The sequence below is a fragment of the Nelusetta ayraudi genome, unplaced genomic scaffold, assembly GCF_046127955.1.
Source record: "Nelusetta ayraudi isolate G7.1 ecotype Tasmania unplaced genomic scaffold, CSIRO-AGI_Nayr_v1 ptg000042l, whole genome shotgun sequence".
Lineage (NCBI taxonomy): Eukaryota > Metazoa > Chordata > Actinopteri > Tetraodontiformes > Monacanthidae > Nelusetta > Nelusetta ayraudi.
In genome coordinates, this window is record NW_027466092.1 from 18,367,501 (window position 1) to 18,420,000 (window position 52,500).

The 52,500-nt window shown below is 45.5% G+C and overlaps 6 protein-coding genes and 1 long non-coding RNA gene across 10 annotated transcripts in view; 4 read left to right on the forward strand and 3 right to left on the reverse strand.

The window, feature by feature from the left end:
* Positions 1–20,018: 20,018 nt before the first annotated feature.
* LOC142894046 (uncharacterized) lies at positions 20,019–22,220 on the forward strand. Its single transcript, XR_012927766.1, has 4 exons — positions 20,019–20,331; positions 20,881–20,976; positions 21,063–21,125; positions 21,362–22,220. It is a non-coding gene; the product is annotated as an uncharacterized LOC142894046 (long non-coding RNA).
* Positions 21,469–25,776, reverse strand: rpp30 (ribonuclease P/MRP 30 subunit). Its single transcript, XM_076035163.1, has 13 exons — positions 25,675–25,776; positions 25,265–25,419; positions 24,818–24,876; positions 24,612–24,668; positions 24,319–24,384; positions 24,146–24,217; positions 23,977–24,066; positions 23,358–23,474; positions 23,231–23,260; positions 23,101–23,138; positions 22,889–22,968; positions 22,478–22,552; positions 21,469–22,375 (listed from the first exon to the last, which is right to left on the reverse strand). The coding sequence occupies exons 2-13, from the start codon at positions 25,344–25,346 to the stop codon at positions 22,320–22,322; spliced, it is 822 nt and encodes a 273-aa protein (XP_075891278.1). The 5' UTR covers positions 25,347–25,419; positions 25,675–25,776; the 3' UTR covers positions 21,469–22,319.
* Positions 25,678–28,852, forward strand: LOC142894042 (uncharacterized). Of its 3 annotated transcripts, none has more exons than XM_076035161.1 (5): positions 25,678–25,828; positions 26,784–26,943; positions 27,370–27,428; positions 27,500–27,599; positions 27,672–28,852. In XM_076035161.1, the coding sequence occupies exons 2-5, from the start codon at positions 26,802–26,804 to the stop codon at positions 28,685–28,687; spliced, it is 1,317 nt and encodes a 438-aa protein (XP_075891276.1). In that variant the 5' UTR covers positions 25,678–25,828; positions 26,784–26,801; the 3' UTR covers positions 28,688–28,852. The 3 variants fall into 3 exon arrangements, with proteins under 3 accessions (XP_075891276.1, XP_075891274.1, XP_075891275.1); XM_076035159.1 differs by lacking the exon at positions 25,678–25,828 and adding an exon at positions 25,855–26,164; XM_076035160.1 differs by lacking the exon at positions 25,678–25,828 and adding an exon at positions 25,855–26,164 and having other exon boundaries at positions 26,790–26,943.
* A 554-nt stretch (positions 28,853–29,406) lies between these two features.
* Positions 29,407–35,359, reverse strand: noc3l (NOC3-like DNA replication regulator). Its single transcript, XM_076035158.1, has 21 exons — positions 35,189–35,359; positions 34,346–34,550; positions 34,014–34,122; positions 33,727–33,881; positions 33,098–33,166; positions 32,864–32,994; positions 32,290–32,451; positions 32,051–32,144; positions 31,805–31,980; positions 31,597–31,725; positions 31,389–31,520; positions 31,219–31,299; positions 31,014–31,114; positions 30,858–30,930; positions 30,699–30,762; positions 30,553–30,624; positions 30,291–30,472; positions 30,044–30,172; positions 29,850–29,947; positions 29,691–29,775; positions 29,407–29,613 (listed from the first exon to the last, which is right to left on the reverse strand). The coding sequence occupies exons 1-21, from the start codon at positions 35,195–35,197 to the stop codon at positions 29,461–29,463; spliced, it is 2,409 nt and encodes an 802-aa protein (XP_075891273.1). The 5' UTR covers positions 35,198–35,359; the 3' UTR covers positions 29,407–29,460.
* A 1,632-nt stretch (positions 35,360–36,991) lies between these two features.
* Positions 36,992–38,348, forward strand: ch25h (cholesterol 25-hydroxylase). The gene is made up of 2 exons (XM_076035165.1): positions 36,992–37,462; positions 37,560–38,348. Exons 1-2 carry the CDS (start codon positions 37,040–37,042, stop codon positions 37,890–37,892), a joined length of 756 nt encoding a protein of 251 aa, XP_075891280.1. The 5' UTR covers positions 36,992–37,039; the 3' UTR covers positions 37,893–38,348.
* Positions 38,349–44,734: 6,386 nt separating this feature from the next.
* On the forward strand, positions 44,735–49,057 carry acta2 (actin alpha 2, smooth muscle). The gene is made up of 9 exons (XM_076035162.1): positions 44,735–44,860; positions 46,526–46,705; positions 46,849–46,977; positions 47,056–47,166; positions 47,263–47,347; positions 47,590–47,751; positions 47,834–48,025; positions 48,109–48,290; positions 48,390–49,057. Exons 2-9 carry the CDS (start codon positions 46,577–46,579, stop codon positions 48,531–48,533), a joined length of 1,134 nt encoding a protein of 377 aa, XP_075891277.1. The 5' UTR covers positions 44,735–44,860; positions 46,526–46,576; the 3' UTR covers positions 48,534–49,057.
* Positions 49,058–49,666: 609 nt separating this feature from the next.
* Positions 49,667–52,500, reverse strand: part of stambpl1 (STAM binding protein-like 1) — a 6,251-nt gene continuing 3,417 nt past the window's right edge. For both annotated transcript variants that reach the window (XM_076035167.1, XM_076035166.1), the window contains exons 6-12: positions 52,215–52,430; positions 51,986–52,136; positions 51,383–51,507; positions 51,165–51,302; positions 50,230–50,342; positions 50,008–50,107; positions 49,667–49,895 (exon numbers count right to left, since the gene is read on the reverse strand). In XM_076035167.1, coding sequence (XP_075891282.1) covers positions 49,839–49,895; positions 50,008–50,107; positions 50,230–50,342; positions 51,165–51,302; positions 51,383–51,507; positions 51,986–52,136; positions 52,215–52,430 — 900 coding nt within the window. In that variant the 3' untranslated portion in view covers positions 49,667–49,838. The remainder of the gene's footprint in view (positions 49,896–50,007; positions 50,108–50,229; positions 50,343–51,164; positions 51,303–51,382; positions 51,508–51,985; positions 52,137–52,214; positions 52,431–52,500) is intronic.

Here is a 52,500-nt window from a genome sequence, read left to right on the forward strand (position 1 = left end):
AAGAAAAAAAGAAGAAGAAAAAAACATCACACGAACTTTAGAACATTTTGTCTTCTTTCATCTCCACTGCTGGATTTCAGAGACACTAAATGTGTCCTTGGGGACAAGAAGTCCAAAATCAGCATTTTGTGTCCCATCAGCATCTCTGTGAAGATGTTTTTTTTTTATTATTATTATTTCCTGATGGTTTGGTTTTATCTTTAGAACATTTCTGTCTGACGACAGGAGCCTTTAGGGGTCAGTAATGGCGCCTGCTTTAACAACAGCAATAATAATATTAACAGCCATCCTGGAGCAGCTGTAAGTAGGTTAAACGGGAGAACGTTTCTCAAACCTTCTCTATCAGCCGCTGTGGCAATCTGCGCTGCACAAAGAGCTGATTACACTCTTTTGTCTGAACCTCAGAGCTTCAGCTGCTAATTAACAAGCAGTCTTATCACTCACACACACGCACGTGCGCACACACGCACACACAGAGGCACACTTGAGGTCATCATCTATCTGAAGTTTAAAAATGTACATTGCTTTATCCTCTGTGACGAGCTATAGTAAGCTGTTCAACTGCCCCCCCCCCCCTGTGTTCACAAACTAAACTTAAAAGTCTCCTTCTAATCATTTTAAAGAGTTCAGATCACACTGAAGTTGGTCCTTGCGTTCATTTTATCATCATTTGGAAAAAGAGGGTTGCAAAAACGTGCAATCACACACACACACACACACATAGACACACACAACTCCACCCATATTATTCCACTTGTTCAGTAAATCAATCAACGATTCCCTAGATGGCGCCGCAGCTGAAAACCAATCAGGAGAAAACAGGGAATCATATTTATGAAGCGAAAAGTTCTTACACAGCAAAATCCTCTGTGTGTGTGTGTGTGTGTGTGTGTGTGTGTGTGTGTGTGTGTGTGTGTACGTGTGTGTGCGCGCGCACATGTGCGTGTCAGATGTCAGATGTCAATAACATCAGTGTTTTTACATAGAAGGCAAACAGAGACTTAATTATGGCTGGCAGCAGCAGAAATAAGATTTAATATGAGCAGAAAAACTTAATACACACACACACACACACACACACACACACACACACACACAGAGGGCTCCAGTGGTTAGAAATTGATGGGTCGCGGTCGGCTGAACAAACAACAACTACAAACCACAGAAGAAGAAAATACCTATTGACGAAAAACGATCAATGTGTCGCCACAAACTCTTTGGCTCCAGTGACGTGTCCATCACACCGCCCTGCCCGCAGCAACAGGCGGGCTACTGGAGTTAAATAAAAAGAAATGCTGCTTTTCATTAAAGGGACAAACATCATTACACCCCAATTGATCAATGTGGCAATGAATCAGGAGCTGAGATCAACACGGAATGACGCTGCAGAGCTCCCCCTGCTGGAACGAAGAGACAGGGAGACTCATGAATGTCCAGAGAGCTGCAGCGGGTAAACAGGGGCCAATTTGAGAATGCACAGCTGTGCAGCCTTCGTATGTTAAGACACACACCCTGACACACACTCTGCCTGTCTTCCATTAGACGAAAGGATGACCAGACTGCTGTCTCAGCAGAAGATCACTGCTCTTTAACTCCACTGCTGATTTAAACCTCCCCCAAACCCCCCCCCCCCCTCCCCCCAAGTCTGAAACGACTCCTAAAGACTTCCCACTCCAAAAAAAAAAAAAAAAAAGCCCTCTCTCTTCAGCTGCGGCTCGCGATTGGTTGACGGCTGACATTTTGTTAGACGTCGTTAAAGCACCCAAGGGTGACAACCCCCACCTAGAGAGAGTGAGCAGTTATAGTTCTTATTTAAGGTCTTGATTAACCTTCTTTTCTGTACGACTAATCAATTTTCATGATACGAGCTCCATAAAGTCCGTTAATATCACACACAGACACACACACACACACACACGCACACACAAAGTGTCTAAGGATCAAAGGTGAAGAAGATCTCAAAGTCTTTATTCAGGTGAAGTAAAGTCTCTGCAACTGCTGGAATCCACCGCACGTGTTCCCCAGGAAGCTCTCTGTCCTCCGAGTTCCCTGTGCGGCCCATCTGCTCTCGTTTGTCTGTTTCCCGACTGATCTGACTTAGGTTCACTTGGAGTCAAGCCCCACACAAAACCAATGGATCCAAAACCAACACTAATGGATCCCTGACACCACGTTACCACTGCGACGACCAACAACAAAAGGATGTCTGCGAACGTTACAGCCGTCAAATTAGGAGGCACTCACGCATGCACGCATGCGGCGAGGACGGAGATATTTTTAGCAGGAAAAGTGATAGAGTTTTTCCAGCCGCGCTGCGATGGAGGAGTGTGACACGCTGCAGGGGAAAGAGCTCAAACCTACTGGACATTGACTCATAACTTCCCGGACGCTACAGGGCAGGCATGGGCAAACCATGGCCCGGGCGCCATATGCGGCCCGTTAAGCTTTTTAATCCGGGCCGCCGAACTTGAAGAAATTATTTTAATAGTAAGTAAGTGATAAAATTGCTCCATTTCATCAATTTGTCAGTGTTTTAAAAGTAATTTCAATAAAGAGCTAAACACTGTGGGGCTTCAAAGACACTGATTTTGTTGTAACACTTTTCTTCATTTTCAATTGGCATTAAAGCAACATGTTTTCTACATATCCCATAATATATTCTGTTCTCCTATGAGGTGGGTCACCAAAACCCTCCATCCATCTGCTGCTGCTCCGGCCCCTCTGTCACATTGTAAAACCCATTGCAGCCCACCAGCCAAAAACTTTGCCCACCCCTGCTATAGGGACAGTCTAATATGAGTGGGAAATGGCTGCAGCATGTTAACCACACATTCAGCATAGTAGCAATCAACCTCATCCAAATATGAAGTGAAGATGAAAACTCAGAGTTGTACAAAACAGATGGAAGACTGCACAATGTGAGGACGGACGAGCCTGGTATGTAAAGACTCCAAAGGAACGAAAAAAAATGAGATCACTTTGTCATCCATACTTCCACACTCTTGTTATCAACAACTATAAATCATACCTGTGTTTTCTCAACATTGCCACTACTAGAACTGATGCCACAACTGAATCATTCAGCAGTTGCTTTTGGATTCTTGCCTGTTGGGTTGTTTTTTGATACTTGTTTCCTCAAGTGTGGCACGCAGTGAAGGCACGAGCCGGAGATACAGCCGAGTCAAATGCCTGTCAGTGTTCCTGCCAGTCAAATCCCACTGACAGGAATGGAACTGGGCCTTCATGCGACTTTGCCTGACTGGCTGTTAAAGTGCTTATTCTACAGAAACTCTGGAGCACACACACACTCACACAATCTGAACGGTCTGCCAGCCACAGAAACTAATAACTGAGACTGCTCAAACAAGCGGGCGGGCGCGCACCCACACACACACACACACACACACACACACACACACACACACACACACAAACACACAGTGGCAATTTGACATGTTGTGTGTGGGAAATCAGCAGAGCAGCAGGGAGGTCGAGCTGGGTTAAATGACTGTCTGGTGTGTGTGTGTGTGTGTGTGTGTGTGTGTGTGTGTGTGTGTGTGTGCGTGCGTGCACACGCAGTGTCCCAGCAGAGCTACTAGCCACATGTGAGCATCCAGCTGTCTGTGCCAAACTTGGAGTTGAGCATCGCAGCAGCATGTCGCTAACAACCAGCTGCCGCAGCTGCTGCTTTCTGAACCGCTTGGTCGCTCAGTCGGTCGACTCGTCTGGTCTGAGAAGAGCGGAGACCTTCGTCACGTTTGCCTCCTGTAAATCTGCCCGCGATGCCTCTCTGTGGCGGCCAGACCTCGACCTTCAGCGGCCCCTCAAAGGACGGAGTTGCCGTCGGGGGTGGGGGGGGGCGCGCAGACAGATGGAGAAATCCATTCAGAGACATTAATAAAATCAAAGAGGCTGATATGATCAAGCATGAAGTTCAGGACAAAGGTAATGTGAATTTAAACCCGATCCTTTCATTATCCAAAACAGCGAGCGGCGCTCCGCAGCAAGTGGCGCAGCGGATTTATGAGGCCGACTTCCTGAATCTAATAGAAGGATTCAGGTGTTACTAATGGACAAGAGACGGAGGTAATAGAGGAGAGAGGGGGCTAATGTGGAGTGATGGAGGAGCGAGGGATGAAGACGGATGGCGGGGACATGAGTCGGAGACAAAGGGAAGGTGAGAGAGGACGAGAGAACAAAAAAGCCACAAACAAGCACGGGTCACATGACCCCCACCATCTCCTCCTCTCCCCCCTGCGCATTGAGAGTCATCTTTGATTCAAGTCATCGCTGACCTGTTTCAACAGTTTCTCCAAGTCAGTGATTTCCAGGAAGAGGAAACGCAGGAGAGGAGAGAAACGACATTTCACCCCTAATGTAACTGCCGGAGCGTCGTCTTCCTCCTGTGAATATTTACACAGCTTTCACACGTGTTCATGGTGCTCAGCCTCAGGCTGCAGAATACGAAACAGGAAGCGAAAGAGGACAGCTTCCTGTCCAACACGCCGCTCTCTCCGGGGAGGCTGATCCAGCCGTGTGGACAAACTGTGGAATTACATCTGATCTGAGAAGATGAGAGCAAAATGAAAAATAACTGACAATTATTCATGTATACAGTGTATGTGAGTGTGAGTATGCGTGCATGTCTGCGTATGCGTTTGTTTATGTGGGTGTGTTTGAGAGAGAGAGAGTGAGAGAGAGAGAGAGTGAGAGAGTTGAATTAAATGAGCTGTTGTGTTTTTGCAGCGGCCAGCAGAAACTGTTAGTTTCAACAGCTGATCACTGAACTAAAACTGCATCACTAATTAAAACTGCTCAGTGCGAGTGTGTGTGTGTGTGTGTGTGTGTGTGTGTGTGTGTGTGTGTGTGTGTGTGTGTGTGTGTGCCTGAACCCTGGAGGGTCAGCACACTTCTATTTTCCATCTCTGTTCCCTCTCTCCTGTCACTCACTCACACACACACACAGCACGGCTGCCAATCAGTCTGTTACTCAAGCAACACATTACTAGTTTCCTGACTCACTCGCTCTCCCTCTCTCTCTCTCTTTCTCTCTCTCTCACACACACACACACATATACGTGCACAGTAACACACACACTCTCAGCTGACCATCATTACCAGGCTGCAGTGAAGCAGAAAAGCTCAGTAATGGCAGGTCACCACCCCCTGCGTGTGTGTGTGCGTGTGTGTGTGTGTGTGTGTGTGTACGTGCGTGCGTGTGTGTTGACCACTTGGCAGTCTATTAGTGCGATGTGATGGACTGTGTGTGGTCAGACTCAGTGTTACACGTGTTCAGGTGTTGATGGAAATACGGAGTGAGCCGATCGCAGGAACTCTGCAAGAGACAGACAGGAAGTCAGAGAGACAGACAGGAAGTCAGAGGCCGACCCACCGGACGGACGTGACAAAAGTTTTGATTTATACAATACAGGCTCCGAACAAAGATGGCCACCGCCGCCGCACCGCCATCTTGTTCTGATGATGTCATTTGGAGCCAGAGCAGGAGGTCGGCGGCCTGCGCTAGCATGCTAGCATGCTAGCACGCGACTGACTACGCGCAGTTTGCCGTCGTTGTGATATGTAGCTGTGGGACATGCAGTGGTCACATGACGTGACTTCTCTTCCGGCAGGTGAACCACTGACGCAGATCACAGCTGAAGTGTGTCTCAATATTTCATGCGAGGCCGGGTGAGGATCAGTCACTCGCGCACACAAACACACTCACTGGCAGGGCCGCGCACACCCCCGCGCGTCCAACCGGCGCGGCACATCCCGGCCTGCTGAAAGATTCACCGTCGGCATCAAAGTTTAACGAGGGTTTTCTCTCGTTGTCCTAATGAATCTGAGCACGTTTGTTCGCATTTAAATAATCAATGAGGCTGGGCGACGGCGTGGCACACAAACACACACGCACATGCACAGGCACATGCACACACATCTGGGGATTTCTGTCTGCCTGTAACAGGACATGCCCTCTTTAACCACGAAACAGACTCATACATATGCAGAAACATTCTTCATCATCGCCACCAGCATTCCAGCATTTATTCCACTTCACCATCCAGAACATCTTGCAGCACCTCCAGGTCACATGGTGCGTCCTTCTTCCCTTCAGCCGCTTTTCCTAGAATCTGCTAATCTTTTGAGTGAAGAATTAAATTTAAAAGCAACTTGGAAAGTGTGTGTGTGTGTGTGTGTGTGTGTGTGTGTGTGTGTGTGTGTGTGTGTGTCATGCTTTATTGATGTATATTTGAGTGGTTTGAAACAGGAAACCTCTCATCGCTATTTGACCAGGGGCTGAATTCTATTCAACTCATAAGCCCCCGCTGTGTGTGTGTGTGTGTGTGTGCGTGTGTGTGTGTGTGAGATAGAGAGAGAGAGAAAGAGACAGGGACTGGCACCTCTGTTGATCTTTGATGTCAAACCACACCGCAAAATTTTAAGGACAGAGGAACAAAGGCTCTCCTGACCCTTCAGACCGTAAACCACAGAGGGCCAGATCCACAAAGCCATTGCCCGGCTTTGGCGCCAGAAAATCTGTGTAAATAGCGCCAAAAGCAGTGCATCCTCCTGTCCACATAGGGGACGCAAACGTGAAAATGCACAGAGGCGCAGGTAGCGGCAGGGCTGCGCCAGACTCATTTGAATGTACTTAAATTTGTGCGCAAAATGACTCAAATGACAGCAACTTAGAGACTCTCTCTGATGATGAGGTGTGTGTATATAGAAAAATATCACACACACACACATTTTATCAAATATAAAATCAATATTTTATTTATTTATTTATCTATTAAGAACATAAATTCACTTACACTTGAAATCTGCACTTACTCGATCAGATCAGCCACTAAACAGCTACAAATGGCACCCAGGTGGATTAGGGGTCACGTTACTGCATTCCGATCATGACCCCGGTCGTCATGCCTGAGTGCACAGGAGCGCCAGAGTTTCTCTTTCTAAAGTCAGACTAGTTCAAATTATTCTCCGGTTCGGCTTCGTTCTTGCCGTATAATCAAACACGCTCGTAATCATATTGTAACCGTTCTGACGTGTGTTCAGTTTTCTATGTGTTCCACTGTTTAATAATGTTTGTGTTGCTGTTAGTGTGGGGCAAACATGTTATGCTGCCTCTTTAAGAGGACGACGGAGCCCCCGGACAGGTGTGTGTGCTGTGCTTGGGGCTGTGGGGATGTTTGGAGAGACGTGTGCGACTGTCTCTTCCTTGGCCTGAGTTCAGGAGGAAACCCAATGTGCAATTTTTTTTGACAACAACAGAAATAAAGTATTCCGTCAGAAATTCTGGTGATTGAGGTGTATATGTTATATCTGACGATCTATCGCGCGATCAGGTCACTAGAGCACAATTTGCAATTCTGACTCCTCAGGTGCCTCATTTCTGGGCGTTTTTGCGCCTGCATATCAATAATGAAAAACTCCTTTCTGGATACGATGCAAAGACGACGGAGATTGCAGCCGCAAAGTCACCGCAAAACGCACCGCAACTGCGGCGCTCCATTCTTTGTGGATCTGGCCCTAACACTTCTAAGACATGCGGATAAGGTTAACTGCAGACTCTTAGGGTTGGAAAATGAGGGAGCCATTTGCATGGCAAGCTACTGAACTATAAAAACAGATCCAGGTCCTGTGGGCAGGCTCCTCCACCCAGCAGCTCAATGTGTAGGATGGGCAGTGATGATGTAAAATAGATGGGTGTGTGTATCAGCTCCCTCTGCTCCCTGTTTGACACGTTGACCCCAGCTGCTTAATACATCATGTGCGCTTGATTTGTCTACAGGCGCAGCCGCTCAGTCATTCAACATATGATTTGACTCATTTCTCTCGCTAATCTGTCGACTAAACAGGAAGTTCCTGCAGCAGCTTAATGGACCGCAGTCGGAGGGCACTTAAGAAGGACGCTGTCTGCTACCTGATGAATATTTAACATGACACGTCAACCAATCAGCAGTAGGGAGTCTCGGAAGAATGCTCTAAGTGGACCAATGACACGGACTCAGTTTTGCATCTCAAGACACGGCCAAAACATCCCATGATGTAACTGAAACGGCACTTCCTGATCAGAAGGATGATGTCACATGTCTCCTTCAGGTGAGAGTGACCTGTCTATCAAACAGAAGCAAACTGTAAAAATAAACAGAAGAGATGTGCTGGACAATCCTGGAAGAGTCCCAGGGACCAGGACCTGGACTAGGACCTGGTCCACTACAGCAGAACAAAGAGGAGGGCTGGAGCTGATCCAGGATCTGTTTATTACTGGGAGAGCACACACACACACACGCACACACACACACACACACACACTGAGCTGAGTGATAATTTTATCGAGATATATTACAGTCTACAAGTTGTGACAAAGACACTCCAACATATTTAAAAATGTAAAATAGTATAGTATAGTATAGTTCAGCACTACAGTATGCACACACTAACGTGTGTGTGTGCCTGTGTGTGTTTGTGTGTGTGTGTGTGTGTGTGTGTGTGTGTGTGTGTGTGTGTGTGTGTGTGTGTGTGTGTGTGTGTTCGTAAATGTGTATGTGTGTGTATGTGCTTATTATGCAAATGTTGCACTTGCACACTGTTTTCGGTGAAGGCTGTCGAGTGTAAATCGCAGGCCTTGATGCAACAAACACGTGAGTTTTTGTTTGATCACTCTAGGACCTTCCTAATGGCAATGGGAATCATTTATGTGTATGCTGAAGGCAGGACCTCCAGCAGGTGCACCATGTTTCCCTCCCTGGATCAATAAGCACATGCACACGGTTAGTTTTTTTGTTTTTGTTTTAAAACCGGGGAAACAAATGCTTGCAACAGGGCCATTTCTGGGTCAAAGTGAAACATATGGATATTGTCTACCTTAAGTTGTGAGGGTAACATTTACTCAGAACAACACGTTGTTTTTAATTTAATCTTCTTGATATGATCGTGATATGATCTGTTTTTCATAACTTTGAAGATCGAGTTTGAGTTGAAGAATCTTTTGTTCCAGTGAAGAGAGTAGAGTGGAGAGTAATGGTGACCCCCAACATGGAGATCACAGGATCCAAACCCAGCGTGAATCAGAGATACAACAGTTGTACACTTGAAATAGCAAATGCTCTGAAGATTCAATGGACCCAACACACACACACACACACACACACACACACACACACACACACACACACACACACACACACACATACACATACACACCATTCACAAACAGGAGGAACAACCCACTCGGCTCTACAGCGCCACCTACAAAAAAAGTAGCAGCCACCCAGATCTATATGAGTTGATGATGTTTTCCAGTGATGCAAAGATAAATCGCTCATTTGTCTCATCAGGCCCAGTCATGCAGCCAAACCTTATTGATTGGGTTCATGGTGACGACGGCAGCGGCATCAATAGCAGGCCACAGCAGGCTCAGTCCCTTAACCGCTGCTTACAGCTTTAATTTCATATGTTATTCATTTTGTATGACTTCTTTCTCCATTATTTTAAATTGCAGAAATGTTTCCTTTTTTGACATTTTCAAAATAAACCTAAACTAAACTAAACTAATCTAAAAGTGAACATGTGAAGCCAGAAGTCAGACATCATGTGGAAACGAGGTGAAATACTTGAACGCTCTAATGATAAAAGAAAAGAGTTGCGTGTTGTTGTCGAGGGTTTTTTACAGGTTGTTTACATTTTGCTTTTCTATTTTTTGCATGTACGTCCTGGCAGACTATTTGTGTGGTCACTGACCAGCGTGGCGTGGCTGCTAGTGGGGGGCACATTCAGTGACATTTGTAGCACGAGGAGTCCGACTGTGTTCAAAGCTGCCGCTCAGCTGGATCCAGATCAGCTGACATTCCGACATTTGTGTGATCCTTGGCTGCAGCCAAAGTTAAGCCAACAGTGAACAGTGTTGCGTATGCTAGCCGCTTAGCATTGTATAATAATGAGTTTCCTGTAGCAGTGGTGTGATAGCAACGAATCCTTAACAAGGCAACGCTGAAATCACGCTAATGATTTAATTGGTCAAAACACCTCGGCAAAGTGAACTCGTTAGCGTGAAAGAGCCATAACGAGGTGCTGAGGGTGTTTACAGGAGCAAATTTAATGCTAATTGCTTAACTGTATGTTGTTAACGTGTAAATGTTGTGTGGCTGTTCTCTGTTGACTCCTCATTAGCCTTTTTAACGGAGTCCTTTTGGATATAATTAGTGCAAATGCGATGAATATGAAAATCACCCATTAATAACACATTTACAATCAGCTTGTTATTGATTAACAGTTGTTAAAAAAAATATGTTTCTATCTGTAGATAATTTCATTGTTTCATTTGACTGTGTGTCTGACGGACTGTCTGTTTTTGTCCACGCCTGATTGGCTGCTGACTTTCAGAGGGACTCTTATGATTGGCAGCTGAGAGAGTTCAGTCGCAACTTGGCAAGAAGAACATAAGACTACTAATTACTGAGGCGTGTGTGTGTGTGTCTGTGTGCGCGCGTGTGTGTCGTTAGATGATATGACAATCATTTTGTTCCCAACGGTCATCAGAGAAGATTAGCTGGTAACGCCGGAGGGAACACACACACGCACGTATGCGTTCACGCACACACACACACACACACACACACACACACACACACACACACACACACACTCACACTCACACTCACACACACACATAGACTTTGTGTGTTTCAGTCGCTCTTATTTGTAAACCAGGGATGAAGACCAATCGTATCATGATCCCCTGTCTCCTCTCCTGTCTTCTGTGTCCTGTCTTTTTAGGCAATCGATTTTAATCAAGTTAATCACAGTCATTGCTTCACATTAATTATGATTAATCACAATTTTGAAATTTGAGACTTAAAGAAGTTGGATCAAATTCCATGTAGTGCTATTGGTGTAGAATGAATGCGTGAAACATTGATTAGATTAAACAGATTATTTAGTATTTATAGAAACATTTGACAAATCAAAGTGGAGACACATTTGCAACAACACTATGGAAAACACTTAAAATAAAATAAATCTGTAAAACTGTTTTAGAGTAATAGAAATTCACTTTAACAAAGTGTGATTGGCAACAGTCTAAATACTAGGAGTTGGAAAAAAAACAATTATTAGATTAATTGCGATTATGACATTGCCAATTATGCATTTATTCACAAATTTAAAAAAAAATTGATAACTCATCTGCGACAGACACCGACACACACGCCATTAAAGATGACTGAAAAACAAACCCGGCTCCTTTGGGATTTAAAGCCAGCGTACGACAGCGTTTTGGGTTTTACGAGGTTGAGGGGAAAAAGAAACTCGACAAAAGTCACACTGTAAGTTGTGTCACGCCACAAATAAATATTGTGGAAACATGACGAACACGTGAAAACATATTGCCCGCTGGCACCTGCAGTTGCTCCAAACCGGACAACCATCCCGAACACGATAACAAAGATGCCAATACAGTCGGAAAAGGGTGTGGCCAATTACAAAAAAGGGCGAGGCCAATTACAAAGTTCATTGGGACTTTTATTGCCAAGGATTTGCGTCTATACTCAGTCGTCGAGAACGTTGGATTCCGGGTATGTTCTGGGTATATATATATATATATAGTGATTCCCACCCCTGCTAAATACAGTCATCATAGCTTTAAAGACATTAGAAGTGTAGTTTGAGTAGCATTTGTCACTAGCTGACCCTGCATTTGCTTGATTGTCAGGCAGAGCGGAAAGGAACATCAAGCTTGTGCTACAACGTAGAAATATTTTGTTTTGTTTTATTTTTTTCAAACGCCCATTTGGAAACTTTGGATACAGAAAATTGCCATTCAACACACCACTCACTGAGGTCTCCTCAGCAGCCCTCTTTACAGTATTTTTCTGTTGTTATTTTCTTGCTTTTAAGCAGTGGTTGGCATCCAGTTGGCAACCAGCTCGCAACAAAGCCCTCTACTTCCTCCCGGAGTGTGGCCATGTGATTAATTTGCATCCAAAAATAGTAGCGTGTTAATCATTTTACATTAATCACATGCACTCAGGTGTTAGTGTTGACTGCACGAGACAAAACACATACTTCTGTATTCAGTACGATTTAAATTCTCTACTGTGTAACTATGTGAGTATTGTTAGCACTTTCAACAGTAGTTCATTAACAAGCAATCAACATGAATTAACTGTAATTAAGCATGAATGTCATCTTGGGCTTTGGTTTGTGTGACAAAATGTCAAATGTCAAAGGCAGTGTGCAATTTGCAATGTGTCAAAACAAGTGAACCACTCAAAAAGTGCACTGCACTTAACAGTACTGCATTTAAGCATACTAATAGAAGTGATTTGGATCAAAACTCTTGTCTCCTGTGGGATGAGAAACTTGAACAAAATTTGGATCTGATCAGCACTCTGATCTCTAATCAGATCTGATGATGATGAAAAATGTGAAATTCCTCTTTAACACAATTCCCGGCAGACACGCATGTGGTCATCTGTGTGTGTACGAGCGTGATTGATGGTGCAGTTCAGATCTTTCAGAGAGTTCACAGTTTAGAGGACGGCAGCACCCTGAAGCATTCACATATTCCCTCTAATGTTGATTCTGATCCACCTCTCTCACTGTCACTGTGTGTGTGTGTGTGTGTGTGTGTGTGTGTGTGTGTGTGTGTGTGTGTATGTGTGTGTCTGTGTCTGTGTCTGTGTGCAAGCATGTGAGTGTGCACGTGTGTGTGTGTGCATGAGTGTATGTGTGTGCTTGCACTTATACATGATGGATAGCGTTAATTAAAATGGAAAAATACATCTTTCCTCCCTGCAGCATTTTAAGTGTTGTTAGTGGTGGTGACGGCATTAACATCCTGCTACAGTGTGCATTTTGCTACCGTTAGCATGTTGGAAATGGTTAGAGTCTTTGCACCATTTGGGTCGCTACGTGAACTGACTTACACTTAATGCAAAAGAACCTCTTATCCTCGCAAGCTATTTCCAGCAAGTCCTCTCGGATGCCCTACTTCAACCTGAGTCACATTGCGTGTATCTGACTACAGTCGCCCTGTACATAAACAAGCAACCAGTCTATGTGGTGTTGGGAGAACAGCTGCCTGGGCAGAGCAGGAGCGAAACCCTGCGGGGTCATGTGATCAAGTCATCTAGACCATGTGAACAGGAGCGGCTGTGACCGAGGTCACTTGACAACAGGTTGGCAGTGTCTCCTGCACTCTCACAGTTCAGGGCCTGCTATTAGTCAGAAATTACTGAAGGTCGAGTGTGTGTGTAGGCGTGTGTGTAGGTGTGTGTGTGTGTGTGTGTGTGTGTGTGTGTGTGTTCGCGCACGCACACGGAGCAGGACATTACTGAAGCCTGAAGACATTAACGACGCCCATAAAAGGAAAACATTAAAGTTTTAATGTGAGCTGGTCATCACACTGCTGCTGCGGCTGCGGCTGCGGCTGTGTGAGTGTCTGTGTGTAGGGTGTGTCCAGAGGCTGGTCAGTTTTTCTCGTTAATGACTCCTCCCACCTTAACGAGCTAACAAGACAATAACGAGGGCTCATTAGGACTGAGGGGGAATTCTGCCAATAAAAGTTACTGTAACGATCACACCTGCTAAAACCACGGCAACGACAGCGGCGGTGTGAGGTGGAGGTGGCGGGGGTTGAGGAGAGGAGGTGTGTGTATGTGTGTGGTGAGGTGGGGAGGGGTCATATTTTATGGAAAAACTCTGGGAAGTTTGAGTCGCGGGATGTCAACCAATCAGAGTGCGAATCTCCACAAGGAAATGATGGAAAGTGTCAGAACTTTTTTGGGGGTTTGTATTCCGAAGTTCTCAAAAGAGTGCGCTGATGAGCTGTAGATGCGGAACTGTTGTAAATTACCAACAACTTGAGACAACAGATCACAGTGGGGGAGCTGAGAATCTGCAGCCGCAGCGCAATGTTCTGGAACGGAGTTCAGAATCAGAATCGGAAGACGTGAGGTTTTTCTCCGGGTTTTAGTTCCTTGTCTTCCTGCCTCACCGCCCTGCGTTCCACCGCTTTGTGGTCGGGGTAACAACGTCAAGATTCATGGCCCCTTCCTTCCTCCCAAGAGGATCAGGTTAGCTGTTAAGCGCTAACGCTAGCAACCTGTCATTCTAATGGACTTTCTGTGTCAGGGCCAGAACGATGGCAAGGAGTAATGAAGCGGATGGAGGTGTTCACTGAGCAGTGGACAGACGGGTTCGGACACATGTTGTGAACACGCGCGCATCGTTTTCTTTGAGAACACACTGCGAGACACACACAAATTGGCACACACACACACACAGGGACACAAGGTCAGAAGTCACTCGTAGCAGCACTAACACAAAACTTTTTTTTATCATGAGCAAAACCTCTGTTTAGTCTTACGTCTTACATTCCGGGCCAGTTCAATAAAGGTTCAAAAAGGGTGTAAATCCAGTTTGGTTCTGATTCAACACTGGATTTACACTGGTTCAATCCAAATTTCATTCTGGTTTAGTTTTGATGCATAATTACAGGTTTAATCCAGGTTTAACTGTGATTTGGTTCTCGTACATTATTTTAGTGGATCAAAATCAAGTGACTGTGTTGCGCTTAGGTGGTGTTAGAATTTCTGTGTCAGCAGGAACTGAACTACGACTGGGAAATGCTCTCTGACCGAAAATGTAACATTAGATCATTTGCTGAAACTAGAAGTGAGATTAAATTCACTTTAGGATTAGGTTCAGCGTGAGGCTGTACAAAACAATGAAAAATGAATCAAAGCCAATGTGTAGTCTGCAAGAAGAAATAAATATCTGTGTGTGTGTGTGTGTGTGTGTGTCTGTGTGTCTGTGTGTCTGTGTTCCTCCTCCTGAAGCGTTATGTGGTCAGCACCAGGAGCAGCCAGGATCTGCTGGAGACTGCTGGCACCTCCTCCTCTGCTCTTCATGCTGCTCCTCCTGATGATCCTGCAGCAGAATTCCCTCAGAGGTTTATAATCTGATGTTTTGGCTCCTCCACCTCTGCCTTCCCCCACAAGATTAACACACACACACACACACACACACACACACACACATATACACACACATAGGCACACACTTTGAAGTGCATACTGAACTATACCGTGACCTTCCCAGGTATGAAGTGTATTTTACATTTGTACCTATATTTGAGTGTCTTTGTCGACACTCAAACCTATTTGGAGAGTTGGAGATTTCAGCAGGCCAGTGACTGTATGTGCCTGTAATATGTCTCAATGAAATTATCACACAGCTCCTCCGTGTGTGTGTGTGTGTGTGTGTGTGTGTGTGTGTGTGTGTGTGTGTGTGTGTGTGTGTGTGTGTGTGTGTGCTCCCAGTGATAAACAGATCCTGGATCAGCTCCAGCCCTCCTCTTTGTTCTGCTGTTGTGGACCAGGTCCTAGTCCAGGTCCTGGTCCCTGGGCTCCTGACTCTTCCAGGATTCTCCAGCACATCTCTGATGTCTCTTCAAGGTGGACCAGCTCGGCCAGGAAGACACAAAGCCCACATCATCCAACCAGAGCGCTCTGTGCAGTTTCTTTGTTTCCAGGGGAGAACTTTATGTATCTCCTGTTATATATTTTTTTCTTTTGTTTCTGCTACTGCCTCCAGGTTCCACCTGTCAATTAGGCCACTCCTTCTTTTTGTCTCCAAACTGGTCCTTCCTCATCCCTGTCAGTAAGAGCCCTCAGTACATACTACCCTGCTGTCACAGTGACACATCAACTTAACAGGATGCACTAAAGCTTCTTCTCTTTCATTTCATCTTTTCTCACTTCTCTTTCTTCTATTGTTGTGGTGGTCCTTCAACATCGACACACTAACACAGACACACACTTTTCTGATCCGTTAATTGCTGCTGAGTCCAAAATTAACGACACAAACTTCTTGTGTTCTCGCTGACTCGTTTCTATGGGTTTAAGTGAGTGAGACAATGACAGACAGGTCATGCTGAGGGAGAATGCTGGCCAAACACTGATTGGTCACCTCCAGCCTCCTGTCAATGATTGACGAAACACTCAAAAAAAAAAGTGAAATAACATGACATGGCCCTAAGAATTATAGTATTATTGTTGCAAAAATGTAGCGCCGCTGTAGAAAACCTGCTTGTGGAACCACAGCTTCACCAACAGGCTGAGCGGAGAACTGCAATCTGCTGAAATCCATCCGTGGTAACTATCGCTGAGAAACACTTGGCTCTGTTTGACTTGAAGGAAATGATGACATCATAGTGTCTCGCATCATGTCATATATGACAGGGAACATTATAAGTTTTCCTTTCTCAATGTGTTTTTTCCCCCGCTAACGAGCCAATGACTTTGCTTCAATCAGGTTTATTCATTAAGTTGTGGCGCCCATAGAAATACACACGCGCCCGCACACATGCAAGTGCACGCGCACACTCTCCCCTCTGAGACTAGCGAAGAATGTTTCGGTGAAAGTGATTTTTTTTGTGACAGAAAATCAATGGGAGCCTTTGTCTCTTCTCCTCTGTGATGATCGACACTTCACTGAACAACATGGAAGGCGCGGCTCCTAATGAGCATCAAGCAGTTACCATGACGACCGCAGTCTGTTTCTCTGATTGGCTCCGTTCTCGAGGGAACGACTTCCTGTTTTCTGCATTTTTCTGCTGAAAGTCTGTGTTTGACTTTGAGGTGAACTTGTTACTGTTCATTGATTTTAGTGTGTGTGTGTGTGTGTGTGTGTGTGTGTGTGTGTGTGTGTGTGTGTGTGTGTGTGTGTGTGTGTGTGTGTGTGTGTGTTCCTTACACTGTGGGGACATAAATCTGTTTACGGTCACAGGCCCAAACAGAGGTTCCCAGAAGGCGAAATGATTGATTTCCAGGGTGAAGACTTGGTTTAAGGTCAGTTCAGGTTAGCCTGAGGTTAGCTATATACAAAATTCAGCTTCCTCGACTTTGGGAAAAAAAAATTTTTTTCTATGCAAAGAATCAGTGGCACGGTGACAGAACAAAGCAACAAAACACAAGTGGATGGTTAAATGATAGGTTAAATTACACTTCATAGGAAAAAGGGCGTCCTCACATCCAGAATATGTTACTGATGGCTGAGACGGAAACCAACCAAACTCACCAACAGTGTATTTTTTCATTTGTCTCTCTTTAGGGCGATGGTAAAGTATTCCCTTTTCTGTCTGGGTTGATGATGATGGTCCGTCCTGGCCTGTTGGCTCTGACCTCACTGTCTGGTCGGGACCTTCACTGGATCTGTGCCTCACTCACTACTGCTCCACAAGACTTTGGCCACCAACTTAAGTTGCTAATAATGGAGCTAACAATTGCTACAGCTACAAAAAAAAACAAATAAATAAAATCCAATCTGATGTGATGTGAATCGATTGATTCAACAGATTTATGGCATATTAGCAGAGTACGGACACAACAGACTCAGGGGTGAAATGCTTTAACAGATATTAATGTCTGATCATTTCAACACTTTACCACAGAACGGTTGTGCTCAACACACATCACAGCCACTTTGTTGTCACACTGTGTGGTCACAGTTTGTGTACTTGGACTTTGGTGCGGGGGTATGAGATCTTCCTGCTCCACTGCAGTCTGTGTAGGCGGGCCGTCTGACCCATGACCCCGCTCGAGGCTGATGACCTCAGACTATAATAGACTTCACGGCTCACAGAATCAGCTGACACACACTCTCTTGCACATGTATAGACGCGCGCACGCACACACACACACACAGACACACACACACACACACACACACTGTGGTGGGTCTGCATGGGGGGGATCCGTCCGGTGGAAGGGTAATGAATCACAAGGTTGTCAGACCTGTCAATCAAAGTGACACATACATACATGCACTGATTATTAATATCACAAACTCAGCTTCTTTAGTTAAGAACGTGGGCCATCACTGAGTGATGTCACATCCTGTGTTTAACAGATGATCACACACACACACTCACCTGGCGATCTTCATCTATTCAACGCTTTTGTGTGTTGTGTGTGTGTGTGTGTGTGTGTGTGTGTGTGTGTGTGTGTGTGTGTGTGTGTGTGCGTGTGTGTCTGATTGTAAATAGGTTTTTGTATATATGTATATATGTATATATATATATAGTGTATTAATTCAAAATAAAAGATCCCAACATCTCTGATAATAATGTTATTATTATAATCAGATAATAACAGAAGGGTGGAGTCTCTCTTCATGGTCTGACTGTCTGACCTTAACTCTGTCATCCAATTCTATTGCTTTGTTTATCCATAAGTTCCTACTCAGTTAATAGAGTCTAAAGAGAGATCAAGTACATGTCCGTCCTCTTGCTTCATCTTTGTCCACCATCAGTGCTCTGCGCAGTCGGTTATTTTAGATTGACCAGGAGTTGACTGCCGGGACTTCACCACTAACTTTGCAACATGAAGGTCTTGTCCTGGCATGGGCAAACTACGGCCCAGGGGCCATTTGCAGCCTGGCAAGCTTTTTAATCCGACCCACTGAACCTGAAGCAACTGTGTTAATTCTAAGTAAGATCATAAAATAAATGTATTTCATCCATTTTTTCCAGCGTTTCAAGAGTCATTTCAATAAAGGGCTAAATACCGTGGGGCTTCAAAGACACATTTAACTTTGCTTTTATTCATTTTCAGTTCACAAAGCACATGTTTTCTACATATCCCATGATATATGTTTTCCTCCAATAAGGTGGGTCACCAAAACACTCCATGCATCTGCTCCTGCTCCGGTCCGGCCCCGCTGTCAATTTTAAGAACCCACAGTGGCCCACCAGTCAAAAGGTTACGGGGGGAAATAATATTAGCATCAAGTTTATAAAAACAAAACGAGTTGGCCTTTTCTGTTTTATGCTCTATCTATTTTTATCATAATACGAGTTTAATTGACTTTACAACGATTGCATTTTGTATTGTATGGCCAGATGGAAAGATGTGGAGGTTGAGCCCAGTTTGTCTTTTTTGAGAGAGTTTTTGAGTGTGTGAATGTTTTGTTATTGGTGTCATGTGGTTTTGTAGACAAAAATGATTTAAAATTAAATTAAAATCCTTATAAAAACAAAAAAACAAAAAAAACAAAAGTTTTGCCGGTCTAGTCAGTTGTATCTCAGCAAAACTCCACGTTCCATGAAGGTGATACGCAACAAACATTACCCTGTGGGGTCTAGAAAGTGTTAACCACCTTCTTATAACATTTTATTGAAACCTTCTCACGAAACCTAACTGCAGAACGAAACTTTAACACTCTGCCGCCCCCTGCTGCTCATCCTGCCTCACCACCGCGCACTTGAGGTCGAGGGACAGAGTTTTACGGGAAATCGGCGGGAACTGCAAAACAATGACAAAGGGACCAAAATGCACAGTAAAATAATGCCATAATAGTGCACTGCTGAAACCCAAGCATCTCATACACCACGATGAGAACTGGGTTCAGTCTCGTTCTTCCACATCCACCAGTGTGGCAAGTGTGGCACAAGTTAAAATAAAATACTTCTGAATAAATTTGCTAAAATGTTATCAATCAACACAAGAGGAAAGACGGGTCCAACTTTTATTAAGAAGACAGACTCTAGGCACAAGGCAAGCATGACATTATTAATTTTTTTTTGGAAGGGGGAGGGAGTTGAGGGGGCAGGGGGGCGTTACTTGCAAATGAACGTTCACATTAAATGCCCAACAGTTAATTGCATGGAAACTACCGGTGTATGGGCAGATTTGGTCCAAAACAGACTCCAACGTGTTTCAATTTATTAAAAAAAAAAAAAAAAAAAAGGTGGGCAAAGGTAAACACATTTTCCGTTTTTGTGTAACATTTCAAGATAAGAGCATGAGGCCCACTTCTTAACCTTGATTATTGATTTTGTATAGCACATCAATGTTATAAAAATGTGCTCTGAATTATATTGCTATGATATATTTATGGTACTTAATTTGAATCATTTTCTCTTTCATGGTATAAAGATGAGGCGCTATGACGTAACGATGGCGCTTTTAATGTGAAAGGACACGCTGTTCCGTTACCGGAAGCATTGTTGTTGTTGCTGCAAGTGAAAGTTGCCGGTCAACAGAAGGTCGGACATCAACAATAGTTAGCGTTTAACAGCGTGGCCGACTTTGGTCCCTTGCGAGCGGGAAAATTGCCTCTTCCGGTCAGAATTTAAACAGATAAACTGCTTTTGGGGGATATACTGCTGGCCGTGGTTCGCGTCGAGTTGAATAAGCTGAAGCCCGTTTGGACTCACGGTTAGCTCTGTTAGCTGCTAGCTTTGTTAACATGCAGTGCGCTAAGTTGCTGAAGAAAAGGAGTTTGGAGGCGGAGCTAGAGCCTTGGAGCTGCAGACCGGTAAGACGATGATGAAGATGATGATTGACGGTGGTGGTGTGTTCGTACCGCGCTTGACATTTCAATGAGGTCAAGTCAGAATCAAATGCTGCTCTCCAGTCACAGAAGAAATGATCGAGCAGAAATCGGAAAGAAATTTAACAAAAAATGAAAATGAGCATGTCTTCTTGAACTTCTTGAACGTAGCTGTGTAGATAATTCCACTACATATAAATCGCACTCCGTAGTTTTATGTTTATGTGCACATGAACATTTGTTTAGCAGGGCCGACCTCATAATTCATCGAATGCTTGGCCTTTCTTTTAGAATTCCGTTTATAAATTGCACCTCTGCATTGCGTGGAGTTACAGATACAACAAGCAAGTATTATTCTGACACCCCAGATTGTCCCCATTGTAATGGTTGTCTGTCAGTCTTATGTTTGCAGATGACGTGTAGTTGTGCAAATCCAGGATTATCTTAAAAATAAAGTCACTCAGCCTATGTATTGCAAAGCACAGGTGATGCAGGTAACTTGTTACTTAGAATTGTGATGACAATGGTTTTCAGAAGCGAGTATGTCTAGAGATGGAGCTCCTCTCAGCCGAGTGTCCAATGGAGACATCCCACACGTTCCCTCTGTCCAATCAGCAGCAAGAACAGCAGGTGTGCACAACACGCAACAGGAATGTCACGTGTTTGCGTTTCTGTTGGTCTTTATGAAAACATATTTCTGACTTTTGTTGACACAGATTGATGTGCTCCAGCCCAGAGCTTCTCCACTCTGCTGCCCCCGTTGTCTCGGAGGAGAACCAGTGAGTTTGTGTGGTTGAATAGTCAGGGGGTCATAAATGTTGTACCTTTGGATAGTCATATGACTACTGTTACTGTGACCTTTAATAGCATGCATGTTAAACATTCAGGAATGTGTGTGTGTGTGTGTTTGTTCAGAAGTAGCTTGCATTAGTCAACCACAAACTAGCATGTTATCAAGAAACTACTACCGCTCAAGCACAGCAAATTAACAACTTTGATTTTGTCATGTTATCAGGGCCACATCAACCACATCCTGGGCCACTGAAGAACGTTGGCAGAGGAGCAGGAGGAGGAATCAGCGCAGCACATACCAGGGCATGTGAATTCTTCAGGGATTAAGATAAAAAAACAAAAAACAATTTGTTTGTATTACACATAATTTTTGGAATAAATCTAATTTGTCATGTGTTAGACACAGGATCAATAAACCACTCCAGGGTTCGGCATGCCCTAGTTCTCCCACATTACATGTAGTTAGTTCACATGAACCATCACTGTGTAGCGTTTTATGAGCCAGTTGATGAATAATCAGTAATCAAATTATTGATAAGGTTCATGCAGAGCAGAGGGACAAAGAAGCAAAAGTAACTCCAGGAGACCTGATTGAACTTTGAGAAATAAAGTATAAACTACGTACTGTAACTATATACAACTATAAATGGACTATAATCAGAGGAACCAGAAACACCACCAGGCACCTTTTGTTAGAGGTTGGTTGATTGATCGATGCGGATAGTCATGAAAATAAGCTTCTTTGTGTTTTTAAATACCAAAGGTATTAATGGATGGAAACACTGTGCGTTTTGTCATTGATTCAAATGAAAGAATGACTGAAGTTTTGGGGGGGGGTGTCTGGTAAATGAAGCCTGACAAAGTTTTGTTGAAGTTTTTTTTTTTAGATGTTTGGTTTGTCACAGATTGTTAAAATTAGGTTTAGAATCAATGGTGTTTTTATATGAATAAAAGGGAAACTGAACCTAATGTTTTTACCTTTATATTTTGACTGAATGTAAAGCAGCTTCCTGCAGAACTATTTTTGGTAATTTCCTGCCACATGTGTACCAGTTTTAAAATAAAACGCGACTGAAACTGTTTTCATATGGGCTTTTGTTTGTTTTTTATTAAATGTAAACCAAAAAAAAAATCACAAATTCATGAAAGCTGTCTGATTGTGCACCCACTAACAGCACCCCTCAGTTGTCAATCAAAATCAGGTCAGGTCTGGCTTTCTTGGCCGGAGGAGATTCACCTGTAAAAAAAAAAGAAAAAAAAGCTTTAACTTCTTGTCTGTTCGAACTGACCTAAATAAAGACAACTTAAGAGTCTGTGAGTAATATGGAACTGGACTTACTGTCTGCAGCAGGCGGCGCCACCTGTTGACTGCTCCTGACGGCGTAGACGATCCCTGAGACCGTCCTCCGGGTTTCTATTGCAACATTACACATAGATCACAGCTGTGCCTTGACAACAGGGCTCAGTGCACAACAGTGGGTCGCAGAGCTCTTCTGATTGAGTTGCAGTTTCCTTTTTTAAAATAAAAAAGGTGGGGTTCAAATATATATATTTATAAAGAAAATGGTGGGTATTTACTTTGCAGGGCACACAATTCAATTCAACAATTTCAATAATTTATTTACTAGACATGATAGGCGTGACGTGGAATAAATTTGGGTCGCAACTTCATTACAAGGGAAAAAAATGTGAGTCCTGAGACCCCACCAGGAGTTCAGAACCATTGTTCTTGAGGGTCTACGGGAGTTACCTGCATGTAGGACAGCTGATCGACAAGTGGAGGAAATGGCCTCTTTAGCGTCTCCGTCAGATAAACCGAACAACAATCCTCTGAGGGTCAGGTCAGGAGAACAGCGTGTGTCTCACACACACACACACACACACACACACACACACACACACACACACACACACACACACACACGGGGGAGAATCACAGAGGTGGTGGAAGCAGAAGGATACAGATTGGTGACATCATAGGGCCCTCTGAGCTCCAGAGCCTACCAACACACATTACCAATTACTGATTAGTTATTGTGATGGATTTGTTGTTTTGTTTTGTTTTGTTTGTTTGTTTTAAATGCAGACTCACAGTCTCAGCAGCGCTGGACAGGATCACGTTCTGAAAAAAACAAACACAGCCGAGTCACTGCAGGTGTTTCAGGCTCTGCCTTCCCTTGCAGGTCAGTGATATGTCCTGACACAAGCAGAACACGTACCTTCCCTTTACAAATGTCCATCATAATATTAGCGTTGGCAATGGTGTATCGCCTCATGGTGGAGTCCCTTATGGCTGCAGCGTACGTCACTTCAAAGACCAGTCCCCTCTCTATAGCCTGCTCACAATTAAAGAAGAACTCGTATTAGCAATCTTAGCCCCAAAATTGGTTCCACTTGATGGTCAGAGAGGAACAGCAAGAAAATAGATAGAAACACGCACCCTGAAATAATAATAATAAAAATAAAAAAAAAACATTAAAGAGGTGCATGGCCCAGGCAATTTGACACAAAAAATAAAATCTAAAAAATAAAAAAAAAATGAACAACAGCCCACAACACTCACACAGTGCAGAAGACATAGTCTAAACCTGTTTGTGTTTGGTCCTGGATGCCTGTCAGTAAGACTATAAAAGACTTTTGAGATGGACACTTGAGTCCTCCCGGCTGTTTTTCATTTTTTTAGAGAGGAATAGCAGTAATCATAATAATATATAAGTAACGGAGACAGTCACAGGTAAGTGGGGAAAAGGTTACTGTGATTAAGCACTCTGTTACAAAGTCTCATGAGTCACGATGCTCTCATCAATCATTTTTAAATCAAGATCAAAAACATCTCACCCCATTGACTGGCGCCCTCTTCAGGATGAAAGGCAGCCTCTCTGTCACAGGGACGCAGATGATGTCAACGTCGTAAGTCATGCAGGCGGCCTGCAGGAACAAACAAACACTTTAAGATTGCACTCGTCACCGGACTTGAAGAGTAAAGTTACTTTAGTGTGAATCTCACATGAAACAGCTTTTCTGTGCTCAAGTGCACAGCCAGCAGGTCAAAATTCCCATAATCCTCTGGTTTAGGTCTCTGAAGACATGTGCATTCACAGTTGGTGGTAAATATCACTACAGAGTGTTAAAATTAACTTCTCCTCTTCACGATTTATCTCAAAATTAAGTACCACTTACTATGTGACTGGCATCTGACATCATAATGGTCAGTCTGTTCAGTACCCTGATTGGACGAGAGCGACCCTGAGGGAGAAACACAGAGGTGAGGTCATTAAGACATGACTGTGACATCATCATGGCCATCACTGTCATTTCCTGGGTCTCATTTTAGGGGCTGAAGTCCTTCAGCAACAGAGAAAACTAGGACCAGGAAGAACGATTAATTAGGAAGAAAGTACAATTAACTTATCAGAAATATAACATAGTGAGCCAACAAATGTAGCTGAGAAACAACTGGCGAGGTGTCTCACCTGCACCACCGGCAGCTTGTCCATCACATCTCCAATCGGCAATGGAGAGGGAAGCTCCTACAAACAGGGGGTTTCAAACAAAACGTTAAGTCAATGTGTCTCCTGCCATTTCTCCTGGAACCTGTATGGTTTATGACTTAGTTGAAAAATGGGACTGTGTCTATTTTTATAAAGTTTTTATTCTCCTGCACTTCCACAGGGCTCACCTGTTTCTTCTTCGTTGATGGGTCAAACACATAGTTGATTGCGATTGTAGAAAACCCGACTGCAGAGAGAGACAATCAGTTCACAGAGACATATATTTTACTTGGAATACAACCATTTATTAACGTCATATCACTCCAGTTAACAATCGTGATGAATGTAACCAGTTTAAGGCACGTTTCATAAAAGTACAGCTTCCTGTGAACCACGGTATTTGATATTTTGATTCCTGAATAGACACGTAACTTTAACTAAGCTTTCCTACGACGGTTGACAACATAAAGGCTCAGTGTTCGGCAGTTGAGGGCAAACCAAATACAATTGTAACATCGATTAGACATGTGTCCAATCAGCTGCTCGAACAGCGACTAGCTCTAAATGCTAACCGAGTTACTGTTACGAAGTTCTTGCAGTGAACTCGGACGCTGGCTCAAAGTGGGAGGACTCACGGTGAGCTGCCGTTTCTATCAGACTCCGCAGATGACTTTTCTCCGGAGTATAGATCACGTTTAGATCTATAAACACGGCCATGACTCTAAGAGTGCTGCTGGCCACATGCGGGAGTCGAACGGCTTGCTGGGAGATGTAGTCTCCGAAGAAGAGGCTACGAAGGACGAGAGGAAAAGTTAAACTGCGATGTTTTGCATATATTTCTTAACGCCGTTGCTGCAGCAGTTTCACTGTGGGATGGAAAAATTACAGGAAGTCAGCTGAACAAAATAAAAATCTGTGTTGACTTGAGGATTTAGTACGACTGGTTCCGGATGTGTAGGGTAAGTAAGGGTGCAAGTCCCCTCCCGCCCTGGTGGTGTCCTACTCCATCATTTGCGACATAACGACCGAGGGATGGTGGGGGCACCTTAAAAGGGTTGCGTCGTCAAATCTCGACCTGAGAGGTTTGAGTGACGACGATTGTCTCCGTAATCTGTGTCTGTTCCTTCTGTCCGGTGCAGGAAAGATGTGTTTTCATTTTGACAAGCTACATTTTCATCTGTTTCCGGTTGTACCGGAAGGTAAACTACTCTGCACTTCCCACAGCTCCAGTTAACTTTGCTCGCCCGGTGTGTATGGTGGATTTCATCACCTCGACCGGGTTTGTTTGTTTTTTCGTTTCGTATGAAATTAATGGAAAGTGGCGGCTGCTAGTCAACAAGATGAGCGTGTCCACGGCCCTTCACACTCAGTTGGCCGCCGTCATGGAGTCTCTGGTCCACGCAGCGGTGGCGGAGCTCAAGAGGCTGATGGAGGGGAGGTCGCAGCTCCTCCTCGGCCTGGAGCTCCGGTGCCGCTCCCCTGGACAGGAGCCCCCGCAGGTGGATAAAGTGCAGGTGGACAGCGGAGAGGCCATGGTGAGAGGATATATGGCGTGTGGTCGTTTCGACTCGCCTTATAGTGTGAAGTGTTCTTCAACCCCTGTACCGTGGCACACTAGCGTTACTTGAGGTCATGTCAGGTGTGCCGTGAAAAATTATCTAACTTCACTTAATTTATCGTGTGTGTGTGTGTGTGTGTGTGTGTGTGTGTGTGTGTGTGTGTGTGTGTGTGTGTGTGTGTGTGTGTGTGTGTGTGTGTGTGTGCGTGTGAACTTTAATTGATGAGTGACTGATTTAAATGGAATGTGAGTCTATTTTCCTCCTTCAATTCCTTCAAGGATATCAGCTTTGTGGCATCTGATCAACTGAGCGAGTATAAATAAATGAAGAGACTATGTTGTCATTATTAGGCTAAAACCTGTCATTTTATAATATTTTTGTGTCGTGCCATGGGATTTCTTTCAATGTAATGTGCCGTGGCTATCCCTCAGGAATAGCAACCGGGTAATGAGTGACGTACCCGATTTTGGTATCCACACCACTTGTCCTGTCCTTGATGATAGGCAGTGTGTTATTTTGATATTGAGTGGGCATGATAACAGTTCTCTTTCCATGTTTGACTAACCCCCCAAGTTCTTGTTCCCGTCTGTACCAGGTGCAGTTCGCCTCAATCATGGAGACTTTGGGGAATGAAGCCCTGGGCAAGATTATGAACGTGGTGGATGAAAGCAGACAGCAGGTGGAGCTGGACTCCAGGAGAGGGAGCGGGAGACCGCAGACCAGCGTCCTCAACATTCTGAGCAGCAAAAACGTTGGTATGGACAGTACACTGAGTCACACACACACACACACACACACACACACGCGCACAGACACGCACACAGATACAGTTAGTTAGGAAGATTAGGAAGGCACAGGCACCATATGCAGCCCTCTAAGCTTTTTAATTTGCCGAACTTGAAGATATGATATTAATAGTAAGTAAGTCATGGCACAGCTGTATTTCATCAATTCTTTTTTCAGTGTCATTTCAATAAAGAGCCAAATACCCTGTGGCTTCAAAGACACACATTTTGTTGTCTCTTTGCTTTTGTTCATTTTCAATTGACACTAAAACTACATGACATGTTTTCTACATATCCCACGTATTTATAGGCCCCTCCGTCAAAGTTTAGGACCCACTCTGACCCACCAGTCAAAAGGTTCACCCACCCCTGCTATAATCTGATGTGTTTTCTCAGAGGCTGAACACTCGTATGGAGCCCGGGTGGAGAGCGCCTGCACACAGAAGCCCACCCAGGTGAGAGTCACTGCAGTCAAGTTGTCGACCTTTGATGTGACGTCTTTGCCTGACGCTGAGAGTCTCTGCAGGTCAAACCGGAAGTGGGCGGCCGAGCGGAGGCCCCTTTCGTCCCCGCAGTCTCGCTCAAAGATGAAGGAGGAAACATCAACCTGACGACCATCACAGAGAGTCAGTAGCCCGTCACTGCCAGATGTCTCTCTCAATGTAAAAAGCACCTGACAAGACCGATTTTTGCCACAGGCGCCCGAGTCGAGGCGGACGAGACGGCGACCTCCGACCTCCCGCAGGACGACTGTGCTCTGCCGGGCTTTGTACTCAAGAGCGTCACGTGGAAGTACTTTCAGTGCGCGGCGTGCGGCAAGTCCTTCACGTCGGAGAGCAACCTGAAGACTCACCAGCGCACCCACACGGGCGAGACGCCCTTCACCTGCGGCACCTGCGGCCGGGGCTTCCGCCAGCAGCAGGCTCTGCGTAGTCACGCCCGGACGCACACGGGCGAGCGGCCGCACAAGTGCGGCCAGTGCGGCAAGTCCTTCTCCAAGCAGACGCAGCTGAAGACGCACGCCGTCGTCCACACGGGCGAGAAGCCGTACGGCTGCGACGTGTGCGGCCGGCGCTTCAACCTGCCGCAGAACCTCAACCGCCACGCCCTCACGCACACGGGCCAGAAGGTGTTTGTGTGCTGCGACTGCGGCAAGGGCTTCACGCGGGCCGTCACGCTCAGGACGCACCAGCTCATCCACAGCGGGCAGAAGCCCTTCGAGTGCGAGCAGTGCCTCAAGACCTTCCGCCACGCCGTCAACCTCAAGAACCACCAGCGCATCCACAGCGGCGCGCGGCCCTTCGCCTGCGACACCTGCGGCAAGAGCTTCCGCCAGTCGGTCAACCTGAAGATCCACCAGCGGATCCACACGGGCGAGCGGCCCTTCCGCTGCGCCCAGTGCGGCAAGACGTTCAGCCAGCAGAGCAGCCTGATCTCGCACGGGCGCACGCACTCGGGCGAGCGGCCCTTCGCCTGCGGCTCGTGCGACAAGAGGTTCAACAATGCCAACAGCCTCAAGCTGCACGTGCGCGTGCACACGGGCGAGAAGCCGTACGGCTGCGACGTCTGCGGCAAGGCCTTCAGCCAGGGCAGCCACCTCAGGACGCACCAGAGGCACGTGCACGCCGGCGGCAAGCAGTTCATCTGCGACCGCTGCGGCAAGAGGTACTCGGACCAGCGCAACCTCAAGCTGCACAAGTGCAGCTACGCCTGACGCACACCCACTCACACTCTGGTGGGGCGGCTGTGGTCATGCAGGAACCTGACCTCAGTCCGTGACGGCGTCATATCACAAATGTTTAGCTCAGGACAAGAACTCCCTTGTGTCAGCTGCAGATCATCTTTGTATTAAATATTAAAACTGCCAGATGAATAAAGAGCTCCAAGTTTGTTTGGTATTCATGGCACAAAGCCGAAGCCACTTGAAAATCTCAAAACAAGAGGAATGTTTAAAGTTGTTTAAAAGTGTGTAATGTTTAGAGATTTCTAAGAAACACATTTTAGATTGCAGTGCCTTTCACTGTCCCTCCCCCTCCTGAGCTTGCAAGTGAGCTACAGTGGCGTGCACACCCAAACCTGGATACCTCGTCTACCTTCTTCTTTGTTAGTGCATTTATAAGACACAAGCAGTCACAATTATGAAACGTGCTGCCAGGTGGGCTGGATTGTCCACACCAGGCTTCCTTAGAAACATGGCGGTGCAAGATGGCAGCTAACTGAGAGCTAGACCCTTGTTATACGTAAATTCTTATGTGTATGAGAGCCGTTCTGAGGGTAGGAAAACAAAATTACTTGTATTGCACTGCGAGTATACACTTTTAATAATGTATTTATGGGCAGTATATGAAGCTTTTACCAATATGAAAATCCTAAATCAAGCCAAATATTACACACTGGACCTTTAACCTTTAACAGATTAGAGAGGAGACCAAGTTTAAAAACCAGAATACTTTATTTACAGTTAACGTTATTTGAAGGCAACACTATTCATTGTGTGTGATTTAATGTACATGTTGCCGTGGGAATCTGTGTCTCAGTCTTGTTAAAGTCCAGCTCGGCTTCCTCTGTGGTTTTCAGGACGCTCTCAGCCTGTCTCTGCAGCTGGTCATCAAAGAGCGTCGCACCAATTACAAAACGATCCTGAAAGAGAAACTTTATTGGCAACCTGCAGGTGGGAACAGTGTACTGTTGACTTGGGATGCGTTAAATATTCTCACCTTTTTCTTGGTGGCGGGCAGCGCCACTGGAGGGTTGAAGTTCATGTCTTTAACAGTGTAGGCGTTAAACAGCTCCACTGGGGACCTGCACAGGAAGCGGACACTGATTGATCTGCACTGGCAACACACGTATCCACACAGGAAGTCAGAGGATCGTACCTGCGGCTCAGGTCGACGCTGAGCGCCGCCTGTCCTTCACTTGGAGCTCCCTTACTCAGGTGCCGTGCCATCTTCTGCACCACTGGGTGGTAGTGTTTCTGTCACACATGGGCTGCTGTCACTAAATGAATGCCTGAGTAGGAAGTATCCTTGTGTGTGTGTGTGTGTGTGTGTGTGTGTGTGTGCGTGCAGACCTGCAGAGTGTGTAGCTCCCACAGTGACGTGTTCCGGGCATTGCAGTGCTCAGGTTCGTCCAGCTCTGGTAGGTAGAAGCCACTGCCTTGAACGTTGTTATCCAGTAGCAGGTCACACTTGTGGAAGGCCTGGCACACAAACACAGTGTTATAAAAAAGACCTGTAAATGTTTAATGGCCTGAGTGATGCGTTTCAGATCTGTAAACAGAAGGTATGATGTGTCAACGCACGCACATACACACTCACATGCATGCTGGCTCTGCCGGCGGCGAGCAGTCCCACGCTGGCGTTGGGCAGCACGTGCATACTGAGCATGCTCAGTCTTTTCATGAACGCCATTGCCCTCTGCAGGGTCACCTGCTTTTTGCGGCGAATCAGCATTGTGTCCAGGCACTGCAGCACGATTCTAATGTCGTCACACGGTGCCCCTGGAAGACAGCAGCTGGCTGTGAGCTCACAGTGACTCAACTTCAGTGGTTTGATTTGGAGAGGGAAGATGTCAGCTGACCTGCGTGGAGCTGTGGCAAGATCTTGTAGAGCTGAGAGTAGAAGTTCAGCGGGTCGATGTTCAGAACATCACCTGATGCAAACAACAGGAAGCTTTATTGACAGGTCAAACACAATGATATAAAATACACACACACAGACACACACCTTGTCCCGACAGGATGGTGAAGACCGTCTGGATGCAGTGGAGACTCTCGCGATTGCTCAGATCCTGCAGAGACATTGTCAGAGTGACTCAGCATCAACTCAGCTGATTCTGTGAGGGAACAAGGTCACTGTGGGGGAGGGGCCGGAGATAATACTCACTCCTGATCGGATGTGGTTCTGCAGCACATTGAGCAGGTCATCAAAAAACTCCAGGTTTATAAGGTGAGCAAAGCTGACAGGAAGTGACATCACAGTCAGTATGGTGTTCTCGTTTGGGTGCCTTTGTGTGTGTGTGTGTGTGTGTGTGTGTCATACTTGGCCAGTCCCTCCAGTACAGCAGGAAGCAGCACAGACTTCTGGGCTTTCTTCAAGATCCTGAAGTAAATGAGGAAGACGATGTTCAGAGTCTCTGTGTGCTGAGGAGAGACAGAAGATGGAGTGAGAGGAGGAAGGTTCACTTTTGGTTACGTTAGACAAACCGGTGATTTGCTTTTTGTTGTTATTTGCAAGGTGGACTCACCAGTTTGACCTTCTTCTCTTTGCTCTCTGAAGCTTCGGCCTCCAGGAGCTCCTTCTCCAGCTTCTCCTCTGCCTTCTTCCACTACACACACACATACACACACACAGACACGCAGACAGGTGAGCCCAGGAGACTGGTGCAACACTCAGCTGACGAAGCAAAGTCTTTACCTTCCTCTTCATCCTAGACAAGTTCTGCTTCTTCTCTTTGTTGTTCATGAACTTCTTCTTTGGTGCCGTGTCCTCCATGTCCTTCTTTAGCACCACTTCCTGGATCCTCAGGCACAGCAGCGTCTTCAGCACCTGAGCGGGAGGTCACATGATCTCAGCCTGACATCACAGACAGCAGCTCCAACTGGGCCCCGCGTGCCGCGTCTACCTCTGGCTTCATGTTGTAGCTTAAGCTCTTGACGAGGCCCGAAATGACTCGCACGGCCGCAAGAGAGGCCACGCCCACTTTGTCCTGCGTGAAGAGCTTCCTGAAGGCGTCGCAGCACATGGTCGACACCTGCAATACACGACCCCCACCTGAGCAAATCGCAACATACATCAGGCGCCATGTTGTGACGCACAGCCAAGAGTCCGACCTTTGGGTTGCCGTCGTTCATCAGAGGGGCGAGGGCCACGATGATGTTGTTGTGGAAGTTGAAGTGCGAGAGAGCCAGCAGCAGCTCACACAGGCAGCGGATGGCCACCTCGGCCAGGCCACTGTACGACTCCAGCGCCACTGCCTGGCTGCGCTTCCTCTTCTTCTGTTTCCAGTCTGGACACGGAGAGGAAAACTGAGCGTCCGGCAGACGAAGCTGTGGTCACCCGTTGCTGCGGCGACCTACCTTTGATGGTCTGCTCCAGGTCCTCCAGGTAGAACTTGTACTGACTGACGAGAACCTCTTCGAACTCTCGCAGCTGCTGGGTGTCCTTCTTGACCTGTGCACACAGCGGGAGCCGGCCAAAGACACACAACCATCACTGCAACGAGCCGTTTGGAACGTCGCACAACCAACCGTCGTCAACACACTCCGCAGTTTAACACACTTTCACGGACATGACTTTGTGTTTTACTTCCCGTTACCTTGGCACTCTTCTCTTCAGCCGTCAGGGGTCGGATCCTGTACGTGGGGCTGATGTCTTTGAAGATTTCCATCAGAGAAACCATCACCAGCTTCCTGACCGTCACCGCCACACAAGGTTCTGCCTCCATCATCATCCCACGCAGCTCCTTCAGCCGCTTCATCTGAGCGTGCACGCACAGAAACGCGTTACATGACGACACATGAACACCATAATGACTGATGCAGTGCCAATAGTACTAGTCTATTTTGGTAGGGAGGTTTACGACTGCAGTGATATTGCAGTGCCTGCAGTGGGCCACAAGACTCACACAAAAGTCATGATAGAAGTTTACCATAGGCTACTTTAGCCCACCTGGCTTTGAACCCTCGCTCTTAAGGCTATCTCTCAACTATATTGAATGGCAAGGTGTAAGTTGATTGGTATGGCAAAAGACACACACACACACACACACACACACACACACACACACACACACACACACACACACACACACACACACACACACACACACACACACACACACACACCCAAAGGGAGGAGGTGTGCGACTTCACAGCACTGGGCCGTCTTACGTTGCTGTAGGGGTCGGATACGATGGCCGACCCAAGGCCCGCAATGCGCAGCTTTTTCTCCTTGATCTTCTCCAGTCTGAGCATGTCCAACTCTTCTGGTGTGAGGTGCGCAGTGCTCTCTGGCTCCTCTTCTGAGCAGGAGGACACATTGCAGTGAGAGAGGTCCAGCGACGAGTGGCACAAAACACACACAATATGTTGTTGATCGAGTCGGAGTAGCTCAAAGTTTCTTACCATCTTCAACTTCCTGCTCCTGCTCAGCAGCTTCCTCTTCCTCTTCCTCCTCTGGCTGCTTTTGGATCACTACACAGACATAAAAAAAGAAAAGAAAAGTGAGGTCACTCACAGGGGTAGAGCCCAAAATCAAAGTACGAGACTGAGCCTTTATTAAGTACAAAAGCTTGCTGAACTGAATCCAACCTAGCCACAATGGAGAATCATTCTGCTTCATCCTGCTTCCGAGCAGGATAACCAGGCCAGGATTATTCTCAGTCATCTAGAACTTTTGCTCTTACTTCAATTATAAATTAACTTATCATTATATAGTCTTCAGAAAATGTGCGTCATTATTTTCAATATTTAAACGATTTCAATTTTCACATTAAAAACAAAAATTGAATCATAATTACAATCAGGGCGAGTGTAACGTTGCCAAAGGTTTAACAATAACAATGGTTATGTTCAGTGAGATCATACAAAATGGTAAAATGATATCACAAAGGCATCATCAATCAAGCCTTTTAAGATGGACATAAATTTAGCAGGCTGTCCGGACTATTAGCTAACAAGGACAGCCTGCATTTTCAATTATTGCTGCCATGCACTTCTGGAGGATCAGCGAGTCTTGCGCGTGTTTATTTCACCTCTCTCGACGCTCTGCGGCACGATGCCCCTCTTGTCTTTGATTGGCAGCAGGTGGACAACCTCCTTGTCCTCGGTTCTCGCCATCTTGTGGGGAATCTTCTCGTAGCTTCGCACCACATCTGAGCTCCGCTTCTTCCCGCTGTGCACAGGGGCGCTGGGCCACACCCACAGGAAGAAACAACCCTGTCAGTGTGTGTGTGTGTGTGTGTGTGTGTGTGTGTGTGTGTGTGTGTGTGTGTGTGTGTGTGGGGTCGTCCAGTGAGGTTCAGTGCACATATTGCATTACCATGACGATAAGTCTCTGCGGATGAAAGAAGCCATGTTGCTCAGATCTTCATCATCCAGCATGTCTGAAGGCAGAGTCTCCAGGAACTCTTCCTCGTCCTCCTCCTCCTCTGTCCATTGAACACACAAGTAAAGCATTATGGGTTATTTTGAGGAGGAGTAACAGACAAAGATTTACGTCTAAAATGATTTTCAACCCCAAAATTATCGTCTGACAATTAAATGCACAAAACAAAGAAACACTTGATTACACACAGGTAGATTCTGGTCATCAAACAAACTCCTTGTCGTTCATAAACAGAGACATTTTTGTGTCAGTTCGCACACGCTCACCGGGTCTCTTCTTGTACGTCTCCAGGGGGCGGGGCACACTCAAAGCAGCATCCTTCATCGCCTGCCTCAGCTTCTTTTGCTCTTTGCGCTGCTTCTTGGCAGTGTTCTGCTGCTTCATCTGACGGTTCTTCAGTTTGTTATCCAGCTTCACGCCGCTCGTTTTCAACAGGCGGCGGAAAGTCGGCCGGCGCTTCTTGGAGCGGGGCTGCGGGGAAACAAGTCGAGACGTCAGCACTTGATCATGTTGAGTTTTTGCAGTCCTTACACGTTTTTCATGCTAACCAATTAATATGCATGTGTGTGTGTATATATGTACTCAGGTAACTAATACTGATACCAAGGAATACTGATACCAAGGAAAAAGTAAAATAAAAAGGTAACGCACTGCAACATCGTTGAGAGCCATTAAATTACCAATAACATTCAATGAAAATGAGTTTTTCCTGAAACAAAAAGCTGATCAGACAAATAAGTCAACATGAAAAATCCGTTTGATAGATTCCGTAGGATCGACTCCATCGTCATCTGCATACTCTTCTTCCACACAACCAACTTCGTGTCCTCTCTCAACACACACACACACACACACACACACACACACACACACACACACACACACACACACACACACACACACACCATCTCTGGCTTTATCGATCAGTCATTTTAAAACTGTACTCAAAACTGACTTCAGACCAGAAAAAACTAAAAGACTAAAAAAAAAAACAACTAAAAAACTAAAAAACTAAAAAAAAACTGCCCCGTTTGACGGGGTCTCTTCGGACCACTTATTTTAACTCCGGGGGTGAAAGTAATGAAGTGGGTCGTCTCCGGCTGACTTACCGGACCCATGATGTCGGAAAAGTTGTGTCCTGCTCCGCGTCTTTACTGCCAACCTCTGTCGACTTCCCCCGGCGTATTTATTCACGGGTATTAGTGTGTTTTGGTGAAGAAGCTCCGGTTTGTATCCACACGTGTGTTGACCATAACCAGGAGTCACGCCGACAACCGGAAGCACTTTGGAGAATGCGTTGGTTGAGAAAACAGCGACACTAGCGGCGGGAGGAGAAACAACTTTTCATACTTGGATAAATACTAGACTAGTATAATAATACAATAATAATACGACTATGCAATTGATGTGTTACAGTGGAAAACAGTACATGAAATAGAATCATAAATATTCACATTTTCTCAGACGATCAATGATTTTTAGCTTAGCTCATAGACTGCTTTGGGTCATGCGAGAAAGCTCTTACTTATAAAACACAGAAACATTCCTAGCAAACAGAACGACAGTAAAAAAAATATTGTTGTTTTTAACAATATAGAACATTCTTGAATGTGGGGAAACTGCTGTTGGTAAGTCAAAACAGCCGCTTACACTGTGTTATTTTTGTTTAATATTTATATCAACCACAAATTTGTGATTTTGCTGAGTACATAAACTGAACAAGTAGGAAAATGTAATTAACTCGGTGGTTGGTTTATTTTTTTTACAGCCTCCCACTGTACTTTAGGCTTGGATAGTGGCCCTGCATTCATACACACCCACTTCCTGTGTCCTAGGGCTGTATACTGCAAAGGCTGCATTTGCAATTTGCGATTGCTTGCTGGTGTTGCAATAATATCATAAACACCATAATCCAGAGATGCCATCACGTGTAGTCTGCATATAGCAGTGAACACTGTTGAAATGGCCGTATGGAATCATTTTTATGATCTGTTTAACTTAAAATATGTCATGCACACAATAATAGCACTCATTAATCCACAATATACAGCCACTAACATAGAGGGCATCAGCTCATTCAGGCTAAGTTCTGGTCCTTCAGTTCCCATAGTGGCCACATGCTGCTCAAACCTCTCCTCAAAAAATATTCACACAGCCAACTCAGAAATTTTTCAGTTCTTATGGAAGAATAAAACCCATTACATCAAAAGATCTCAACATGTTAAGGAGTATGACAAATGTGGTATCAAAGCTCCAGAATTTCAATGATCGGTACATTTAGAGTGAACTGGATATTTTTTATTGCCTGTTTGGCACAACCAAACTCCATATGGGTCCACATTCCAAGATCCTTGTTTAAAAAGATAGGATGTTTAGATTTCATCTTGAAATGTGATTTTAATGTGAACAAGATCCCCATTAAATTGTCCAATTTTCAAAAACAAATCCTTCATTTTTGGAAAATGATATTTGCCCACAACTTTTCTCCTCACAGTTTATGGAACAATAGAGTAATCACAATGAACACAAAATCAGTCTTTAAAAGTAATTGGTTTGATAGAGACATTATATTTGTGACTGACTTAGCAGTAACTAGCTTAACTTCAATAATATATATATATATATACATATATATAATATGTATATATGTATGCTGCTCAAAGTCGCTCTGAATGTGTCATCTCCTCTCCATTTCTTTTCTCAGACATGAATTTCTATCTATGACCAGAGATCAGTGTGTCCTGTGGGGGTGCAGAAAGACATGCGCAACAGAGAGTTGAGAGAGAGACAGGGCGATTTCCATTCACATACACAATGGAGCAGCGGGTTTCCCCACAGTCAGGTGACTTTTTAAAAGAGGAAAAGGAAGAGTCCTTTTAAGGGCACATGGTAGGTGGGGCACAGTCTATAAAAGAAGCTGAGTGATCAGAGCACACACACTGCTGGATGGGGAGGTCAACATGTTTCTGCAACCCCTGTGGAGCCTCTTGCTGCGCCATTCCTCCCTGCTGCGCTCCCCCTTCTTCCCCGTCACCTTCTCCTTGTGTGTCTTCTTGACCTTGTCCCTCCCGTTCCTGCTGCTGGATCTGCTGGCCTCCAGGTGCGCTCTGGTGCGCCGGTACAAGCTGCAGCCCCAGAGCTCAGTCAGCTGGGGCTCAGTGTGCAGCTGCCTTTTCCTGACGCTCTACAACCACCTGGTTTTCATCTTCCCGCTGACGCTGATGCACTGGTTTCTGATTCCAGTCCATCTGCCCCAAGAGGCTCCTCTACTTCGCATCCTGCTGGTCCAGGTGCTGGCCTGCGTGCTGCTCTTCGACTTTCAGAGCTTCACTTGGCACCTGCTGCATCATAAGGTGCCATGGCTGTACCGCCACTTCCACAAGGTCAGTGCTGAGCTCACAGCACAACAGTTGATCAGTGGACGATTGAACTACTTCTGATCTGTGGTGGATGAATTCTAAATGCGTTTTTCTCCTACAGGTGCATCACACCTTTTCCTCCACCTTTGCGCTGACTGCTGAGTATTCAGGGGTCTGGGAGACTCTTAGCCTGGGGCTGTTTGCTGCTGCCGCCCCCGTCCTGCTACACTGCCACCCACTGGCTGGGATGACCTTCTTCGTGGTCAACATCTGGTTGTCAGTGGAGGATCACTGCGGCTATCAGCTGCCATGGGCCCTTGACCGCCTGGTGCCCTTTGGCCTGTATGGTGGGGCCTCCCACCATGACCTCCACCACATCCACTCCAGGTGCAACTATGCCCCCTACTTCACCCACTGGGACCTGCTGGCTGGCACACTGCGGAGAAAAACCTAAATCCATCCATCCATTTTCAATACCTGTTTCTTCCTGAGCTCAGGGTCACGGGGCTCTGCTGGAGCCTCTACCAGCTGTCATAGGGCGACAAATCTACATCATGATCTGTCAAATGACCTGTTTGGTCATTCCTCAGCTGTTTATCATCTTTTACATTAAAAGACTGAAGTATTCAGTGTTAATATTTATTATTTATGTTTATATAGTTATCAAGCATTTCAATTATGCATTGTTTAATAGATGAAGGTGTTTGTATCCTATACAGACTTTTTTTTAATTATTCTACTGTTTGTCTGTTTTTGTTTTTTTTTGTTTTTGTTTCTGTAATATAGTATCTTGAAGCAGTATTATCTATATAATTCTTTTATTTTTATTTATCTCTTAAATTTGAAGAAGGATCAATAATGTGAAATTGCCAATAAGCTATCAATAAAACTCTATTAACAACAACAAAAGCTGCACCTCACTGTTTTTAATCTATAAACACAAGTGCTTAAGTGCTTGATCCAAATGATATTGGGATCAATTTCAAATGTATTCAAGTGTATTTCAAATCTATATGAGTTCATCAAAAGAAGTTTATTATTGAACTTTATCTCAGCTTAGGTCACAAAGACGGACCAAATACCATCGCTCAGACCACTTGTTGGAGCTTGTTAGATTTTGCCTGGAGTGTGACTCAGGTTCGCGCACGTTCCCACATACTTCCTGTATGTGAGAGTGTTTTCTGTCATGAGGTGGATCTTCAACAATGATTAAATTTAAAACACATATTTAAATAGCAGTGATTCTCTGACGAACAATTCCTTTATGTTTACATTTATTTCATTTCATTAAAAAAAAAAAAAAAGTTAACTGTGATTTTCAGCAGCATCAAAGCTCTTAGCCTGCCAGCATGGTGGCACATGGAATGTAACCTGCGACGATTGATGAGCACAACTGACAAGTGAGAGACAAATGTGGGATGTGTGACACACTAATGTGTTTCACAATATGAAACAAATGATCATTAACGTTGTCACTATTTGCACACATTATTCACACACACTGAAATGTATACTCATATTGTGCCCTGTGATGCTCATAGTAACTGACTCACGTTGCTGTTCTGCAATTTACTAGTTAGCTTACTTGGGAGGCTCAGTGTGCGCTGAATGAGTCATCTCGGCCAAGAGGACAGACGTCACAGAGTTGGAAATTCATTCATTCATTCATTCATTCATTACTATACCCGCTTCTTCCTGAGGTCAGGGTTACGGGGAGAGTTGGAGATTCCGCTTCAAAAAAATAAAAATAACAGGACTTTCCCAAAATGGAGGTGGAAGGAAGGGGAAAGTCCAGAGCCAGAGAATGTCCATGGAGGAATTTGACTAGCCCACACCCATAAAGGTTTCACTAGATATATATCATATATATATATACTGGAGATAGATTTACAAATTTGTAGTACTAGCTACTTCACCATGACGTGACTTCAAAACTACTTGTGAGGTTTTCAGGTTTCATTTTGTGCGTCATAAACTGAAAGTCTCAGCTGCTATCTAGATTTGGATCTCAGACCACCTGTACAAACAAATCTCCTCCTAAACATCTCGACTGAGTTTGCCAGGGCCTTCTGGAGTTCATCCTCGTTCACGTGTCGAGGCAGGAAGACAAGGACAGTCAGTGCAGACATGAAGATATTTTCATATTACAACACAGATAATCGGCTGACTTTCAAATGTCACCTTTCCCCACCTGCCTTTCTGACTAATGCGCACGAGTGCATGTTTGTGCACATAGTGTACGTGTGTGAGAGAGTTTGTGCAGTTTAACAGCGTAAACGTTTTTAAGAAAGTACACAAAATAACTGATGGCCCAACACACGTCCTTCACGTGTGTTTTAACCTCACGCCATCAGGAAAGCCCTTCAGATAGCCTGCGTGTAAGACAAACAGAAGGAAGTCATTTCTTAATTCCAGTGGCTGTTTGTGTAGTGAACAGCCACTGGATAGGAAGGATTCAGCTTGATAGTAGGTGGCTTGATGTGTGTATCCACAGCAACAGACTTAGCATGGATTGTGGTTATCATGCGCTTGGACATTTCTACTTATTTATCTGTTCGCAGGGATTTTTGTTTTCACAGTGTCATGTACGTATGTATGTTGTCTGCTCAGCGTTCTATGAGTTTTATGTGAATGAAGTGACATCGTATTTACGCTTGTAACGGTTTCAATTCCAATTGAATTGAATTTGGGCGACACGGTGGCACAGTGGTTAGCGCTGCCATCTCACGGCAACAAGGTTGTGAATTAGATTCTGGGCCTATAGGGCCTTTCTGTATGGAGTTTGCATGTTATCTGCGTTGGTTCTCTAGGACTGTGGTGCCCAACCCCCGGGCCTGGGACCGGTACTCTAGCGCAATTTGCAACAACCCCCGCCCCATCAACAATTCTTCCTCTGGACTTCAGCGTGATCTCCAACACACACCCCCCGCCAGGTCAATGAAAATACTGTCTGGCATTAAACCGGACCTTGGTTGGGGAACGCTGCTCTAGGGCACTCTGGCTTCCTCACAGTCCAAAAACATGCATGTGAGGTGAATAAGGAACTCTAAATTGTCCGTAGGTGTGTGTGTGTGTGTGTGTGTGTGTGTGTGTGTGTGTGTGTGAATGCAAATGATTGTTAGTGGCCCTGCCCTGATGAACTGGCAAGTTGTCCAAGGTGCCACCCTGCCCTCACCCTAGGACAGCTGGGATAGGCTCCAGCAGACCCCCGTGAGCCTGGCCTCAGGAAGAAGCGGGTATTAAAAATGAATTGAACTGAATTGAATTGAATTGAATTGAATTGAATTGAATTGAATTGAATTGAATTGAATTGAATTGAATTGAATTGGGCGACACGGTGGCGCAGTGGTTAGCGCTGTCGCCTCACAGCAAGAAGGTCGTGGGTTTGATTCCGGGCCTGGGACCTTTCTGTGTGGAGTTTGCATGTTCTCCCTGTGTCTGCTGGGTTCTCTCCGGGTTCTCCGGCTTCCTCCCACACTCCAAAAACATGCATGTGAGGTCAATTGAATATTCTAAATTGTCCGTAGGTGTGCTTGTGAGTGTGAATGGTTGTTTGTTTCTATGTGGCCCTGCGATGAACTGGCGACTTGTCCAGGGTGTCACCCTGCCTTCGCCCTAAGACAGCTGGGAGAGACTCCAGCAGACCCCCGTGACCCTGAATAGGAATAAGCGGGTATTGAAGATGAATGAGATGAATGAATTGAATTGTGTATATTGTGTGTTGGTGTGCATTTCACTTCCAGTAACCTGTGATGGACCTCCCATATGGTGTCAGAATGCTGTTCTAACACCATACCCCAGGTTTTGGAAAATGTATGAGAAGGTTCTGTTCTTATCTCTATTGTCTTCTAATCAGACGCAATATAATCAGATTTAAACAAGATCAATACTGCAAATGCATCCACACTGCTTCACCAAAAGAGGGAGCCACAGGTCAGCAATACGGAGAAGACTAGAGAAGAGGGGAACTAGAGTCTTGAGAATGAGGAGAGGAGAGGAGAAGACGATAAAGAAGAAGTAAAACTAGGACAGAGACAATGCTTAGCCACACAACTCTAAAAATCAAGCTCAAAAATGAATATAAGTAATACATATGAAATACACAAGCAATTGAACACACACATTTAACCATTATATTACTTTGATTTTCATCTAATGATCAGTCAAAAATTAAAACTTAATTAGTGCATTTGTGTCATTTCCTTTTCATTTCACACTAATTTTTCATTCTATTCCACAGCCTTATTCTAAACCCAACACGCTCCAAACCACCAAACCTGAACCCTGACATTACATCAATTCACACATCATCCCCTGAGTTAGTGTGTGGACCAGCCAAAATGTGCTTTAAAAAAAAAATCCTCATGGTCTATCATGGGTTGATCCACGTTAGCATAGAAAGGCAAGAACACACACACACACACACACACACACACACACACACACACACATTCCTGAGATTTGTTGATGTTGGTCATCCAATCAGAAACAGTTTCAGACGTCTCTGTGAGTCCTGCTGTTTTCCCATTTTCGGTCAAAGTCCAGACTGTGTGTGTGTGTGTGTGTGTGTGTGTGTGTGTGTGTGTGTGTGTGTGTGTGTGTGAATATGTGAAGCATGTCAAGATGTCTGAATGATTTTTTTCACTGGGCTGTTCTGGACCTTTACCAGGTTAGCATATTTAGTGATTAGCATACCATAATCAGCATACTTTAAATTCCAGTTAATTTACTTTGGTTGAACATAACTGTCCATTCATCTTACTGCAGGAACCTACATGTATGCCACCATTCTGTCTAATCTGTGGATAGATGTAGCTAATCTGTGATAACAACCCATCTTTTGACAAATCCACTGCAATATGGGCACGTTCAAGCATAAGATACAGGCCGGCTAGCTGTAGACAAGAAGCTAACACATCTACACACTTTTCTGCCGCTCTGCTGTTCAAAGCTTTAGGAAGGTTGTGTTACTGTGCAGCTAAAATGTGCAGGTCTGATGTTGCCATTAACTGCAAAATGTAAAGCGGATGAACAACACCGCTGATGCCCTGACCATTTGAAACCAAACATCTAAATCAACATATAGGTCTGAAATGAGTGAGGAATGAAGTGATGGAGGAGGTGGAAAAGCAGCAGCAGGGGGAGGAGGGGAAGAGGAGGAGAGATGAACTCAGCACAACTAAACAAGGACATAGTGAAAGACATTCGGAGGAAAAGGACTTTACACAGAGAGACAAGAGGCCACACCCACCATGCTTCCTTTCCTTACATGAGATGGGAGGAGGTGTAGGCCTCCCTCTTATTTATTGAGCAGCTTCCTTATTAGGAGGCGAAGATGTGGACGGACAAGCCTACCATCTGTGCTCCCATGTTTTATGTCGTACAGGACAGGCTTTCTGGACGTCTTCTGAACGGCGTCTAAACGCCTTCTTCCTGTTGACTTTCAGCGTCAGATGAGGAGCGAGGTGGGAGGTGTCGCTCCTGTAGGAAGTTTGGTTCCCCACATAGTAAGGTTCTCCTTAAAAGGAAGCATAGAGTAACTATGAGAGAGATGTTGGATAGGTGATGGAGAACATTTTGCCTCTGGACGCCGCAATACTCACAATCCTTCAGTGCCTCAGTCATTCAGTGATCATCAGGCTCATCAGCTGTTAGTCCAGGAAAGGCATTGTGGGATTTGTAGTTATGGAGCAGTGACCCCTTCCTTCTGTGGCTGACTGCAGTAATGCATTGTGAACAACATATGGGATGTTGGTCTGTTAAAAGCCAGTGGTCAAGTGTTTTCCTCTCGTGATTTTCAGGTGTTCTTGTCTCATCATTTGGCCTCAGCTACATTAAGCTCAGTTGTAACTGACTGTGAGCACGTTAGCACACTGTTTTAGCATGTAGCTGTGAACTTTGCTAGTTGACAGATAGAAGAAGATTGTACAAAGCGTGGAGGTGTGTGTGTGTGTGTGTGTGGGGTAGGGTGGGGAGGGGCGGGGGGTATTGAACATCATATAAACCAATGATGTCGTCCTTGAGGCACGTTACCGAGTAGGCGCCTGTGTGAGTGTGTGTGTGTGAGAACATTTTACATTCCATATGAGGAGATGAGGCAGAGAGAGAAAGACAAGATATTATAATCATCATTATTATTATTGTTGTGGAGGCCACCCGACAGCAGTGGCGTGACAGGCTGAAATGGATTGATTGATTGATTGATTGATTATCATTGTTATCCAACCATGCAATATTTCTATCAACGCTTCTCCAACATTCAGAGTTGGTGGTGATGCTGGAGCCTCTTCCAGCTGTCTTGAAAAGTCACTAGTTTATTGCAGGGCCACACAGACTAACAACCCTCTGTAATAGCCAAATGTGCACATCCTTGGACTATAAGAGAAAACCACAGTGAATAGAGGGAACGTTCACAGACACATGGTAAGCATGCATGTGTCCACAGAAGTCTGTCTGCGTGCACTTCATCTGTCCCTTGAATCGACTCTGCAATCTTTCTTGCTGTGAGGTGAAAGTAAGCGATGGGTGTTGCCCTCATTGTTGTTATAAAAACGTAATTATAATAATTTAGTATCATAATCAGCTAAAGATTTATGCACATAAAAATACAGGAAACATCACATCATGGCCTTGAATGTCAAGGATCAGTGACCATCAGCAGAGCAGAGATCATCAGCAGTCGTGTGTAATGTAATCTATCTCATTTTCCACGTTAACTGTACTTGGGATGAACTAAAATGTTCTTTTTCCATACAATAAAACACTTTTTTTTCTGTCACAGGATGGATGCTTTCAACTGCAGCTAAACAACTAGCTACTAATTGTTCATGGGGTGCAGCAATGTCCTCAATCTCAGTGTGGAATCACCATTAAGTCGTCTGTCATGATGGATGTGAACACATCATAAAGAAGTAGCGAGTGTTATTAGCATTATTACCTGGTGGCCATTACCTTTTTGGTCATCTTTAGCTAACAGCAACTTTTATGGCAGGTCCTTGTAGGTTTTTAGTGATGCTGTAGCTACCTACAGTTCAGCCGGCTGGTGATTATTTAGCGTAGCTTAGCAAGGGGGAAACACCCATCAGTTCAGCCAGCGCCCCATTCCCCTTCCCTTCCCTTCCCTTTGCCTCCCTCCCTCTGAGGAATGCAGTGAATGATGGGAGAATGTCTGGTGGCGCGGGGTGCTGCCCGATTGGCCAATGCCATCGGGTCCTGCCCTATAAGGAATCTGGGAGATGGAAAGGAGGAGGAGGAGGAGAGCAGGAGGGGTGGATGGAGGAGGAAGACGGGGGGTGGGGACCTTGTTCGGGATGGAGGGATGAACGGCAGAGGGGGGAGGCTTGATAAACTCACTTCTTTGCTTCTCCAACTCTCACTTCTGTCCTCCCCACCCTCACATCCCAGCAGGCCCTTCACGCCACGGTAAGAGCTCCTCCACAACCTCCACATCACTTCACAATCACCACCTCCTCTTGTCCTCTTTCACCACCCTTTTCCTCAGCTCCTTGTAACCTTGTGACTTTTCTTTTTCTGCTCAAATTTCAAATGTACTGTTATCCTCCATCTCCCCTTCTATTCCCTCTCCTCAAATTTGAAGAAAAGGGAACCTGGGGCCTCTTTCCCAACTCATTTTGACAGCTAGTTGTTAAGTGTGGACCTCCATCGTTCTGCTCCTCTACTATTGCCCTTACATCACTCTGCCGTCATCTCGAGTTCACTTTCTCCTAGTACAGATTCATTTTTTTTCTTTCCTTTGTTCTAATTTGCTTTCTCTGCTCCTTCACCTACCTGAAGTATCACAGTTTTGAATTTGCCTGTTTCTGCGTCCATTGCCATGGCAACAGAGGCCAGGCTCTTTTTTTTTCTCAGTTATGTTGCGTGTCAACAGGATGACTCACACATGAAGTGTGCTGTGAGTTGTGTAGAGTTGTGCGCTGCTGCTGCTGAGGTGTGTTTGGTGTGGTTGTGCTACAGCTGAGTGGAAGCTCTCAGCTGTTCTGTCCTGACTGACAGGATGATCCAACAGTGGCCGAGAGGAGTATTTTGTTCATTCTCTGAATGGTTCTTGAGTTCAGACATGAAAGATGTGAGGACTCCCGAGACAATACCAAAAAGGAGCACAAAGTTATTGAATCAGTGCATCATTACTGATTCAGACCAATAAATCAACACAGTCGGTTAACATGACCAAAATTTAGGTAATCCATCAAGCCAAGTACATTAAAAATGTATTTTACGGCACAGAGGGGTGGTACACACTAATGTTCAAAGTGCATTAATTCAGTCCATCAGAACACTGTTACATCATTACTTTACTGGTTAGAAGCTTTCTTATAATGCTCCCCTGGGTCCCATAAAGATATTTGGTTACATGGCTGCAGCTCGACCCCAACTTGAACCAAGTTTTCCTATCGCGAACCAGGGCAGAACCAGGAGGTGCACAGTGCTCCAGCAGGACGACCAGAGGGTAAAACAACCCACTGTGCCCCATCGGAGTCCTCAGGTTAACAACTGGCTGTTCAATCACCAGAGAGAAAGAGCAAGAGCGAGAGCGATAGAGAGAAGGCTGAGGAGAACAGAGAGTGGAAGAACATACCAAACCCAGTCAGGTCTCGCTTTATGCCCTAATTAGGAATTTGTCCCAGTATGCTTTGTTGTTCATTGAGTGGAGGACAGCAGTGGTGCATTGTGGGAGGGGAGGGAAAACCCTCACAACTCCATGTTTGGTGATTCCAATGCACAAACTTCCCAGAGCAGCAAGATGCACCGATTAATCACTGATTAATCGCTGATCAATCACTGATCACTATCAGCCTGTGATGTCACTCTGCACCGAACAGCATTAGACCAGCTCCTCTTCTCCAACACTCCATGGAGTTGTTGTTGTACCATGTGACTATTCAACACCATATAGCTGAATTCATTGAGCATTTTTTTTTCTTTCTTGTTCTGTTGACCAATAGAGGGCATGAAACCTTCTTATGATAGGTCTTTATCTTTGCAGCTATTTGCTATTTTCTTGATCGTACCTCGTGACACTAACATATAATCACACCGTACTTACTCTTCCTACCTTCCCATACACAGTGTGACTCAGTATCGTAGCGTCGCCGCCCACCCACAGCGCCCCCTGCAGTCATGTGTGATGATGAGGAGAGCACCGCTCTGGTATGTGACAATGGATCTGGTCTGTGCAAAGCTGGTTTCGCCGGAGACGACGCCCCACGTGCTGTTTTCCCCTCCATCGTGGGCCGGCCCAGACACCAGGTAACGGCTGATCAGTCCAGGGAGAAGCTAATGCTAATGCTAAAAGCGAGTTCAGTTAAAGATGCAGACGTGGATATTTAAATAGTTTTCGATGACCTCAAAATCAGGCTGCCAAAAGTCACTTGTCTGTCTGACTGTCTCAGGGAGTGATGGTGGGAATGGGACAGAAGGACAGCTACGTTGGGGATGAGGCTCAGAGTAAAAGAGGAATTCTCACCTTGAAATACCCCATTGAGCATGGAATCATCACCAACTGGGACGACATGGAGAAGGTGACTAGACGATGGCGGTGGTGGGGGTGGTAGTGGTGGTGGTGACGGTAATGACCAAAGTGTTCTGTGATTGGTTAGATCTGGCACCACTCCTTCTACAATGAGCTGCGAGTGGCCCCTGAGGAACACCCCACCCTGCTGACTGAAGCTCCTCTCAACCCCAAAGCTAACAGGGAGAAGATGACACAGGTGGGACACATACAGCACACACATCATCACTGGTGCACAAAAGCAACTGCTCTGAAGTACTGAGTATTAGCCAGTATGCATATATGTGTGTTTCAGATCATGTTTGAGACCTTCAACGTTCCCGCCATGTATGTGGCCATCCAGGCTGTCCTGTCGCTGTACGCTTCAGGTCGCACCACAGGTTGAACTCCTCCTCCACTTCTTACACCATCCACTTCCATTGTAGTTATATATAGAGAGAGAGTATTACTCATGAATCTGCAGTCCAATCAGTTTTGATACAATCACTCATTAACAAATCCTCTTCAAAACATTTCAGCAAATCGCAGACCACAGTTTCTGTAGTGAAACGTCACTAAAGTGATCTGATCTGATCACTTGTCATTTTTTTCAATCCCAAACTCATGCGTGTGCACATCTCAGGTATCGTCCTGGACTCTGGCGACGGCGTCACCCACAACGTCCCGATCTACGAGGGTTACGCTCTCCCCCACGCCATCATGAGGCTGGACCTTGCGGGTCGTGACCTCACAGACTACCTCATGAAGATCCTCACGGAACGCGGTTACAGCTTCGTGACCACAGGTACGGCCTCGCCATAGGTAGAGCGCGTCGGGCAGCAGGGAGTGGAGTGTGTGATGTTGTGTGTGCGTCCGTGTCGCTGCAGCGGAGAGAGAAATCGTTCGAGACATCAAGGAGAAGTTGTGTTACGTCGCTCTGGACTTTGAGAACGAGATGGGCACGGCGGCAACGTCGTCCTCGCTGGAGAAGAGCTACGAACTTCCTGACGGACAGGTCATCACCATCGGCAATGAAAGGTTCCGCTGTCCCGAGACCCTGTTCCAGCCCTCCTTCATCGGTAAGCACCGTGTGTCTGTCTATCTGACTGACTGTCTGACTGACTGATGGGCCTGCTATGCCACTGACCAACCTGTCCTTCAGGTATGGAGTCGGCTGGAATCCACGAGACGACCTACAACAGTATCATGAAGTGTGACATTGACATCCGCAAAGACTTGTACGCCAACAACGTGCTGTCCGGCGGTACCACCATGTATCCGGGCATCGCCGACCGCATGCAGAAAGAGATCACGGCTTTGGCCCCGAGCACCATGAAGATCAAGGTGGGTCCTTGCCCTTCTACCGTTCAACCAATAAGCTTGGCGGTATGCTGAAAGATGGTTGAACCCCTTCATCTTTCCTCCTTTCTTCCTTTCCTGCAGATCATTGCCCCACCAGAGAGAAAGTACTCTGTGTGGATCGGTGGCTCCATCCTGGCGTCACTCTCCACCTTCCAGCAGATGTGGATAAGCAAGCAGGAGTACGACGAGGCAGGGCCGTCCATTGTCCACCGCAAGTGCTTCTAGAGAGACCTGCCCACAGCCCTGCCCCCCTTCCCAGATCCGATTGTCCATGCCCCGCAGCACTGTCCCAAAATAGCCACACTGAGCACCAGCCAAGACCAGGAGAACCAGAACCAGCAGGTCCTCATCCAACCAAAATGACACAAATCAACATCTCAGCATTTTTCTGTGGCAGTCAGTTACAGGAAAGGATGTTGTTAATCTTGTTTTGTTTTTTGTTTTGTTTTTTACCTCTATGAGCCCAAACACTGTCACCCTCCCTTCTCTTCTCCTGCTCCACTAGGCCCCGGCCCACTCTTTCCTTTATGTTGGTTCATAGCCAGAAGTGTGTTTTCATTTTTGAAGAACAAAGCTTGAGTATTGCCACTGTTGTCACTGTCCGTTGCTGGAGTCAGTAAAGTCACAGTGCTGAGATGATGTCACTCGGTGTAGGATGATGTCATAGGTGAGCAGAGGCATGGCCTCCTGGTGCTGTTTGATGACATGAAGGAAGTGACAGACGATAAATAAAAGAGCTCTGATACAAACTGAGTTTGCTGTACTTCATTGCCGACATGTTCAGAAATTCTTTTTTATTTCCCTCAGAAACTCTCAACTTACACCGTTTTTGACTTTTTTCATCATCAACACAGTCACAGGAAGCTTCATCCAATGACAAACCCACAGGTTACATATTAAAAAACCACCAGTGGATGTTAGAAAACCTGCAAACCACCCCCAGTGGCAGACCGCAATACTGCATATTAGCCTTCACCCCTTCCACAATAGCAGACCTTAAATAGACCTTAATTTGAAAAGAAAACTGACAACAGGGTTCAGTCTTAAACTCTCACCTCCACAATCACGAGAACTTGACACAGAAGAAAGATTCTGACGAGTTGAGCAGCAGGTGGTGTTTTATTAAACAAATAGGTTCATACAAACTGCAGTCAGTCAGTAAACCCAACAAACAAATACACACACACACACACACAAGCTGATGTTCACATACGCACACACGCACGCACACACACACACGCACACACACACGACCTTCAGTGACTCTGACTCATAGCAGGCCTCGAGCTGTGAGAGTTCAGGAGTGACCTCATTCATAGTGGCTCCTGTTAACAGTCTTACCTGGTGTACACACACACACACACACACACACACACACACACACACACACACACACACACACACACACACACACACACACACACACTCGCTTGCTCGCACACACACATTCATGTCGGTGTGGCTCATTAGAAGGCACTCTACTGTCTCCCACACGCAGCTGGGATGTAAACAAACAGCACCTCCTGTCTGTCACCTGAGGTCCAACAGACTGATTTTTGCCTCCCTCACCACCACGTGTTGACACACCTGGGAACAATGGGACACAGGGAGAGAGAAAGAGAAAGAGACTTTTATTTCTGGCGACAAAAATCCCCGGCATGTGCGGATGTTGAAGGAGAGGATGCATTTGAGAGCTTACAGTGAAGAGAGGAGGTTCCCTGGAGTGAGGATGGAACCCTTTGAGTCTACAGCTGGACACCTCTGAAATCCCACCAACAGTCAGCCTGAACACGCCCGTGCTGGGGGGAAGGGTTAAAATTGTCATACACTATAGGAGAATGTGGAACAGAAATAGTATTAGGTGTGTGTGTGTGTGTGTGTGTGTGTGTGTGTGTGTGTGTGTGTGTGTGTGTGTCCGTACTCATTGTGTTTGGGGGCGCAGACGATGGCAATGGCCTCAGGCAGCATCAGCTGGTATGAACAGTGTGTGTGAAGGTCGACGCTGGAGAGGAAGGCCGTCTGGGTGGGATGGGTCTACACACACACACACACACACACACACACACACACACACACACACACACACACACACACACACAAAGAGTGAGACCCCTGTTGTATGTTCATATCTTTGACCCCCCATCTGTTGCACAACCAAAGCCGGTGTTTCCACGGCAACAGGTGATGAGAGAGACACACTGATGATTCACATGTTTTTAATCAAGCTCTCCTCACATGTTGTTTCCTTTGCTCTATGGGAATGAAACACTGGCTCTCTCCCAATTTTCAAATCCAGACTCAAAACCCGGCTGTTCAAGATCGCCGAGTCATTGTGTCAATACTGACTGCGATAATTAATATCTGATGTTTTACTGAGTATTGTAAACTGTTCTTAAATGTCAATTAAATGTATTACTATTAGTAGTAGCAGTAGTAGTGGTAGTAGTAAGTGGTATAGAACAATGTTTTGTGCATATGTATGCAAATTATTCTGTGTTTTGTGAGTCTTGTGTTTATCCTAAAAAGTCCAGTCTGTAAAATTTTAAAGGAAGTATTTCATATTTAGGGCACCGTCAGGCAGGCTTCCTTAAATACTGGATTTCCTTAATAAATAGCAGCGCAAGACGGCAGCTAACTAGGAGCAAGACCCCTATTGCTCTATGTAACTGTTCTACGGGTAGGAAAAGCAAATTACTTTTATTGTACTGCCAGTATACACTTTTATTAATGTATTTATGGGCAGTATGTTAAGCTTTTACCAATATAAAAATCACAAATCAAGCCAAATTTTACACACTGGGCCTTTCAGGGTCTATCTACTGTTGTGCTGTGTTGTGTGCCGCAGCGCTCGCCTACATGTATCCAGCCGAGCGTCAGCAGGTTGTGTTGGTCCTGGAAGCTGAACAGCTCCTCCACGTTCTCCATGTCGCAGTAGTCGGGGCCGGCCGACTGCTTGGGGACGACCACGTGTGTCAGCAGGAACTCGTTGTGCATCTGAGGACGAGAGAGCATCAGTCAGACAGGACTGGGGGGAGGGAGAGGGAGGACTGGGGTTGACCGGCAGGTCGTCTCACCAGTCGCCCGCACAAGACGCCGCACGTCTCGATGCCTCTCGCTGTGTTGCTGGCGGCCAGCAGTAGGAAGCGATGCGTCAGCTCCTGGGGAAGCACCACCCGTCGAAGTCCCTCCACCCTCGGCGCTGCACAACATCAAGCAGACCGCGGCGTGAACTAGTGGAACACTTTTAACAGGTGGTATTTGGTCTATTAGATCAGTGGTACTCAACTGGTGGAATCTCAAGACCCACATTTTTTTCCTCATCATGAAGTCGTTTTATTCCATAAAAATAAAAACATGAGCCCACTTTCTAACATGTCAAGTCAATAAATTATTGAAATTATTATATATATACATATACATATACATATATATATATATATATGTATATACATATATATATATATATATATATATATATATATATACATATACATATATATATATATCTGCCTAGGAAGCAATTTTATTAATTAATCAATGAATTGATCAATGAAATCAGTTTTTTGTAATAACATTCTTATGATTGATTATTTTTCCATTATTTTTCTTTCATTTTACTTATTTGAAATAAACTTAACTAAAATAAAATAAAATGAAATAAAATAAAGTGTGCTCACTGTGGACCCCGGCCAACGAGGCAGCCAATTGGTCGACAGTAGCTGGAGCTTTCTTCCCGGCGGGACCCGCCCTCTGTGGTTGCTGGCCATCTGCGATTGGCTGCCGAGACAAACAGGAGCCGTCCGTCACCTCAGGCACTTTGATCCCCACCTGAAGAACACACACACACGCAGTTCGCTGAGAGAACAGTGCAGCGACCCCAGATGGAGGGTTTGGGCGGAGGGTTACCTTAGGCTCCGCCCCATCCCCTCTCCTATTGGCCAGATCCTGGCGCCTCAGCTGGTCCTCGAAGTAGCGGAACTGCTCCGTCTCGATCTGGAGGCGTCGCAGGGCCGCCACCCGCTGCCTCTCCTTCTCCAGCAGCAGCAGGCGCTGGCCGTCTCCGTCCAGCAGGGAGAGCTGCTGCAGCTGCCGCCCGCCCTTCTCCGCCACCGCCGGCCGGCTCTGGGCGGACAGGAGGTCACATGACCAGCACGGAAAGTAACGGAAGGTGATGTAAGTTTACTTATACAGC

Coding starts and splice junctions, on each gene's coding strand:
- rpp30 (XM_076035163.1), bottom strand. CDS start 25,346: ATGGCCGTGTTTATAGATCTAAACGTGATCTATACTCCGGAGAAAAGT. Junction 23,475..23,976: donor AGAGGGCGCCAGTCAATGGG/GTGAGATGTTTT, acceptor AATTGTGAGCAG/GCTATAGAGAGGGGACTGGT. Junction 22,553..22,888: donor ATCAGCTGTCCTACATGCAG/GTAACTCCCGTA, acceptor ATGTTGCAATAG/AAACCCGGAGGACGGTCTCA.
- LOC142894042 (XM_076035159.1), top strand. CDS start 25,883: ATGGTGGATTTCATCACCTCGACCGGGTTTGTTTGTTTTTTCGTTTCG. Junction 27,429..27,499: donor GCACACAGAAGCCCACCCAG/GTGAGAGTCACT, acceptor GAGTCTCTGCAG/GTCAAACCGGAAGTGGGCGG. Junction 27,600..27,671: donor CCTGACGACCATCACAGAGA/GTCAGTAGCCCG, acceptor TTTTTGCCACAG/GCGCCCGAGTCGAGGCGGAC.
- noc3l (XM_076035158.1), bottom strand. Junction 31,981..32,050: donor CCTGGAGCAGACCATCAAAG/GTAGGTCGCCGC, acceptor CTCCGTGTCCAG/ACTGGAAACAGAAGAAGAGG. Junction 29,776..29,849: donor AGCGTCGACCTGAGCCGCAG/GTACGATCCTCT, acceptor CTTCCTGTGCAG/GTCCCCAGTGGAGCTGTTTA.
- ch25h (XM_076035165.1), top strand. CDS start 37,040: ATGTTTCTGCAACCCCTGTGGAGCCTCTTGCTGCGCCATTCCTCCCTG. Junction 37,463..37,559: donor TGTACCGCCACTTCCACAAG/GTCAGTGCTGAG, acceptor TTTCTCCTACAG/GTGCATCACACCTTTTCCTC.
- acta2 (XM_076035162.1), top strand. CDS start 46,577: ATGTGTGATGATGAGGAGAGCACCGCTCTGGTATGTGACAATGGATCT. Junction 46,706..46,848: donor TGGGCCGGCCCAGACACCAG/GTAACGGCTGAT, acceptor TGACTGTCTCAG/GGAGTGATGGTGGGAATGGG. Junction 46,978..47,055: donor ACTGGGACGACATGGAGAAG/GTGACTAGACGA, acceptor GTGATTGGTTAG/ATCTGGCACCACTCCTTCTA.